Source organism: Lathyrus oleraceus, chromosome 2, assembly GCF_024323335.1.
Source record: "Lathyrus oleraceus cultivar Zhongwan6 chromosome 2, CAAS_Psat_ZW6_1.0, whole genome shotgun sequence".
Taxonomy (NCBI): Eukaryota; Viridiplantae; Streptophyta; class Magnoliopsida; order Fabales; family Fabaceae; genus Lathyrus; species Lathyrus oleraceus.
The window spans coordinates 111,286,564-111,358,652 of NC_066580.1; the positions used below are offsets into that span (position 1 = coordinate 111,286,564).

General features: G+C 38.2%; 1 long non-coding RNA gene across 2 annotated transcripts; it reads right to left on the reverse strand.

Annotated features, from left to right (window-relative positions):
• Positions 1–45,174: 45,174 nt before the first annotated feature.
• On the reverse strand, positions 45,175–46,975 carry LOC127118358 (uncharacterized). Of its 2 annotated transcripts, none has more exons than XR_007802186.1 (3): positions 46,754–46,975; positions 46,058–46,154; positions 45,175–45,577 (listed from the first exon to the last, which is right to left on the reverse strand). It is a non-coding gene; the product is annotated as an uncharacterized LOC127118358 (long non-coding RNA). The 2 variants fall into 2 exon arrangements; XR_007802187.1 differs by having other exon boundaries at positions 46,034–46,154; positions 46,754–46,968.
• Positions 46,976–72,089: the final 25,114 nt, after the last annotated feature.

Here is a 72,089-nt window from a genome sequence, read left to right on the forward strand (position 1 = left end):
CAAAGAGGGGATTACATCTACCGGTTAGTAGGCAGAAAACCACGGAAAAGTAACCAGTCATCGATAGGATGAGCACAAAGGGTTAACTCCACCAAGGGGAGAACGTGGGATTTTACAACTACCAGCTAGTAGGTAGAAAACCACAAAGATAGGACTTACAACTACCGGTTTGTAGGTAGAAGCCACCAAATGATCTGCTGAGAGACAGAGTGAGAAAAAGGATTTACAACTACCGGGTAGTAGGTAGAAGACCGAAAAATCCGCCAATAATCAGAATGAACCACAAAGGTTACCTCTGCTAGGGGATGAAAGTGGGATTTTACAACTACCAGCTTGTAGGTAGAAAACCACAAAGATAGGACTTACAACTACCGGGTTGTAGGTAGAGGCCACAAATTCCGCTGAGGATAAGATGAATGAGTGCCAGTTAGTGAGCGACTATTCATTTATGCCCCAGGGAAGCACAAGAAACAGTCGACGGGGAGCCAGTTTAGGATCGATCCAAAAAGGCAGACTGAAACAAGACTCGTCCTAATGAGGAAAGAACTCAATAGGGAAAACCCATCCCGTGTAGGGAGGGAACGGAAACAACCGTCATCCACGAGGATGTATTCTCAGTGGGGAAATGGCAAGAAAGGATATACACTTTCTGCTTAAGGGGTTAGCTCTACATAGAGAGATCAGACACACCCAACTCTGCTAGGGAGGATCTACTAGAGAGATCTGTATCAACAAATATCAAGAGGCAACAATCAACAGATACATGGCAACAGCTGCAACATGAGTATCCAAATGCTATGATTATGCATGTATGCATTCTACCTAAAATGTATGATGAATGCTGACAAACAGACATGCTCAACACGCAGGCCCAGGAATCAACCGCCCGGTACTACTCTCTTTCCGTAGGGAAGGCCAAAAACACCAGAGAGCACACGCGATCTACTGGAAACCGGGATATCAGGGAACAACACCATCCTGCGGGAAGATGAGAAGACTGCTCTGCTGGAGAGACGGACGCTAACGTCTTCAGTAAACACTCTGCTTGGGGAACTGCCCCACAAAAGTATTTCAACAGCAACCTTGCTGGGAATGCCCCACGGTAGGGCTCAAACAAAGTTACTGGAGATGCCCCACAATAGGGCTAACAGGGACTTGGAGGAAGAATGTTGTACTGCCGGGTAACTTCAACCAACACTGCACTGAGCAACCTTGCTGAGGAGAAACCAAAAGAGGTTCGACAGGAAAAAGATACAGTTATGCTTGAGATACGAACAAATGTCTTACCTGTTGGTAATCATACCACCCTTGGGAGAGCACTGCGGATCTCCTAAGTATCCTTCCATCATTGTGAACGTTCACTTTGTTTAAGAACAATTTTTTTTGAAAAATTTGTTTATTTTGAAAAACAATGATACTTTATCAATTAAAACATGCAAAACATTTGTTGAGTCGAAACAAATAAGAGTGCGAATAATCGGATAAAAAGCTCAAATTGATGTAATGGAATGGTAGTCTGCAAAGGGCGAGACTCCATAGATCTGTACAAGTTTGAAATCGGTGATATATATTGAAGAGGGCTACATTGAACATAATGACCTTTCCTCTACCATTCCGAATTTTCGATGTATTCGGAGCTTCAGTCGATGACGAATCGAGAATTCCTGACGGATGACAGATGTACAGCACAGTCTTGTCAAGATGCAGTTACTTGCCAAATCCCTAATTTTTGCCTAGATTGCCCCAGTGTGAGGTGCTCAATCTAGCGGGATGCGAATTCTCTTTTTTTCAATGTCTCTAACTTTTGCCTGGATCGCCCTTTCGGGTTTTCAATCTACCGAGACGCTCCTTTTTGCCTAAGTCGCCCTTTGGGGTGTTCGACTTAGCGAGCTATTCTGTTTTTTTGTTTTAGGCGAAGTATTTCTTGACTGCATCGGAATTCACAGGACGAGTGAACTTCCATCCATTGTTGTAAGTGTCAAAACATTGCCTGAAGAGGCTCTCTTGACAACACATGGACTTTCATAGCTTGGAGTCCACTTGCCCCTGGAATCGGGCGCGAAAGACAGGACTTTCTTGAGCACAGGGTCACCTTCTCGGAACACACGAGACTTGACCTTCTTGTCGAATGCTTTTTCACTCTCTGCTGATATGACTGACCATGACACATGGCAGTTGATCTCTTCCTTTCGATCAGATTCATTTGGTCGTAGTGACTCTGAATCCACTCAGCATCAGTCAACTTGGGACTTTGAGGGTGCTATTTTTTTTCTTTTGTTTCTTTTTTTATTTTTCTTTCTTTTGATTCGGGTTTCTTTTGATTTTGCACCCTCCTCTTTCTTTTTTCTCTTTTTTTTCCTTCTTTTTTTTTTTTTTTTTTTTTGATGCCCCAGTTGGCTGTTCTGCTGATTCTCGAGATGCAGCTGAGTGATCTTCTTTTTTTGCTCAAGAAGTCGGGAAATACCGTCAGGAATCCCTTCAACATCATCTTCGTCCGCTTCGAATACAGGGAATTCAAAATTGGGAGATGACGTCCGATCATTATGTTCAATGGGTTTGAGAAACAACCTGCATAAAGATTTTGATATGAAAAGCTTTTTGAAAATCAAATAAGACAATCGTTATGCAGATGAAAAGATTGCTTTTATTCTTGTTTTTAGGGTTTTTTGTGATCACCAATTTCATGCAAAAAGCGAAAAGGGAAAACAAATGGAAAAACAAATGTTCAAACATGAGTTTATTTGAATGAAAATATCATTGCACAAAATGTTGCCAACAATGTCATCACTTCTCCTTTTGGCATGGGAGAAGGGTTTTTAAACAAAGTGATTATTGCTCTGACTTATGAACAACTGTAGGAAAGCCCACAGTGACCCAATTGTGATAGATCCCACCGGGGATGACAACTGTCAGTATCTCTTGCATCAGCAGCTTCCGTTTTCTGAACAACCCTTCTGAAGAAAAGTCGGCGCCAGCCCAGGACTTGTTATCTTCAAGCTTGATTAACACGGGGACCTAAATCCTCCAAGATCAGAATACCTGACCTCACAAGGTCTTGAACCTTCATCTTCAGCTGGAAACAACTATCCACATCATGACCAGGAGCACCCGAATGATACACACAATGCTGTTCAGGCCTATACCACCACCGAGGGTTGACGGGTATAGCCGGCGGGTCTCTGGGAGTAATCAAGTTCCGCTCTATCAAAGAGGGATACAGTTCGGCGTAGGACATGGGGATTGGATCAAAAATGATCTTCTTCCTCTCATTACCCGTGCTAACTTGAATATCAACGGGAGGCTGGTAAGCCTGCTGCTGAGGATGACGTTGTTGACGCTGATGCTGCTGAGCTGGTCTTCTCTGTTGCTGTGGAGCTTGAGTTGCTGGAATAGTCACGGCAGCAACTTGCCGATATGATCCTCTGTTCGCACTCCTCCGACGGTGTACAACATTTGTTTCACCCTCTCCCCTTTTGGGTGCCCCAGAGTATAACTTCTTAGAATCGGAAGAATTTGAAGAGCCGGGATGGCGAACCGGAGCGCGGGTTTCTCTGACATTAACAGTCTCTACAGCAAGAGGTTGTTCTCTGATTCTGATCCCCCTCAATTCATCACCCACATCATAGTCACTGGCGGGAGTGGCAGCAACAGCATTATCATGAACGGGTACATCCACTGGTGAAGCACGGTGGACTGGTGGAATCACGGCTTCCAGTCTCTGGGCTAAGGCACGCAGCTCCTCTTGCCCCTGAACAACTCCTTGCATTATTGTCATGAACTGGGCCATGTTTGCCCTCATCTCAGCCAACTCTGTCTGAACCTGATCCATACTTCTCTGATGATTGAATCTGGTTGAGTAGCGGTGCGGACGACGATCAGCAACCTTGTCTCAGTCAGGAACCAAAGTGAGAAGTCTCTCCCAAACATGTCTGCAATGCAAGGATGATATGTGCATGATATGCATGATGCGGATGCTATTTTAATATGAATGATCCTGATAAAGGATATGCGTACGCGAGTTAACTTTTTCTTTTTCATGCATTACTATTTTTTTTGGAAAATAAACATGCTATGATGCAAATGATGGAGCCGAGACTGGCAGGCTGTGCATCTCTGTACACAGGATCAAAGCTTCGGCTTGAACACGGAGTCACAATCATCTGTAACCCAAAGTCAACTGGTCAACTGGCATCTGAACCCATGTTTGGAGAACTGAGTCACCATCTGAGCGAGTACCCTCAAATTCAGCCCAGGGATCCGAAATAAACGGAACCCTCTGATCAATACCAGGGTCGAACCTCCGGCGTCCAGAAATATAACTCGTAGTCACTATCAGTACCAGGAGTCACCAACTGTACCTGTTAAAATGATCAACCCTTCCCCACTCACAGGTGTAGTCTAGGCTAGGGTAAGGTCGAGAGAAACACAGCATAAATAACCTTTCGCAGAATATCATCATATACACACCTGAAGTATGCAACGACAATATCCCACCAGGGTCTGAACTGTTCGTGATATCAATGTTCCGCTGAGTGGCGCAATACCACCCGCTTCCCACGAATCACTCTATTCCTAAGCATCCTAGATTTCACTCATGGTCTGGGTATTGGACCTTTTACCTCAAGTGACTCCCATCCCAACAAAGGAAAACAGACAACCAGCCAGGCAGAATGAATAATGAATGAATGCAAACATAATTACAAACATAAATGCAAACCATAGACAATGAATGCAAACAGTAAATAATGAATGCAATAAATAAACACAGCACAAAGCAACCAAAAACCCTAACCTAGAGAGCGCTAGGAGAGACTCGCTTAGGGAAGATGGACCAGCACAGGTCAACTTCTCTATCTCCCCAGCAGAGTCGCCAGCTGTCGCATTACGCGAAAAACCGGCGGGAAACGAAGAACAACAGAGCCGCCACCGTGCGTTATTTATCCCAAAAGAGGGAAAGGAAACGCTCAGAGTAAACCTGGAAAGAACATGGTCTCGCGACCAAAGAGAATGGGATCGGGAGTCGGTTATGCGAAGGGAAGGTATTAGCACCCCTACGCATCCGTCGTACTCGACGGGATCCACGCACAATAGAAAGGAAAATGGTTGCTAAAACACTGCTCAAAACACACACACACTGGCTGAAAGAGACACAAGAAAACAGACAAGACTGAACTCGGCAGGATATCGTATCCTGGGCCTACTTAGTCTATCAGGCATAGACATCAGAGTCGAAGTAGTTCGGACTGGGGAAACGACACATGCTCACTAGGATGTCGCATCCTATGCATACGTATCTCCTTGGACGAAGAAGAATCAGAGCAATCGTAGCTCGGCTGACACGCACACAAACAAACACAGGCAAAGGCAAACATGGAGCCTGAATGCCAATCACTGGACTTACATCAGCATCCGAACCAAAACACACACAAGGGTGGTTAAGACACAAAGGGTTGAAAAAGAAAAAAAAAGGCGGAAAAGGAAAAAAAGCGCCCGGAGAGATCAGCTCATCTCCTGCCTACGTACCTCATCTGGTATGAGGATCAGGGCGACGTAGTTCCCCTACGCAGGGAAAAAGGACTAGCCTAACCAGATAACAGAGGGAGACACAACACTAGGGAGACTACGACTCGAGCCTAGATGTTGTCATGCAAAGTCGTCCCTAAGTTAAGGTTTCTAGCTAACTTGCACAGGAAGCAAGCCTATCCTAAACATGACTTGCACAGGAAGCAAGCCACACCTAACCTAACTTGCACAGGAAGCAAGGGTCTCGATTGCAACTAGGGCAAGAGAAAGGGGAGGTCTCAATCGCAACGAGGGCGAGAGAAAAGAATTAGTGTTAGTTGTTAGTCAAACTCGACAAGACATCGCATCTCGTGCCTACGTATCTCATCTGGACATGAGAATCAGAGTTGCCGTAGTTCGGCTAAACTATTCCCGTTGGTTTGTGTTTTTTAAGTGGACAACGTCACTGCGCAATCTACCGGATGCTCGACCTTGGGAGACTTACTCACCTGTAGTAGAAGGAGTGGACGTATCCTTAAGAGGGGATAATGTTTGTTTGTGTTTTTAGGAAAGCTCAAGCAAGAAAGGAAGTCCTATACGAAGGAACCGTGCTACCTTAATTGACATGCAAACGAGACTACGCGGAGTCTAGCAAACCTAGGGGATACAATCACACCACACAAGCACATACAGCATGAAATAAACACACCAACAAGGGGCTCAAACATCAAGGCTAGGTTTTAGTCGAGGGGTCATATCAACCTCAACAAACAAACCACTGGAACTGGGTAGTGTTAGCTCTTAACCTTGCCATTGAGGGGCTAAGGTGAAGCAGATGAAAGGTGAGTGAAGATAAGACTTCACAGCTCTTATCCCTGGCCTGGGAGAGCTTAAGACAAGAATGTGTGGGTTCAGAAAGGGGGAACCCTTCTACACATTTGAAACTGACTCAACTGTACAATTGTACAAGATCTTGGGTTTGTATCTGCAATGCATCAACACAGTGGTGTGAGCAAAGCAGATGACACACAGAATAGCAGGGGATAGGTTGCATATCCCTTGGGTTCTGCCAATTGCCTCTTCACTTAGGAGGTCTTTGACTCTATACAAGGACAAATGTAAACAGTCACAAACATTGCCTCTTAAGGAGGACTTCAGACAGTTGCCTGGCCAAGTAACAGGCCAGGTCTTCCAGACTACATGAAGTAAAGAAGTTATACCTCAATGCAAATTGCTATTAAGCAAAGCAAAGCAAAGTTCATAAGGAACTAAAAGCAACTAAAGTACCTGAAATCAGTCAAGCACTGTTAGTATACAAGTCAAAGTTAAATCAGAATGAAACAAAGGTTAACAGTCAACACAAGCAGATAAATGTGCAAAGCACAAGGCACAAGGCATGTGAGCCAAGCAACCTACAAAACAAATGGATTAGTCAAGATAAACAAGCAAACTCAATCAATTTGAATTGGTCTCATTGGGTAACTGTTGCTTAACCTGAAAACATGAACTCAAATGTGAGCAACAGGACCACTAGGACAAGCCTAGGGTCAAAAGAGGATGAGAAAATCAAAACAGCAAGTGGCAAGTGTCCAAAATCATTTTCAAACAATCAAGAAACAAACTCAATTGGGTTCACATTCATATTGAAGGTGAGAAAAACAAGAAAGGGGGGGTTTGAATTGTTTGAAAAATTAAGCTCTTTTGCAAAATGAAAATCACACAAAGATTTTATACTGGTTCGCTTATAACACAAAGCTACTCCAGTCCACCCGGCCAAGGTGATTTCGCCTTCAACAAGGACTTAATCCACTAATCTTGAAAGATTACAAACAACCCCTAAGAGAGAAGAAAATCTCTTAGTCCTCTCAAGTCTACAGACTACAACAAGTCACTTGAGGAAATCAAATAAAAAAAATAGATACAAGATGTGTAATCTAGAATGCTTCTAAGAAAGCAAATATTACAAACTTAAGAACAAATTTTTCACTTGATAAGCAAAAGCTTAGTGAAAATCTTTGAAGAACAAAGATGTTTTTCTTGAGCGTGATATAATTTCAGTATAGTTTTGGCTAGTGATTTCTTCGTATGTACTGAATGAGATTTCTTCTCTATTTATAGGAGTTGAAGTAGAGTTGAAGTAGCGTTGAATCTATTGGATATTGAGATGTAGTTACGCCATTCCATTAATAGCTTCTGCAGTAGACTTTTTTACTTAGAAGTGACTACTTACCACAATTAGTAACTTCTCTCTTGGAAGTGGAGATTAACGTCTCTTTTCTGATTGAGGAAATCCATTTGCAGAACTTTAACTTGGTTTAAACGTTACTTCATCATGATTAACAATTCTGATTAGAGTCTTTGTGTATCTGGAGAAATTTGCTTCTGATGTTATTTCTTGAATGTTCAGATGGCGCTGATAACTTCAGAGTTTGCAGAAGACATTTGTTCAGAGTCAGAGCTTCTAGACTTTACTTCCTGTTCAGATGCTTCTGATACTTGCAGTTTTGTCCAGAGTCAGAGCTTCTTGAAACGAGATTTCACTTTAGATGCTTCTGATACTTGAGATTTTGCATCTGATCTTGTTTTGCATCTGATGACATCATCAGATTTATTTCTTCTTTCTTTAGAACCCTGCACACTTAGAAACTTTTCGTTAGGGTACCACTTTTGGTTTCATCCTTTGTTATCATCAAAATCATGGAATCTATTGTAGAACTATTTTTGTTCTTACAATCTCCCCCTTTTTGATGATGACAAAACAAATAAAAATTATCAGATGAAACATGAAAAATATTAGATCAGATAGACAAAAGCTCCCCCTGAGTTAGCGCTAGGGAGTTCAGAAGTTCTTACCAGAGCTTTTCCAAGTAATTAGGTTTCTGAAAACTTTCTGCAAATGCTTAACTTTAAAGTTAGAGTGATTTAATCAGAGCTATTATTTAATCAGAGCTATTTATATCAGAACTATTTCTACAATTGTTGCAGAATGCTTAAGGTTTTAGACATAGTTTTCATCAGAGCTATTTAATAATTTCTCCCCCTTTTTGGCATAATCAAAAAGGCATAAAACATAAAAAATAGAGAGAAAAACACTTCATTAAACAGCACAAAGGCAAACAGCAGTCAAAATCAACAGATTCAAGAGAATATCAGAGCTAAAAAAGAAAAGACAGAAGCAAAAACACTAGGCAACCAAAAATAAATCCTAAGTGCCTAAGGGTTTGGAGGAGGAGGAAGTCTCTGTAGTAGCATGGCAAACATATTCTGGAGGTTTTCATTCAGAGCGTCTTGTTTGTCCATCCTTGCCCGGAGCTCACTCTGATCTTGCTTGATCTCTTTCTGATCTTGCTTGATTTCCTTCAGAGTGTTAAGAATCAGAGGGATCGCAGAGGAAGACTCCCCCTGAATCAGAGCCTGCTGAGTTTCAGCTTCAGCAGCAGCTTGGGCTTCTGCATCTGCCTTAGCCTTGGCTTCTGCTTCCTGAATTCTCAGAAGTTCTGCTTCCTTTGCCAGGCGTTCTTCTTCCAACCTCTTAGCTTCTTCTGCAGCTTCCTTAGCTAATCTTTCTTCTTCCAATCTCTTAGCCTCAGCTTCTCTAGCCAGTCTCTCTTCCTCTAACCTTCTGGCCTCAGCTTCTCTGGCCAGTCTTTCCTGGAGTCTTTCCTCAGAGTCTCTGATGTAGCCATTTCTGACTTGTTCAGAGATACTCTTCAGCCTATAAGACTCAGAGGTCATCCAACTAATAACTCTGTTTCAGTGTGTCCTAACAGATTTAGGATCATCACTAACTTCAGAATTTTTAGCCAGAGACTTGATCTTCTGGACTGAGGATTCTGCAACCTGCATAATGGCCTCCTCAAGGGTAGGTGTGATAATTTTAGGTTCAGGTTCAGGTTCAGGTGAATGAGGTGGAGAGTTTTGAGGGCTGAGATGTAGAGGTTGAGGTTCAGTTTCTGGTTCTGGCTGGGGTTCAGATTCTGCTTCTGGTTGAAGTTCAGAATCTGGGTCTGGTTGAAGACTGGGGGATGAAGCATAGAGTGGGTTTACATCTAATGGGTCAGAGTCTGGGCTAGGTACAGCGGGAATTAATGGTGGAGTGATATAAGGTTCAGATGGGCAAATTACAGATGGTTGAGTTTCAGAGGGTGTGGTGGTTGTTTGTGGTGGAAGGGAAGTTCGGAGGGGAGAGGTTACTTCAGTTTGTGTTTGAGTTTGTGGAGCGAAATTTTTAGCATAAATTTCAGCTATTGTTGGGGAGTTTGGGTCAGAGTGTTCTTGATCAGAAGACTCATGATCAGAGGACTCTTGGTTAGAAGAAGGGGAAAGGTAAGGTGGTGACTCATACTCAGAGGATGAGGAAGAACTGTGGTGATATAGTTGATTAGGGTCAGAGGTGGTTGTAAAAGTACGGGCAATTTTTAGAACAGGTGGAGGTTGAGAGGTTCTAATGGTAGAAGGTGGTATTTCTGAGGTTGTAAAAATTGGTTGAGAGGAGAGAGGGTTAGAGGAAGCCATTACAGATTCAGAAGAGACAGGAGGAATGGACTTACCAGAGGAAGAAGAGACTTTCAGAGGAGCTTTGGTTCCAGAGGATTCTCCAGTTCTGGGTTTCTTTGCCTTCCTTGCTTCCTCAGCTATCTTCTTCTCAGAAAGGCCTCTTTTGTATCTGACCAGATCTTCTACAGAATCCAGACAGTCTTCAAGGCGGAAATCAGAAACGTCAATGCCTTCATCCAGACGATCCTGAAGGTAGATGGCAATGGCATCTCTGGGTTCATTTTGAAGAACCTTTCAAGGCCATGAGGCATCTTCCTCTGATCCTTCAGAGCTTCCCAGGTCACATTCATAGTGGGCTTGACTCTGATGTCTTTGATGATTCCCATACTCCTCAGATTTCTGGCATTCAGAGGCTTTCCTACGTCAATTGCCAGATCATCCATACATCTGGTCTTCTCCAGAGCATCTACCAGCCCATGCTCAATGAAGATGTCAGAGAGCAATCTTCCCAGAGGGATGTAGGATCTGGGCTTCATATTGTTCCTTGTTTCTCTGACTGAATCCCTCAGATATCTGAAGAGAAGAACAGGGAGGTTGATTGGAATACCCTTCTGAATACAGTAGAGGATGCACTTCTGATCAGCATTTATATAATCTGAAGAGTTGGAGGCTGGACGATGATGGATTGTTCCCAGAATAATCTTCAACCAAACTCGGAGGTTCTGATGAAGCTCCTTGTTCTTAGAGGGGTTTCCTTCAACATTTGCTTTGAAGATTGTAGGGTTAATGACTTCTGTGATGCGCTTGGACCTTGGAGGAATGTTGTAAATCCTTTTACCTCCAGTTCTCTCCATGTTCAGCAAAGAGGCAATAGATGCTTCTGTGATGATGATCTTCACTCCCAGAACAAAAGAAACAATGAACTCATCATCAGCATCTGCACATCTCCAGAACTCTTTCACCAGAAGAGGATAGATTGGACCATACAATCTGTTGAAGTAGTTTTCCCAACCTTGCTTGCGAAGATCTTCAGTTAAATCAACGCCATTTCTTCTCAAATTCTCAAAATCTACCAGCGATTCACATAGAACATCCAAACCTTCAAAGGGAGTTGAAAGGTTTATGTGTTGTTCGCGTTCCAAAATGTGAGGTTCTTTGTAAACTGGGGTTGTGGTAACATCTACAACCATGGGTGTTTGAGTGTTTGAGGTTTGGGGGTTAGAAGCAGCTTCCATTTGTTGGGAGAAGTCAAAAACAGATTGTTCTTGAGGATTCATGATGAAGATTGATGAAGAAGATGAAGAACTGAGAAGGTTGCAGAGAAAACTTCGAGAGAGGGTTTAGGGTTTAAGAGTGAGTGAGAGTGATAAGTGTGTGAAATGTGAGAAAAGTGTTTATATACCTAAGGGTAAAAACACATGCAAAACGACACACATACCAGCGTTAGCACAAAAACCAAAATGGCACGTTTGGGGAAAAATGATTACAGCTCATTAATGAATGTCTAATCCCAACAGTAAGCACACTGCTCGAGGAGATTTCAAGCGTTCTGACCTTTGATTTCTCTTGACAGCTGTCTAGAAGTTCTAGGGTTAGACGCATGTTCCCCACGTGTTGATGTTTCTGATCTTCAGGAATACAAAAGGATTTCTGAAGATTTCTAACTCAGATATCTTCTTAACTTGGTAGAAGTATCAGAGTCAGAGGCAGAAGTATATTTGTTTTTATCAGAGTCTCATTTTACATGTTCAGAGCCAAATTTTACTCAGGACAATTTTTAATGTTCAGATTTTCTAAGATGAAACGAAATCTATCTTCAGCTAGAGGCTTAGTAAAGATATCTGCCCATTGATGTTCTGTATCAATGAACTTCAGCGTTACTATTCCTTTCTGAACATAGTCTCTAATAAAATGATGTTTAATTTCTATGTGTTTGGCTCTGGAATGTAGAATGGGATTCTTACTTAAACAAATAGCAGCAGTATTATCACAAAGGATAGGAATGTTACTCTCAAAGATTTGTAGATCTTCTAGCTGATGTTTCATCCAGAGCATCTGAGTTGTGCATAGTGACGCTGAGATATATTCTGCTTCTGCAGTTGATAGAGCAATTGTTGACTGTCTTTTGCTAGCCCAGGAGATTAAGTTGTTTCCCAGAAGCTGGCAATTTCCAGATGTACTTTTTCGTTCTATTCTATCTCCTGCATAATCTGCATCACAATAACCAGAAAGCCTATACTCTGATGTTTTCTCATACATCAGGCCCAGGTTAGGGGTACCTTTCAGATACTTAAGAATTCTCTTAACAGCTGTTAAATGAGATTCTCTAGGATCTGATTGGAATCTGGCACAAAGACAAACGCTAAAGAGAATATCAGGACGAGTAGCAGTCAGATAGAGAAGAGAGCCTATCATACCTCGATAGAGCTTCTGACAAACCTTGTTGCTTACCTCTTCCTTCTCCAGAATGCAAGTTGGATGCATGGGAGTCTTTGCCGAATTGCATTCAGTCATGTCAAACTTCTTCAGAACGTCTTTAATGTACTTGCTTTGATGAATGTACGTGACTTCTGGAGTTTGATTGATTTGAATTCCCAGGAAGAACTTTAGTTCTTGCATTAGACTCATTTCAAATTCTGCCTGCATTAACTTAGAAAATTCTTGGCAAACAGAGATATTAGCAGAACCAAAAATAATGTCATCAACATAAATTTGGCATATCATGAGATTATTTTCATGATTTTTACAGAAGAGTGTAGAATCAACTTTCCCTCTGATAAAATTTTGTTCCAGAAGAAAATTACTTAAGCGTTCATACCAAGCTCTGGGAGCTTGTTTAAGTCCATATAAAGATTTCTTAAGTTTGAAAACATGTTCTGGAAAATTTGAGTTTTCAAAACCAGGAGGTTGATTTACATACACTTCTTCTGAAATATAACCATTTAGAAATGCACTCTTGACATCCATTTGGTATAATTTTATAGAGTGATTAATAGCAAATGATACAAGAAGACGAATAGACTCTAACCTTGCGACTGGAGCAAAAGTTTCATTATAATCAATACCTTCTTGTTGACTATAACCTTGAGCTACCAGTCGTGCTTTGTTTCTGACAACTTCTCCTTTCTCGTTCAGTTTGTTTCTGAAAACCCATCTGGTTCCAATGACATGAGTGCCTCTGGGTTTAGGAACAAGATCCCAGACATCATTCTTGGAGAATTGATCTAACTCTTCTTGCATAGCTGCCACCCAATCATTATCTTGAAGAGCTTCATCACAGGACGTAGGCTCAATCAGAGACACTAGTCCCAGAGGAATATCTTCAGAAGTTCTGAAGGTAGATCTGGTTCTAACAGGTTCATCTTTGTTTCCCAAAATCAAGTCTTCAGATACGTTGCTACGACTCTTGACTTTCCTTGGAATTTCTGGAGATTTAATTTCTTCAGAGTCTGGAGTGACAGGTGCTTCTGGAGTTTTCTCAGATTCTACCAGAGTGATCTCTAAATCTGCAAACTTTTCAACTAGCTTTGACTTTTCAGGGTCAAGCTTATCATCAAATCTAACATGAATTGATTCCTCCACAATTTTGGTTTCTGTGTTGTATACTCTGTAGCCTTTAGAGCGTTCTGAGTATCCTAACATAATACCTTTATGTGCTTTGGAATCAAACTTGTTCAGATGTTCTTTAGTATTTAATATAAAACAAATGCATCCAAAAGGATGAAAATAAGAAATGTTGGGTTTTCTTCCCTTACACAGTTCATAGGGAGTCTTATCCAGAATAGGTCTAATAGAGATTCTATTCTGAATGTAACACGCTGTATTTACAGCTTCTGCCCAAAAGTGCTTTGCTACATTTGTTTCATTGATCATGGTTCTGGCCATTTCTTGGAGTGTCCTATTCTTCCTCTCTACAACTCCATTTTGTTGTGGAGTTCTAGGGCAGGAGAAATCATGGGATATTCCATTAGAATCAAATAATTCTTCAAAATCTTTATTTTCAAATTCTCCACCATGATCACTTCTGACTCTAATAATTTTAGAGTCAAATTCTTTTTGCACTTTAGAACAGAAACTGGTGAATACAGAGTGAGACTCACTCTTGTGCTTTAGGAATTTTACCCATGTCCAGCGGCTGTAATCATCAACGATTACTAGTCCATACTTCTTTCCATTGACTGATGCTGTTTTCACAGGACCAAATAAGTCAATGTGAAGAAGCTCCAGAGGCTTGGAGGTAGAAACAACATTTTTCCTTTTAAAAGATGTTTTTGAAAACTTTCCTTTCTGACAAGCTTCACACAGAGCATCTGAAGAAAACTTCAGTTTAGGTAAGCCTCTGACTAACTCAAGTTTAGTTAGCTGAGAAAGTTTCCTCATGCTAATGTGGCCTAAGCGTCTATGCCATACCCATTGCTCTTCGTGAACTGACATTAAACATTTAACATTTTGATCTTTTAAATCAGAAAGATTTATTTTATAAATGTTGTTTTTCCTCTTGCCTGTGAAAAGGACAGAGCCATCGTTCTGATTAATGGCTTTACACGTTTTTTGATTAAAGATTACATCATAACCGTTATCACTTAATTGACTTATGGATAACAGGTTATGCATTAAACCTTATACATAAAGAACATCAGATATAGAGGGAAGAGTACCATTACTAATAGTTCCGGAGCCTCTGATCCTTCCTTTCTGATCTCCTCCGAAGCCTACAAAGCCAGCGTCTTTAAGTTCCAGGCTTTGGAACATAGACTTTCTTCCCGTCATATGTCGCGAGCATCCAGAGTCCAGGTACCATGACTGGTGTCTGAACTTTGCTGCATAGGATATCTGCAACATAGATAATCTTATCTTTCGGTACCCAGAATCTCTTGGGTCCTTTCAGATTAGTTTTCCCAGAGTTTCTTACAACTTTGGGTCTTCTAGCATTTTTAAATTTGTGTTCTTGTGTGTGTGTATAGTGGTATGAAAAAGGTGATTTAATTTGGTTACTGGTAGAAGTTTTATCAGAATCAGAATCATACCCAATTCCCCTTTTATTATTCTGACCTACTCCATAAATCATGGATGCCATAATACTCCTATTTATCCCATTCTTCAGAAATTGTTGAAAGGCTTCTTCATACTTATAAATAATTTCATTTGAAGTTTGTGGTGCTTGAGACAACACTTCTTCTAATTTTAAGCTTTTTGTTTTAGCTCCATCTCTTTCTAACGTTAAAGATTTGATTGTATCTTCATGTGCTAGAATTGTTGTCTCAAGTTCACTACATTCTTCAGATTTTGCTTTAAGAAGACCTTTAATGCTTTTAACTTTTTGTTTTAATTTCTGAAGAGAGGTAAGAGTTTCTGATAAACATGATTCTAAGTCAGATCTAGAAAGTTCAGAGAATACCTCTTCAGATTCTTCATCTGAGCTGCTGGATGTGGTAGCCATAAATGCTACGTTGGCTTGTTCATCAGAGTCAGATTCTGATGATCCTGAATCACTATCGTCCCAGGTGGCCATTAATCCTTTCTTTGTTCTGAAGGCATTTTTCTTGAAGCTTTCCTTCTTAGAGTTATCTTTCTTCAGCTTGGGGCATTCATTTCTATAATGACCTGTTTCTTTACATTCAAAACAGGTAATATCTTTATTAGGTTTACCTTTTGAAGTTGACTCTGATCTATCCCCTCTGGGTCTTGATCTTCTGAAGTTGTTGTTGTTCCTTCTTTTCCAGAGTTGCTTAACTCTTCTGGTTAGTAAAGACAGTTCTTCTTCATCATCAGAGTCTTCAGGTTCAGAGTCGTCAGTATCTGCAGTTTCTGCCTGGAGAGCTTTGGTTCTGTCTGACTTCCGTCTTTCAGGTCTGGACTTCAGCGCCACTGACTTGTTCCTTTTCTGAGGCTCATCCTCCTCTAGTTCTATCTCATGGCTTCTGAGAGAACTAACAAGTTCTTCAAGGCTGATACTGTTCAGATCCTTTGATAACTTCAGAGCAGTAACCATAGGTCTCCATTTCTTTGGCAGACTTCTGACAATCTTCTTAACATGATCTGCAGTTGTGTATCCCTTGTCTAGCACTTTAAGACCTGCAATAAGAGTTTGGAATCTGGAAAACATAGCTTCTATAGCTTCGTCATCTTCCATCTTGAAGGCTTCATATTTCTGGATCAACGCCAGAGCCTTCGTCTCCTTGACTTGGGAGTTTCCTTCATGGGTCATCCTTAGAGAGTCAAGTATATCTTTGGCTGTCTCTCTGTTGGTGATCTTCTCATATTCGTTGTATGATATGGCATTCAGAAGTATTGTTCTGGCCTTGTGATGATTTTTGAACTCACGTTTCTGATCTTCTGACATTTTGCTTCTGGGAACTTCAGCTCCATTTAAGGTTGGAGGTTTGTATCCATCTGTGACAATGTCCCAGAGGTCAGCATCATAACCAAGAAAGAAACTTTCGATTCTATCTTTCCAGTAATCAAACTTTTCTCCATCAAAAACAGGAGGCTTGGCATTGTAAGAATCTTTCTCATTTGAGTGGGCCATTTGTTTTTCTCGCACTGGATCTCTCTACACGGTTAAGTGTTTGATTTGAAAATCAATAACAGAGCCGGAGCTCTGATACCAATTGAAGGTGAGAAAAACAAGAAAGGGGGGGTTTGAATTGTTTGAAAAATTAAGCTCTTTTGCAAAATGAAAATCACACAAAGATTTTATACTGGTTCGCTTATAACACAAAGCTACTCCAGTCCACCCGGCCAAGGTGATTTCGCCTTCAACAAGGACTTAATCCACTAATCTTGAAAGATTACAAACAACCCCTAAGAGAGAAGAAAATCTCTTAGTCCTCTCAAGTCTACAGACTACAACAAGTCACTTGAGGAAATCAAATAAAAAAAATAGATACAAGATGTGTAATCTAGAATGCTTCTAAGAAAGCAAATATTACAAACTTAAGAACAAATTTTTCACTTGATAAGCAAAAGCTTAGTGAAAATCTTTGAAGAACAAAGATGTTTTTCTTGAGCGTGATATAATTTCAGTATAGTTTTGGCTAGTGATTTCTTCGTATGTACTGAATGAGATTTCTTCTCTATTTATAGGAGTTGAAGTAGAGTTGAAGTAGCGTTGAATCTATTGGATATTGAGATGTAGTTACGCCATTCCATTAATAGCTTCTGCAGTAGACTTTTTTACTTAGAAGTGACTACTTACCACAATTAGTAACTTCTCTCTTGGAAGTGGAGATTAACGTCTCTTTTCTGATTGAGGAAATCCATTTGCAGAACTTTAACTTGGTTTAAACGTTACTTCATCATGATTAACAATTCTGATTAGAGTCTTTGTGTATCTGGAGAAATTTGCTTCTGATGTTATTTCTTGAATGTTCAGATGGCGCTGATAACTTCAGAGTTTGCAGAAGACATTTGTTCAGAGTCAGAGCTTCTAGACTTTACTTCCTGTTCAGATGCTTCTGATACTTGCAGTTTTGTCCAGAGTCAGAGCTTCTTGAAACGAGATTTCACTTTAGATGCTTCTGATACTTGAGATTTTGCATCTGATCTTGTTTTGCATCTGATGACATCATCAGATTTATTTCTTCTTTCTTTAGAACCCTGCACACTTAGAAACTTTTCGTTAGGGTACCACTTTTGGTTTCATCCTTTGTTATCATCAAAATCATGGAATCTATTGTAGAACTATTTTTGTTCTTACACATATCAATCATTATCATCATTTTATAAGCAAAAGAAGTCAAAGCATGGCATATGGAAGCTCATAGAAGTCAACAGCAAGACTCAATTCAAAACCAATCATAAACAATTCCAAAAATCATCAAATAAATCATGGTAAAACACAACCCATAGCATGGTAAGCATGTCAAATTTCAACTCATTTGGACAAGTGGAAGGCAGTCAATGAAAATCAGAAAGTCAAAGCAATTTTGAACATGCTCAAAGAAGTCAAACAATCATGCATCAACTTGAAAAATTCATAAATCAGAGATGGCATATGATAAATGAATGGGACTAAAACCATGGCAAAGCTTAAGATGTCTAGTTATCTCATGTAAAATTTCATGTCCATCTAATAAAGTATGAGCATTTCACAAAACAAATGGGCACATGCATCACATAAGGTCAACATTTTGGTCAAACAGGGGAGAAAATCTCAAACAAATGGAAAATGGCACAACTAAATTCAAGAAAAATCCCATGTGAACTAGACATACAAGAGTAGGTTCATGCAAAAATTCAGATCAATTGGAGGTCAAGAAGCATGGTATCAAAAATCATCAAGTTACACATCAATGGTGTGACACAAATTGTCACACCCTACTTCAAAAATTCACAACTCACAATCCAGATAAGATAAATTCACAAACTCTACACCAAAATCACCATGGATGAGTCTAGTTTGTGTACAAAAAATTTCAGGGCCATTGGATAAATCATCACTATTTCACAAAGGATTTGGCAATATGTACAAAAATTGGGCACATGAACAAAACCCTAATGCCATTTAAAATCTACTCATCCAAAAAAAACAGCAAAAATCATGATAAAAAACTAGGGATCCATATGAACACAATGCAACAAGTCCCATGAATTTTGGATTTAATATGAATGAGTTATGATTTTTTTTTAAGATTGTGTAACAAAGTGAAATAAAAATTGAAATGAAATGATTTTAATTGAATCAAATAAAGACCGGATGGCATTATGGTAATTGTGGAGGCTTTTAAGTGAAACGGTGCGCAGCATGTGGAGAGGTGGCACGCTGGGACAGGTGCATGGCAATAGCACAGTAACATTTCATGCAAACAAAAGTCCAAACGCAGAAAACACGATTAAATGGAATTTTCTGGGTTTTCTAGGGTTTGCTACAGTGGTGTTCAAACATGATGATGAACAAATCTCCCAGAAAATGGAATTGAGCACACCAATAGAATCAGCAAACCACACACATCAAGAATCCAAGCATCATTTTCATGGAATCAAGTTATCCAGCATGAATCGAGCAGAAATAACAATGAACATCAAATTTCATTTCTAAATATCTCACTCCTTACTCAACTATTTTACGTGATGTAAAGCTCATTAAAATCAGCACATTAAGATCTACAATAAGCATAGCATGGTTTAGCAAATGAGGGTATTCGAAAACTTACCAAAACTGATGCACAATGGTGATTTGGATGTTATTTGGTGGTTCTGGTTCAAAACAGATGAGGTTCCAAGCTCCAAAAGGTGAATGGTTGAGATGCTTTGGCTCAGCAAGGCTTGAAAATGCTTAAATCGAACATTGCCATGGAAGTGTATTGAAGTAGCAGCTGATAAAAATGGCGTTACAGTTGGGATATGAGGCTCAACAGTGCTTCCAAAGTGATGGAATGTGATGATAAAACCAAGCCAAACTCGAGTCCTTTGGAGGTTTGAGCAGAAAATGCAAAAATGAGAAAAATCGTCTTTGAGAGAGAATGAGATATTCTGATTTCAATTGATGGCTGCTGCTTGCTAGGGTTGTGTTCAGAGTAAATGTGAGGTATATATGTGGTGATTAGTGGAACTAAACTTCATTAATCCAAGTGGTAAAACAGAATTTTGTTTATGGAGGTGTTTTGACTAATTATGCAATTCCACTCAAATGGTGCATGTGCATGAGCTGTGCTGCGAATTTGGGCCTAAACAAATCCAAAACATCATTTCAGACCTGTCTCAATTGGCAAAATGGATTGAAAAGGGTTAATTCAAAAGTTCATTTTTTCACCACACTTGAAATCAATTCATGTAGGTTCAAAAGTGCCATTTTGATTAGCAATGTTTTGGTGCATGAAGGTCACATTTTTGGAAAGAGGAGATTAAATATGACTTGTTGGAAAAAAACCTCACCAAATTTGGCCAAATGGTTTGAGAGATATGGCCTTTTGAAGTTCAAGAAAATTTGAAAATGAATTGATCATATCTTGCCAACCATACATGGGAATTGAGAGTTCTTGGACTTTTTGGAAATGGGAGAACAAGATCTTCAACTTTCATGTTGGGCAAAAATTAATTTGAAGCTTGTATCATGATGTAAGTTTAGGATCAAGAAGTTTCCATTTTTGGCAGTTAAAAATTACAGGTCCAGTTTCTATTTTTGGAAATTTCTGATCTGGCTTCAAATTCTTCAATGATGATGTTTGCCATGATATATGAGGCCTATTTGGACATGAATAAGCTCTCTCAAACCAAATCCATCCATCAAAACCATAAAATCAACCACAGTTGACCAAGTTTGACTTTCTAGGGTTTCTGACTGACTGTGCATTGCCTGATAACTTCTGAGCATCCAATCTTTGACTAAAACACTTCAAATGGATCCCCAAGTCATGTGAACATGTTGGACCAACCCTAGGGCCTTGGCTCCTTGAGAAACACACTTGCTTGCTTGGTTGACTGATCTCCTGACCAGTTTGACCTAATTTCTTGATGATCTTGCACTTGAGGTAAATGGGACAATGCAATGTTATGCAGTGGACCATGTTATGCTATGACCTAATATGAGAATGTATGTACAATGATAGGTGCAAATTTGAGGTGCTACAGTAGGATGAACACTGCTGGAGATATATTTCATTGAAACCCGCTCCACTCGGGGAATAGCAACCTTCGGGCCTGGCTGCTGAGGAAACATTGTTTTAAACCTGCCGGGGATAACCATCCTGACTCAGCTGGGGAAACCACAGACCTTAGATCTACTGGGGAGTTTGACCCTCTAATTCTGCTTGGGGACCCCGCTGGGAAAATGAGAAAAGTTGGTACAGAACACCCGTCGACTCGTCGAACCATGGTATCTACCTCCCAATCTCGTATCGGCTTTCCACTTTTGAGAACTCCCAGACTCGTTTGGACCTTTTCTGCTCCATCATCTTGTATTCCCAACCGCTTCGCGCTCGACGGAAAGCGAACTCCTGGGGGCTATACAGAAATTTCAATCTTCCGACTTTGAAGAGTCTTCTTGATTAATTTCAAGGGCCGTCGGACGTCTCGTCGTCTCTCCGTCCTTTCCTCATGCACTCATCCCTGATTGGACCCTGCGGGGAATTACATACTTTCAAGTCTTCCGACTTTGAAGAGTCTTCTTGATTAATTTCAAGGATCGTCGTACGCCTCGACGTCTCTGCGTCGTTCTTCATTCATTCGTCCCTGAGCGAACTCTCTGGGGATCTGTTACAAAGCTTTCACATCACAACCTGCAAGTGAGTGAAGAATATCTAACAGTACCTGCAAAACAGACCGTCAGATAAAACCCTGCCCCAGGCGTGTCAAGATTTCAACACTTGGGTCACCCAACCTTCCGAATAAGATTTCAAGATTTCAATCTTATAAACATGCATTGGAAGGGACCTGTATGTCTTAAAATGCAAAGATTCTTTATCAAAAATAATCGGATGTTTTTGCAATCAAAGCGGTAATGAAAACAAAAACAAAATTATTTGACTGAATATGCATTTTATTGATTGAAAAAAGTGTGGCTCAAATGAGAAATACAAAGGAAGCAATTCCTGAAAAGAGGTAATTGCGCACAAAAGGAAAAATCTATCCTAATGGCAATGTGAAACCCGCAATCTCATCGAGTTCCAACTCGGTTACACCCCATATGTCCTCAGACTCTCCGTGCTTTCGGCCTTCTGAACAAGACGTTTCTGATTGATCCCTACCGGGTATTATCCATGATGCCTTAACCAAAGCGCAAACGATCATGTTGGACGCAGTTGTTCGTTTCAATCCCTCTTTTGCCTGGACCGCCCTTTCGGGTTTTCAGTCCACCGGGATACCCATTTTTGCCCAAGTCGCCTTTTCAGGTTTTCGACTTGCCGGGTGTACATTTTTCATTTTTATCCCTAATTTTTGCCCGAACCTTTCTTTCTGTTTTTGGTTCGCCGGGATGCCCATTTTTGCCTGGACTATTTTATTCTTTTCGTCCAGCGGGTCCTTTTATACGAAGTATTTTTTAACTGCGTCCGCACTCACAGGGGATGGAAAATCCTCTCCCTCCATGGTCGTTAACAACAAGGCTCCGCCAGAGAAAACCTTCTTAACCACGAATGGACCTTCATAATTGGGTGTCCATTTTCCCCTTCGATCGTTTTGAGGAGGAAGGATCCTTTTCAGCACCATATCACCTACGCGATACACCCGAGGTCGCACCTTTTTGTCAAAAGCACGCTTCATCCTTTGTTGGTATAACTGCCCATGACAGATGGCTGCTAGCCTCTTTTCCTCTATCAGGCTTAACTCTTCGTACCGGGTCCTTACCCATTCCGCCTCTTGCAATTTTACGTCCATCAGGACTCTCAAAGAGGGAATCTGGACCTCAACCGGTGGCACAACTTCCATTCCATATACCAATGAGAAGGGCGTTGCCCTAGTAGACGTACGCACCGACGTTTGATACCCAGGATACAAACCTCGTGCTTAATCACACCGTCGGTGCATTCAAACGTTATCCGGGCAACAAAAGCTTATTCACCTTAACCTCCCCATCAGACATCAGAATCCGTTCGGATTCGGGGTCAGGCCCCTCCTCCGGGATCGGTCACTCTCAATCTTTCGATTGGAGCACCTCGAGATGTCCTCATCAGGGAACTCAAACTTCATCGGTTGATAATCCTCAACGGGTTGCGGGGCGATGTAATCAGACAATACACCCCTTGATTGCTTTTCTAAGAGTATCCCAAATCAGTCAACATTCTTTTGCTCTTTCGCAACCCGTCCGGTTAATGCTGGATTCTCAGATATGTACTTGATTAGATCCATCTTGAAATCCACAAAGTGGTATGAACCAGCATATACTGTCTCAGTCGGCGAGCAGCCTATGCCAAAGTACATCAAGTTTTCTCGAACAGTGAATGTATTGTTTCACAGTCGGTAAACTTTTTGCTAAGGTAAATTGCATGCTCTTTTCGACAAGACTAGTCATGCTGCCCCAATACACCTCACAGACCCCTCGAAGGCTGTCAAGTACAGATTAACAGTCTCTTTCCACAAGAGGTATCAGAATCAGAGTTTCCTGCAACTTATTCTTTTATTTTCAATGCCCATTGGCAATCATTATTCCACCTGACCGTTTGATCTTTTTTCTTGAATGGGTTCCCACGTGGCTGTTAGGTGAGATGTGAACCATGACATGTAGTTCCATCTGCCTAAGAAACCACGAACCTCTTTCTGTTCTCGGTTCAGGCATTCCTTTTTTCTGTTTTTCCCCCTTTTTTTTTTTTTTTTTTTAGCAGGATCAACCTCGATTCCTCTCTTATAATGAACCCCAACAGCTTACCGGATCGCACTCTGATAGTGCACTCGCTTGAATTCAACCTCAGTTTGAATTGTCTCAACCGGTCAAACGACTTGCCCCGGTCTGCCAGATGCCCCTCTCCTGCTTGGGACTTTGCTATCATGTCATAGCATAGCATTCAACTTCATGATGAATCATATCATGAAACAAAGTCATCATGACTCTCTGATACAGGCACTGACGTTCTGCTTCTCTAGAGGACAGTCTTCTCTCCATGGTAGCCTGTTCACAACGACATCGGTATCCTACCCTGGCATATCCTGACACGACCAGGTGAAGGTATCCACACGCTCTTTCAACAGGGCTACCATTCTGCTTTCGACTTGCCTCCGAAGCGGCCCCAATTTTCACTTCCTTTCTGACCTCGGCGGTGCTTGGAATAGCAATCTCGCATCGCCCTCGAGCGGCTGAATCACCTTCTCCTCTTGTTTTGACAACCTGGTTAATTCCAGCAGATCACAGTCTTCTTCGCCTTCTTCTTCAGCCTGATAGATCGGTTTGTCGAAGTCATATGAGGTGTAACCAAATTGTTATCAATGAGATCCGGAGAATTATTTTTGAATTCGGAACGAGACAAATCAAAAAGAGAAAAATGAAAATAAACATTGCCATTTTTATTCGTTTTTAAACTGCAAAAATAAATGAAAAACAGGGAACACCGCTTTTTGACTGAAAAACATCCATTTATTAATGATGCAGAAATGTTGCAAATTATGAACATGAGGTGGCCCTTACAATGAACCATTACGTGTCGGGCAACACGTATGGCTTTCATGCAGATAAAAACTGAAAACAGAAATTATTACTCCTCAGGATGAGTGACAGTGATGATCTTTTTAAGCCTTCCAGCTTCCTGGTACGCACGGCTTTATCCAACCATCAAACTTGCAGTCGCTGTCGTTCTCTTCACCCATCACACAGGCGTGATCCGAATCTTCAGCAATTGCACTCACCATCGCCTGACCATGCGCCGGCATGGGATTAGCATTAACATTCGGTGATGGCGCAAAATTAATAGCCTTGGAGTCTACCAGGTCCTGGACAACATTCTTGAATGCTCTACAACCCTCAATGTTATGCCCCGGTGTTCCAGAATGAAATTCACACTGGGCGTTCTCATCATAGTTAGGTGGCCTTTGATCTGATCTCATCGGAACCATCGCCCTCGGCTGAACCAAACTAAGATCCATCAGCTTTTTGAACAGAACAGCGTATGTCACGGGCGGCTTGTCAAAATGGCGATCAACCCCTTTACCTTTCACTTGATATCCGGCTCTCTGTTGAGGTGGCTGACGTTGCTGTCGTACTGACTGATTACCAGCAGGGATGGTTACAGCAGCAGTGTGCTGGTAGTAACGATCCCTACCGTATCCTCCCTGGGCATACACAGCACTCGATTCACCCTCATTCTTGCGCTGACCATTCCCGAATGGCTTCTTCGATGCTGATGACGAAGCATTACCACCCTGGATCTTCCCCATTTTCAGCCAACTTTCAATTCTTTCTCCGGCCACCACAATGTCTGCAAAGTTAGTCACCGGGCATCCAACCATTCTTTCAGCAAAAACCCTCTGCAGGGTACCCATGAAGAGATCAGACATTTCTCTGTCCACCAGTGGAGGTTGCACTCTGGCAGCCAACTCCCTCCACCTTTGAGCATATTCTTTAAACCCTTCACTTGACTTCTGAGACATACCCTGCAGCTGGGTACGACTAGGAGCCATGTCAGCATTGAATTGGTACTGTTTAAAGAACGCATCACCAAGATCCTGCCAGCTCTTAACATCAGAAGACTTCAACTTGGTATACCATTCCAAGGATCCTCCAGACAGACTGTCTTGGAAGAAGTACATCCAAAGCTTTTGATCTGTAGTGTATGCCGAGATCTTGCGGACAAAGGCTTGCAGATGAGTTTCCGGGCAGGAACTCCCATTATATTTGTCAAATGCGGGCGCCTTGAACTTTTGTGGGATCACAATCCCCTCGACCAGCCCCATGTTGGACATGTTGACAAACCCCGGAGTAGCATGGCTTTCCAGAGCCCTTACCTTCTCTGCCAGCAACTGAATTTCTTTGCTCTGTGGCTGGACACCATATTGACCGAATGGCTCATTGTGCATGGAGAATTGATCAGCTTCTCGGTCCTCCTCCCTGTCCTCATCAAACCCGTAGAATGGAGGGAACATATTATCCTTCAGATTATGCCCCAGACCGGGCCCACCACCAGTAGCAGCACCAAGTCCACCAGCATTGTTGTTTACCATACCTACGGTTACTCTTTTTTCACCGTCTCTGGATCCACCGAGCCCCTGGTTGGAGACACCATCCAGGTTAACAACACTGTTAGCAGCTGAAGCTCGCTCGAGCTTCTCAACTTTGTCAGCCAAAGCTTTCTGACCAACTGCAAAACCCTGCATGATGTTGATCAGCTCAGTCATCTTGTCCTTCAGCTCGAGAATATCGGTATTTGGGAGATCCATCAATCTGGGAGTATTGCGTCTGGTGAAGTATCTGTGCGGGCGTGTTGAGTGCAAAGGTACAGTTCTACGAGCACGAGCAATGATTCCTGCAAAACAGCAAACAGGTTAATATGCATGAATGCAACGTCTATCCATATGAGGAAGCTTCTGTCTTTTGATCCTGGTTTCGTCGAGACAGATAATATTTCACCAATAACATTTTGACATCCAGATGTCTCTCAACCAGATTCTTAATCCATCATACTCCCCATATGGCTAGACGTATGTTTGGTGCAGGTGAATGCAAAGTGAGAATGATGCAAATGAATGAATGCAATGGGCCATCCTCCAAGTCATCTGATCATTTGCTGTACAGAAGCCTCTGATCTTTGAACTGATCACAACCATCTGAGGAGTATGTAACCACCAATCCTCCTCACGGGTTCCGAAATAAACGGAAGACAGATACATCATCATCACCGTCTAACAATCTCTGAACAGATACCCACAACCATCTGAATCGGCCCGGGGAATCCTGAAATAAATGGATCCCCACTGATAAAATCGGCCCGGGGAATTCTGAAATAAACGGATCCCCACTGATAAATAACTCGGACAGCACTCCGGCGTCTCGGAAATAAACGGCCATAAATCCGACTTATAAATATGACTCTGATCCACGGAACCAAAAGTCACCATCAAGGTCACCATCTGAACATGCATCTGAAAGAATCACCCTCCCCTCACAGGTAAATTCTAATCAGGTCATCCTAAGGCGGATAATAGTCTCGACCATCGGGCAGAGATACTCAATGGGTTTGCCCTTTCGGGTGTGCCATTGTAGCTCTCCTGAGATCGTCTAAACCAAAGATCCGGGAAATGATCGGTCACTAGAGTCAACAGTTCAGATGAAGTAACTCAACCAAAGTGGAATATCCACAGAGGCAAGCACTATCAAATGAACCTCGCCCGGCTTGTGGTACATCATGCTGCCAGGCACATATTGACCTAACATGAAAGAGGCAACATGAGACCACACTAATCCTAGGTGTATACTCGGGCCTGGGTTTTAGCCCCACTCAGAACACCCACCCCAAAACAGAGGAACCACCTGCACAGAGGACGGCAACACGATAGCATGATGCATGCAAATATTTATGCAAATATATACACTGTCAGAATAATAAATGCAATAAATAAAGCGGCAAAAGCAACCTAAACTAATCCTAGAGCGCTAGGAGAGACTCGCTTAGGGAAGATGGACCAGCACAGGTCAACATCCTAAGATTCCCCAGCAGAGTCGCCAGCTGTCGCATCCGCGAAAAAGCAAACGGCGGGCTGAAACAAAAACACAACACAGAGCCGCCACTGCGCGTTATTTATCCCAAGATAGGGAAAGGAAACGCTCAGAGAAACCTGGAAAGGAAATGGTCTCGCGACCAAAGAGAAAGGGTAAGGGAGTCGGTTACGCAAGGGGAAGGTATTAGCACCCCTCACGTCCGTCGTACTCGATGGGATCCACGTTCTAAGAAAAGAAAAGGTTGCTAAAACACCACACACACACATCGAAGACAACACAGGTGGGGTTAAGGGAAAGGGAGCTCGATAGGACGTCGCATCCTATGCCTACGTATCTCGTCTGGAACGAGAATCAGAGCTGCCGTAGTTCGGCTCACGCACGCCAAACAAGCAAACACACAAAACAGATGGCAAACGTGGGACCCGACAACCACTCAATGGCATTACGTCAGCGCCCGAACCAAACAAACACAAGAAGATAACAAGTGAACACACACAAAAAAGAAAAAAAGTGCCCGGAGAGACCTCGCACGGTCTCCTGCCTACATACCTCGTCTGGAACGAGGATCAGGGCGATGTAGTTCCCCTGAAAGGGAAAGAAAATCTAGCCAGAAACCGAGGGAAGACACACTACCAGGGAGCTGTACTCGAGCCTAGTGTTGTCATGCATCATTGCCCTAAGTTCAGGTTTCTACCTACTTGCACAACAGCAAGCTAATCCTATCCAGGAAAGAAGCAAGCATACAAGCATACAAGCATCAACAGATCAAAACAAGCATTTCAAGCAAGTATTCACATAGCACACACTATAGCCAATCAAGTGGGCTCAAACAATGGGTTTGACTGCCGAAGCAAGTCATCTGTACATGGGTAGTATTCGCTCTTAACCTTGCCATTACGAGGCTAAGGTGAAGCAGATGATAGGTGAGTGAAGATTAGACTTCACAGCTCTTATCCCTGACCAGGGAGAGCTTCAGACAAAGGAGCGTGGGTCCAGAATGGAGGGACCCTTCTACGCTCAAAGAATCTGACTCGATTGTGCAACAGCACATGATCTTGGGTTTGTGTCCCAATGCATCAACACACAGCCGTGTGAGCAGAGGGACGACTCACAGAATAGTGGGGGATAGATTGCATATCCCTTTGATCCACCAATTGCCTCATAGAGGTCTTTACCTGCTTGGCACAAATGTAAACAACCACAAACATCGCCTCTTAAGGAGGACTTCAGACAGTTGCCTGGCCAAGTAACAGGCCAGGTCTTCTAGACTACATGGAGAATAGAAGTCCTACCTCAAGCGGTTTAAAAACCAAGCAGCAGCAAGCAAGTTCTTAAAGAACTGTAAGCGACTAAATGTACCTGAAATCAATCAAGTATCATCAGTACTCAGACAGACAAACAGTAAACAGCAAGTGTTAATCTATACAGACAACACAGGTTAATGCACATAAGTGCAAGCTATAAGCTCAAGCTCAAGCTTCACAACCTACAAAACAAAGTCAAATTAGTTCTCAACATTAAACAATCTCAATTTAATTGACTTGAAGCCATCTCCTTAAGCATTGTGCATTTTATCCTGAAAAGTCAAACCAAATGTGAGAAACTAGACCACTAGGCCAAGCCTAGGGTCCAAAAGGGAGAAAAAATTCTAAACAGCAAGCAATTCTCAACCCAAAATCAACTTAAAACAATTCAAAAGCAAATGCAATTGGTCCCATGCTCATACCATTCACCATTATCATTTCATGCACAATTTAACATCAAACATGCAATTTGCAACTTTAATTGACCAAACAGAACTATTTCAATCAAAAGCATACCAAAACAATTCCAAAAATCCTCAAATAATTCACACCTAAACAGGACACAATCAACAAGTAGCATGTCAATTTTCAGCTCAATTGGACAAAAGGAACTAGGCCAATAAAAATCAAGAAATCCAGACACAATTATTCAAGCCAATTCATAGCACCAACACAAGCATTCACTTCAAAAATTCATAAATCAGTGAAATCAATTAAGAAATGAATGGGACCAAAAGCATGATGTCCTACAATGTGTCTAAAATCAGAACACCAAATTTCACATTTATCCAAAACCATATGAGAATTTCACAAACAATATACAAACATGTGTCACACAATGTTGCAAAATGAGCATACAGTGAAGAAAATTATCAATCAATTATAAAATGACATCAAGAATTCCAGCAAAAATCACATGTTATCTTGACATATCAATGATAATTCATGCAAAAAATTGGAGCAATCAAACATTTCTAGGTCATGCAAATAAATTCATGAATTTGACCTAGCTAGGTGTGACACAAATTGTCACACCTAGATTCAAAAAATCATATCTCAATCATCAAGTATCCAAAAATCACAAACTTTACATGGAAATCACCATCAACATGTCCAGAATGAGCACAAAAAATTTCAATCATTTCTTTACAAGTATGAGCATTTCATGATAGATATGGCAACATGTACAAAAATGTGACACATTCTACAAACCCTAGGCATTTTATTTTTCTACACATGCAAAAAATCCTAAAAAATAAGCATAAAATTCTACACATTCTTATGAGCATGGCACAAAAAATCTCACAAAATTTGGAGGTGTTTTGAGGTCTTTATGATTTTTTAAAGTTTTATTGAATTATTGAATAATTATTGAATGGAATATATGAATTAATTAAATAGTAGTGGCAATCTTGTAAATATCCTAGGTCGGTCCAAATTCATTAATGTGTTGTCACGCCGTTATTGGCTCGTTAGGGTGGGAAACACCTTTTCAAAAATGTTTGGCAATGAAACGGATCAAACAAGAATGTTTTCCAGAATTTTGAACCTCCTCCCTCGCGCGCTTCACATTCATCGTTGTTCTTCGTCTGCAGATTTGATGATGAACTTTTCTCCACGAAAACTCACAAGCCGTACATCATTCTCTCCGTCTCTCAGCGTACATTCAAGATATGCTAATGATTTTCTCTAACACTCACTATATCTCACGGATCGAGCGTTTAAAGGTTGGACATCACAGCTTTGAATCGAGATTTCTCTCACCTCACTCAATCATTTTGAAAACTAAAAGCATCATGATCATCTATGCTAAACGAACTACACTACGCATACCACAATTCAAAGAATCATGAGATTCAAAAATTTACCTCAAGTTGAAGGCAGTGATGAATCTTTGAGTTATTGCACGCAAAAGTCCAAAACAGATGTAGATTGAAGTTCAGCAAGGTAATTGGAGAAGATAGAACAGCTCGAGAATGCTCCAATTATGAGAAATTGAAATTTGCCATTGATGAGCTCCTTTGCAACAGTCACGATCCTGGAAATTTCTTGCTTCAAATCACCAAAACAGTTGTAGCCTATGCTTGTAGAAGATCAACCAAACAAAAATCATGCCAAATGATGAAGATTTGAGGAAGTTTTGTTGAATTTGGTTCTTGAATGTTCTTGATGAATTTGGAGAATTGGAGGGAAAAACAGTTAGAGTTTCTGGAGATTTGTGATTCTGATCCAAAAGTTAGTTATGATTAGGTGTTTATACTTCCATTTAATCACCTCTTAATCATGAATTAACCAAAATGAAATGTGATTAGCAAAATGTGACTTTACTAAGCAAGGGCAAATATGCCTTTTCACACAGGCCCTGTGACAGCTGTATGACAGCTCACACACTCTCCAAATATCAGTTATGATGAGTTGGCATTGGTCTCATGGTCATTGGACTTGTAATTCTCATTTTCACCATGTCATGGCACTTTATGCATTTTCAAGTACAATTCCAAAATGACTTGGTCAAATATTGAACCTTAACATGTTATGACAGTTGAAACAATTTCCAATTTGCATTTTTGAGGTGTTGCAAAAATCCCCATTCCAAAATTCTCATTATTTCTCAACTTGGACCATTTTGCCCTTGGATCTTTAACTGTACACTTGAAAATTGACTTTTTGCATTGACCATTTTTGAGGAATTCCAATTATGCACCATGAAAGTACATGTAAAATGGAGTTTGCACATAAAAAGATCATTCAATTTGGACACTCCATGCGGAAGTTATGTCACTTTGATTATGGGTCATTTTTGAAATTGAATGGACCATAACTTGCCAACCATACATGGGATTTTCAAGTTCTTGGACTTTTTGAAAAGGTGAGACCAAGATCTACAACTTTCATGTTGAATAAATTTTCATTTGAAGCTTCCTTGGACATGTAATTTTGTGGTCAAAAACTTTCCATTTTTGGAAACTTCCATTACAAGTCACTTTCTATTTTTGGCAATTTCTTGTCTGACTTTATTTTCTCCATTCTTGAGCTTTGACATGTCAAATAACACTTGTTCCAACATGAATGAAGTGTATCCAACTCTCTCCCACCTCCAAATCCATCAAATCATGCACAGTTGACCACAGTTGACTTTTTCAACTGATAGATGAATTTGGCAATGCATAGATCAAACTGAGCTCCAATCTTGTGATGAAATGACTCAAGGATGAAACCCTAGCCTCCATATGCACAATATAACCATAACATGATCCTCATATCCATCATAGACCCCCTCTCCTAACCATGCCCTGATTGGCCCAATGCAACTGATTAGGGTTGACCAGTGGTCAAAACCCTAATCTCAAGGTATCTGATCAATCTTCTGAATCCTCTGGATGATATCAAGACCATGATGATGATGATGATGATGTATCCTTTCAAACAAGATGTAGACCAACCCCTTTGAGAAATCAAAAAACCCTAATTTATAGCCCAATCCTCAGATGGCTAATGATCAGTCAATAAAACCCTAGGCTTGCATCTCCACCTCTTATCTGCTGACCAAGACTTAGGAGGATAACTTGCACAATGTAACCACATGATATGCAATATGCAATGCCTAATGACCTAAAAATGATATGCAATATGTTATGCTAGTCCCAAGAGAGGAGGGCAAATTTTGAGGTGTTACACACATGTACTTTGATCATGATTGGCATTACCATGAGGATATCCTCCAATAGGGCTAGTTACTTCAAAACTATCAACCATGATGGAAATAGTATTTTTCTCAAGATCTTTCATGTACCATAGTTAAGTGTTAAGTATAGATCGTGCTCTGATGCCAACTGAAGGTGGTAAAAATAAACAATAGGGAGGGGGATTGAATTGTGTATGCTCAAAAATCAACTTCACTTCTAAACCAGCAAGTTCAGATTATGAACAATGTTTACTCTGATATTGTAACTAATCACAGCAATTGAAATAAAATGTTCAAAAGTAAATGCAAGCAACACACAAAGATTATCCTGGTTCCCCTCCTTAAATGTGAGTAGTCCAATCCCCTTGCCTCAACAAGAGATTTTCACTATAACAACACAAGTTACAAATTTCTCAAGCATACTTGCAAGAGACTTCAATGCTCAATCAACCTAAAAAGAAACTTTTGCTCAAGAGACCTTGCAATATACTTCTACTCAATCAATCTAGAAAGAGACTTCCTTTCTCAAGTCCTCAAACAAGAGACTTCCTTGCTCAAGTACGAAGGAAGTATACTTCCTCTACTTTAAACAAATAATTTAGTATAAAATTGTAACCATTGTACTTAGATACACAATCACAAGTATAACTGTTGTGCAATAATCACAAAGGTTTTACAACCTCTTAAGATTTCTAAGATAACCAAAGATAATAAATTTTAAGATCTTAGGTAATAACAACTACAAGAAATAGTAGCTCAGAGTTATGCACAAGATCTTTCAAATGCGTTGTGATGTTATAACCTTCCTTTGAATCTTCAGCTTCCTTCTATAGAGGTTGAGAAAGATTCGTTGGAGGGTTTGAATATAACAAACAAACTTAGTAAAGAAGCGTGCCAAGAAAGATGTTGGAGAATGCCTCTGGTTTGAAGTTGTATCCACTAAATAATGGCATTGTTTATAGCACCTTTAGAAGTATTATGTGTCTACCAAAAGGTATATCAGACTAAAGATGTCACATCACTATTCCTTGAGCCTTTTAAAATGAAACCCTAGTTGACTTTCTCCAGAGATCTGGGGCTTTGATAAGACAAGTCTGCTTTGGTATAGTGTACAGATTAGAGGCTCTTCAACCTTTCAGAATCTGAGTTGTCATCAGAAGTTGGGTCATGAGACCAGAGTCTAAACCTTCAGAGTCTGATTCCTTCAGATACCAATGAACCAATTCAGATTCTGATCAATTAGAATTAGACTAACATTACTTCTTCACATATGCTAACAATCAGGATTAGTTCTATGCTTGTGATCCTGCACACTTAAACATATGTTAGCATACCCCATTTGTTCTTTAAATACTTTGTTCTCATCAAAACCTAAGAGATATGAACAATATTGTTCCAACATATGTCTACCAAATAACACTTTATGGGCATCAGTGCAAGCCATAACCTAGAAAATATTCTCAATCTCTTGGAGCCATGTCTAAGCACGTTCTGGATCAGATTTTGCCCTTGATGGTAGGCAGATCGTTCCTCTGAAACTTCCCTAACCCACAAAATTTGTCATCACCTCCACTCTGGTTATACTGATTCACATTTAAAGACACATTTTCTTAAGCCATCACCTGAGCCATTGCTTGAAGAGATTCAGCAATTGCTTAATCATTTCTACCTCCAACCATCTCTTTCTAGAGAATCAGCCAAAATAGACTACCTAAACGAAAATAGTAAAGCAAATAACATTAAACAAAATAAGCAGTCGACAGTGTTCACACACAAGTCACGCACCAAGGATGACAACTAGCGCACAACCTAGCCAAATGGATCGACCTACTCTGATACCACTATTGTAACATCCTATTCCCCCGACTCAATATTTAATTAAATAATTCAATATAACTCAACAAACAGAGCGTCACACATGCTTCACCATAGCTTAAAAGAACCACAGGTAAAAATTTCATAAATAAGTAACGGAAAACCAATAAGTTCAATATAAAATTCTCAATAATAATAAATGATAAAGTGGTTCGATAATCCTAAAAAGAAATAAGACATGCAATAAAAGAAAACATAGAACAACATGTTCCCCAATGTTACATATCATAGCGACTTCACTAAGAGCCAAACAATAGATAACTAAAGAGACACATCATCATCCTCCAGCATCATGGATTTACTCTTGTACCCGATCGTATGTACCCTAGAGGAGCACAAATGCAACAACAAAGAGAAAAGGGGGAGAATATGCTCAAGTAGTTTAATGGTGCAAAACATAGCATGTGTAGTATCACATAAATAGAATCAGCAACACATAATCATCACACAACAACACACATATTCATCATTCACCGACATCACCAAACAATCCCATGTTCATTTACAAGGTCGAATAATCATAATGATAACTTGATCAAAAATGCAAGTATATATGTAAATGTATCCTCAACTCGACTCAAAATGAAAATGTGGTACCTACTCTTTTGACATCAAAGGTATCCTACTAATATTCCATAATCGCTCCCAATCTCACCGTAGCAGAGCAGACCAAATCGTTATTGATTCGGCACCATAAAATCAATAATGCTTCACTGATTCCCATTTATGAAATACAACTACTCGCTCCCAATTCTATCATGAACTAGAGCACATCACCGAACCAGAGTTCGTACACAAATGATGCATGACAAATACGCAAAATAAAGCCACTAATGCAACCCGGAATATCCGTGCATACATTATGAATCACCATTGCATAATTTACATAAGAATGACAATAACATACATATTCACATAACATATTAATATTTATGCACAAAAATAATTCACCAATATTAATCATATAATCATCCAATAACTTTCAGAGTATATCGATTGACACACCAACACACAAAATACCACAAAATAATATCCAATAATTATCGGATTCAGAATCAACATGAAAAACTGAATCAGCGACCCAAAAACAGTACAGCCAAACCCTAACGGTCGGCTTCCAAGCCATGACGCTCGTCACTGGGATAACGACCTACATGTCATCCCTTCCCATCTCTTATCACCCATATAGAGACCATGACGGTCTACCCGTTATCCTACTAACAGGTGTCAGCTTCACAAAAGCATGCTTATGGGCTTCCCATCACTCAGATGACAGCTGTCACCTCTGGGCAGAATGCAAAGTGCGCTTTTATGCCATTGGATCACTTATAAACCTCCAAATTTCACTCCTAAAACACCCAAACGCATAGAATCGGTCCAACAATAACTATACCATTTTGAACATGTTAATTTCACGATGAACATCTTAATTCGTCAATTACTCACAGATTCAAAGTTACGTTCATAAAATCAAAACTCATCACTTTCAACAACAACAATAATCATATTCATGGTAAATCATCATGAACAACAATTAACATAATCACAATACATAAAATTCATATTGATATAATAAATCATAACAGATACACCACCAATTCATATCGATAACACTCAATTATCAATAATATAAATAAAGGAAGAAAAACCTAGATGAGGATAAGGATCCCCCGCTACCTTCATGCATTTGACACCCATCATTAGAGTAGTTCTCCCTCTTTTACCTCAGATTTCCAGCAAGCAAGCAACCTTCTAGGCTATGGAATCTCCTTCTCCCTCAAACCCTTGATTGCCTCTTTTCTCCAAAAGCTCTTTCTCTCAAAACCTTCTAAGTTCACGTACTGTAAAAACTCTTAGTCTCGACTAATCTCATAATTTATATTAACCTAATTTAACACTTTTAATTATTCCCCTTAGGCCCAAACTTGCCTTAAATTTAACCATTTTACCCCATCAATTCATTATTCTCAATTTCTACCCAAACTTTTGAAATTCCCTATTTTATCTATTATTTTAATTAATTAAAATTAGCCAATATCTAATTAATTCACGTCACTCCCCATAAACCCCTAAAAAATAATCAAACATACCAACAATTAAATAAAGTCAAATTTAATTTAATTAAAAATATAAATACAAAAAATCAGGGTGTTACACTAAGCCCACCGCCCAAGCTCGCTTAATGTGCCTAATTTTTTCCTATCTAAGTAATGTCAGCTCACGTGTAGCTTGTCTTGCAACCTTAACTCGCTAAGTGCATCGACCAGACTTGCTTATGTTGAAAATGTGACTCCACTCATAATAGGGGCGTGATTTATGGAGTTTTGATAAAATGATAGTTTAAAACAAAATTATTTTCAGAATCAGAGTTTAAAAACATTTTCTAAGAAACTTTTTAATATGCAGTGATAAATAAATGTAAAGAAAATAAGCTAAAAATAAAAATTTAAGGGAAGAGAGATGACATTGAAGATTTATAGAGATTCAGTCTAAAAGAGTGACCTAGTCCTCTCCCCAAGAATTGATCATGAGATTTTCCAAGAATGCTTATGAGCTTTTAGAATGTTAATCTCATGAACCCCTTTATACAAGGAAAAATGAAGTTTCAGATTTACTTCCAACCTAACATAAAATAATGGAATGAAGTGGTTAGTATCCATGTCAAACAATGAACAGAGCTTTGAGCATTTAGTCGCTAATCTAAATCGAGATTTTATACGGACTTATCTCAAACCAATGTGGAACTTTGTACTAGCTATCCTCCAAACCGAACTGACATTTTATACTTAGCTTAGCACAAACCAAACTGAGATTTTATACTAGGTTTATCTCAAACCAACAAATATTTTATATCAGGATGAGCTCAAGAACCAATACGAATATTTTTTACTAGTTATCTTCAAGAGCCCAGAAGGAGATCTTTTTCATAAGTGCTTGAACTCACAAATCAAACGGTGGCTTAACAATAAATCTCCCAAAAGAGCTTTTAATGGGTTTAGCTCCAAGCCAAAATAAAAAATTCCCGATGAAGAAATATTCACTAAAGAGGAAAACAACCTTTTGATGAATTTACAATATTACCCTTTCCAGAACAACTTCCTCACTTGAACACAAGAACCTTTCTCAAAGCACCATAGCTAAACTTATGTGAGAGAAAAAGAAAAAAATTAGAGAGAGAGAGAGAGGAAGATGAGAGATCTCATATTTCTGGATGTGAAAAATATAAGGGAAGACCTTTATTTATAGGCCAAAGGATGTTTCGAAAAAGGAAACAATCCATGGACAATTAATTACCTAATCGATTAGATCTTTATTCTAGTTGATTAGATGACACAAATAATCAATTTTTCGAGCCCATTTTGGAAGGTTTAGATAGAGAGCTATTACCCATCATTAAGAAAATTTCACAATCAATTATAGACTCATTTTTCCTTATCTAATTGATTAGGTATATGGTATAATCGATTAGACAGTTCAAAAAATATGTCATAATCATTCGGATAGTTTCCAATTCATCTGGCCATGCTAAAAAAAGTTTAAGTGGTTTTCCTTGAGAAATAGAAACTTCAAAAAGAGTTTTAGTGGATGTATGATTTAGCCATATTACTTTACGAAAATACACTTATTTTTTTACAAAACATTGATCATTCAGACACGATCAGGAAAGCTTTCACACTTAATCTCTTTCACACTCTGAAGCTTTCAGTATTTTGTTGGATACATCGGTCATATAATAACATCACTTGATTCTTCTAGGATATGAGGCTTGAGATATCTTCAAGTCAGACACCACCAATAGAGGATATCATGGTCATCATTAAACTCCAACTTTTTAGGTTTATTTGGGAGGAAGATCTTGATCAACTATCTTGTGCATCTTTGAATACTTGAACCAGTTTTAGCACTTTATTGTCTTCATGTTTTACTTTCATCAAAGTCGTGTTACATCTTCACGAGTTGTCATTATTAAAACCATGATGTTGATAAGTTTAAGAATGTCTTGCTTAGCTTTGATAACTTCCTAATTAAACATGCAACCACATAGTTCCATAGCTTAGCCACAAAACACTTCCTTCACATTGAAGAAACTTACTCTTGAAGTCATGAGTCGCCTTTGCTTTCTAAGTGCATTTGTGTTCTTGGATTAGTGATATTGTAACCTTTAATCGTTAAACGCACCTATGTTTTTGTCTTTGAGCACCTTGATTTGTTGGGAAATTACTTTGGATTGGTATTTGCATTGCTTTGGTGATTTCATAATCCTTTTTTTTTACCGTTTTTAGTCAATACCCAATTAAAATGTCCAAACAGACATTTTATAACTATTCATTGATGAATCAGAGATTTTTCATTGATTTCTTGCAAAATAAGTTAATAAGTGTCTATGTATTGTGCATTTTTTCATTGATTTTTTGTTTGTCCTCAACCAATATCAATACAAATGGTTCAGAAAATTTCATCATGCATTGTTCATGAAAGGTCTTGAGACTTGATCAAGAAGGTTTTAAAATCACTTTGAGTATGACATGATCTCTCTTCAAGTTCAAGTTAATAATCAACATTATAAGTATCCATAAACTATAGTATGAAGATAAAAAAATTGCTTTACAAATGTAAGATTTAAAACATGTTTAGATCAAAAGTCAATTGTTCATCACAATCATTATCTCAGATGTGTATCACTAAAACGGGTTAGTGTTTCCCTCAATTATCATATCATGAATCAACTATAGGAATAATTTTCACTTCATATAAGAAATATTACATGATACATAATCAGTCATGGACCACTAAAGTCTTAGTTTTTTGGTTGTAATGTGGCTAGGCTACAAGAATCTTGGTTTTTTTGAGATTCAAATGTGCATATCAGATAAGAGAGAAATATTTGATGTTTTTGTATTTGTTTAAAAATATATTTCTTTTTCCACCTTACAACATATTCTTTTGGTGATTTCTTATTTTTGTAAACTTTGACATTTTAACTTTTTCTTTCTTTTACTTTTTTCTTGTCAAAGTTATTCTATTTCTTTTATCAGATCATGATCACCATTTACTATTTCATTTATTTTTATTCAAATATCAGCTTCCTCCCCAACTTTATTATTTTTGTATACCCTTAGAATTCTAATGCTCTTTTATCTTTAAGACAATGTATGAATATTGTTTTTCTTTAAAAATCGGCCCAGGATTTTAATTTTCCAAAAACAAAATTTTCATGTTTAAGGCTCTAAGGGGTTGTCAAAGGATTGCACCCTCACAAGATAGACTTTTTGGTCAAGTATTTTTTCACTCAATAAACAAAAAATGCCTTGATCATATCCATGGATTCATATACATCAAGTAATAATAAGAATGATGCAAAATTATCATAGTTAGAATGCATGTCTACTCTCATTCATTTATGTAAAAATATGAGGTACACAATCATCTTACTTGGTTTAGGCTTAAGATTCTTGACTTACATTGACATATTTTCACTAAATAAGTAGTAAAGTCAGATTTAAATTTAAGCAACTAATTCATGATCATGCTATTAATATAAAGATAATCACAATATTAATCATGACTTAAGCTTTTAAAAGACTAAACCTCTTATCATTCCCTCATTCTTTATTTTGTATGTATCTTAAGTTTTGATTCATCTACATTTGATTTTTTCAATTCATTTGAACTCTCTATGGACAAACAACTTCAAATAAAAAATTCCATTTTTTTTAATAAAAGGTACTCATGTTTTAAAACTTCATCGTGTTCATGTTAAGGAAATAACTAAAAATAAATAGTAAAGTAAATGTCACAGGTTTTGGAGAGATTTAGTCGTAATATCCATTCCCTTCGAAAAACTTTGGCCTAACTATCATCATGTAAAACTAGGGATATGAAATTTTTGCTTAGTGACAATAACATTTTTCTAGGGGGGCTTTGTTAGTGAAATCATTATTTAGTAGGGAAATGTTTTTGCCTAGCAAAATATTTGCAAAATGGCAAAAACTTATTTCTTCGTGTTTAAGTTCAAAAAATAAAATTTGCATAAAATAAATTTAAAGTGGGAAAATTGGGTTGCCTTCTAATAAACATTTGTTTAATATCATTAGCTCCCGAAGTTGCATGTCTCTAATATATTAAGGGGGAGAATCCATTACGGTTTTTTTGCTTGTCTCTTAAGCTTTCATTTCGTTATTATTGTTTATTGAGTCTCGTCTTCAATTGTGAATATTTATATTAAGTTTTGAATCCATTGGTTTTAGCATACATAATTTAAATGTTTGCATTTGAGTATGATTATTATGTTTTAAGTCAACTGGTTGAGTTAATGGAACAAGAACCACATTTGATGTTGGTTCAAGTTACACGGGAAGTGGAATCTCAAATTATTTTGAAAAACTTGAAAAATTAATATTTCACATGCGTTACTCGAATCACTCACAAACCATGACTCAAATCAAATCAAATAAACGAAAACATGAAGGATTTTGTATTTGTGACTTGAATCACAACTTTCACTTGATTTGAATCATGAAACATTGTGACTCGAATCACGAGTTTAACATGATTTGAATCACACAAGCTCCTGTCAACCTCTGCCCAGTTTGATACAAATCACCTTTTGCACATGACTCGAATAAGACAATTTCTCATTTTTTTTCCCGTTAGGCACTGTCCAATTGATTCGAATCACAGTTCATACATGACTCTAATCATGACCCTTCATAACTCGAATCATAGTTATAACTTGACTTGAATCTTAGGAAAATGGGTCACTTATTTTATGTTGATCTAGTTCCACTATACTTGCTCGCTTAACGTAAATCAACAAATGCTCTTAACTTGAATCAAACAACCTTTTTTCATCTATTTTTGGGCTTAATCTGCAACACCTATAAATACTTTGTCACTTCACTTTTTTTAAAAACAACGTACTTAACTATGTGATAATAATGTCCATCTTTGAAAGCTTAAACCACTTGATTACGAAATTATTTCATCTTCAACCTTATGTTTTGTTCATTGATTAATGGATTCAAATCTTGATTGAGAAAATTTGTAATTGTTGAGGAATATTTGTCTTGGAACTAACGTTTCTTTGAAGGGTGTGTAAAGATTTTCAGTAGGCTAGCAAGAATTTGGTAGTTGTGATTGGTGGTGACAAATTCCAGTGAAAAGAAGGAGGTTATTATCTTCAGGTTGTCCTTGGTAGTGTTGTGGGGAAGCCTACAGACAAGGTAGGAGTTCTTCTAAATCTTCAGACAATTCATCGCTTAAGAAATCAGTGGGATTAAGAGGATTGTCACATACGAATACTTGGAGCATATTGGTGAAGCTGGAAGATTCAAGAAGTGATAATCGAGTAAAGATTCCACAAAGAGTTTGACATCAAGGTTGTATACAAGTCAAGTTATAGATAAGAGATTTATTTTCTCGGCATTATTGTGGATTATGTGATTGTATAAACTCGTGTAATATTTTTTAAAACATAATGGAAGAATAACTTTTAATGGGAAACCATTGAAGAGTGGAGTAGGCTTGTAAGGATGATAGATCTGAACCACTACTCTCTCTCTCTCTCTCTCTCTCTCTCTCTCTCTCATATTTTAATTTTCGTAGGTTATTGCATGTTTAGGATTTCTTAGTGTAGTTTATCGTTAATTCTTGTTGGTAGCGATTACTTACATAAGTGTATGTTTTCTTAGAATCAGGACCTATTAGTGTTTTAGTGCTAACTAAATTCTGCAAATTATGGTGTTAGAATCCTATAGCAATTGTATTTCGTAAAGAACATATTTCGTGTCATTTGCGAATTGTCAATTCATTGTAGTTTGTAACTCTTTGAATATAATCTCTAATAACTCTGAAATAGTTGTTAATTGCTAACTGTATCCATGATTAATTTCCAATTAAAGCATAAAGTCTCTAATTTTCTCTACAAGACTTCCACATTAAAAACATTCGATCTTTTATTTTGAAAATCGACCAAATTTTTTAAAAGGGTTTATTCACACCCTCTAGATTATTTCTCTAGTCCATATTCTCATCCAACAACTTGATGCATGTGTTATGGTTCCTTAATATATCTTCTTTTCTCCTTCCTATTCTCTCTCATGAATTCAAGATATGTAAAAAGTTGTTTCAAGGATTTAGAGAATGGTGTGCTCATTTGCACTCTCTTGAGAATGTTTGAAATCCTTGAATACATTTTTTTATTAGTTGGAGTCAGTGTGTTATAATTTTTTTATAGTTTTTCCTCCTTTTTTCCTCGAGCTTTTGTTTGTGCCTCTTCACCTACATATTTCTCCAACCTCTTTTATTCAACTCCTTTATCGTTTTCTTCTTTAACAATAACTTTTTATGTTTCTTATCAATTCCATTTCCACCCACTTTGTAGTGTTAATTTTAGTTAGTTTGAGTGTTATCATTGGTTAGAAGATCAAGTAGATGGTTGACTAAATGACCAATTTGTGCCACGAGGTTTTGATTGAAGCAAATGTGTTTTTCTGACTTTCCATAGTCACTTGCATCAATTGATTCAATATCTCCTCAAATCTTTATGTATTGTCACATTGAGGAGGACTTTGGTGTTTTGTTATAGACATCCACATGTAATGATTTAGTGTATCCTCCAGCCTTGATGTAGCCTGTGTGCAAGTTTTAATTCTCATCTCCATATTGATTATGTTTCGAAGACCGTTGAATAATTTATATTACTTAAAACTTGGTTTATCAGATGGTTAATTGTTTTTTTTTTGTAAGTAGCCTAGTGGCTGGAGTCCACCTTATTAAAGATGAACAAGTGGGATATCACGAGTCCGAACCCACACCCCTGCACTCGATGTCCCTATACAGCTACCAACTGAGCAGTCTTAACAGGATGATGGTTGATTATTTTATAAATACTTGACATGTAAGATAACAGAAAACAAAATTGAACTTTTGGTGTTTAACAATGAGAAAATGGATCGGGGTTATATTTCATTGACATATTATCATGTAGCATCCTTGATCAGTAATATGAAATTCTAATCATTTTTTAATATTATCGCCCAAATCTCTCATCGCAACTCATGACCGAGTCAACAACGTGAGATCCATCATATTACATAATAACAATCTCTCAACCTATTAACCAATATGCCAACATTAAGTTTAAAAGGTTAAAATGAATACTAAACCAAAATCTATGTGTGGACTTTAGCTTCCAATAGATGAAAGACTTGGATCTAGTAATGACAAGTACAGTTTGAATATCAAGTCATACCATGAAAATATATTTTAAGTAGCTAATATAAAACAAACATTAAAAACGAAGAATCCTAGAGAAAGACACTTCTTCTAACTCACCATTTAATGTTATTTTTCTGATGATTAAAATTATGCACCTATAAAAAAAAACATAACTAGGATTGAGCGAGAGAAAAAACAATAAATTTAAAGTTATTGTTTATTTTTTTGAATATTTATATGATAAATAAAAACCATAAAATAAGGGAGAGAAATTCACCTAAAATGCTTCAAAGTATACCTAAAAAAAACATAACTAATAATTAAAAAACAACAATAAAATTAGAAAGAGAGAATAAACACTTGCATATTTGAATAGATAGATATTTCTTCTAAATCACCAATTTCTTCTAACCCGCCGTCTTCTACATTTCAACTTTCAAAAAATATTTTTGTGATGCTTAACTAGACAAAAAATAAATCACTATATTATTATATGTAAAAAAAAGGATACGTAATTTGATAAATTATAGATAATTTTTTTATGAATAATTGTAAGTTAATAGAGTTAGTGAGCTATACAAAGGACGACTAAGTAGTTATAAGAATAAGAAAACTATTTGTTCTATTTTTATCCATTTTTAAAATTAATGATTAATGAGTGAATTAATAGAATTTTTTTTTTGGAGTGAATTAAGAGAATTATTTTTTTAGTGAATTAAAAGATAAAATGTTTTGATACGTGGTTGTCATACTTCAAAATTTGCCCTCCCCTTTTTGTGTTTTTCATCGGACCCATGACTTGAGGTTCATCTATACTCATTCATGCATCATCCATGTGCATTATTCATTCATGATTAACACTTGCTAACAAGCCTCATATATTCAATTCTTATGGTTGATAAAAACAAGGGTTTTGCTTGAAGATTGCGATATGGCCCATCATATGGGGTGAAACCCTAATTACTTAGTTCCTTGGGACCTTGATTCTTTAAGATTATATCATGACATTCATTTGGGCATCCCAACCCTAATTCTTAGCTTTGTTTCTGTGAGATCTTGTGTTTGACCTCATGTATAATGGACTTGACTTCTATAAACTCTAATCGTGGACCCATGGTTGGAGATGTTGCTTGTGGAGCTTTGTGCTTGGTTTGAAACTCTAATTCCCCTATATCTTTTGCATTGTGGATTTTAGCTACCTTGTGTCTAGGGTTTTGGATCCATCAAGATTCTTTGGTCAATTTCATGTCATTAGTTGAGTCATTCACAAGTTGCCTTAGGGCATGGCATGGTCATTAAGACAAGGCGCGTCTTTCAAACAAGTCATTTGATTGCTTAGCTTACAAGTTTTGTTTGTAATGTTGATCCATTCACCCATGGAATTACATTTTAGGATTCATCACAAACATGATACTTTGAAATTGCAATATTTTCACCTAAATTGACTTTTGTTTAACGGTTAACTTTTTGGTCAAAGTCAATAAATCAGATGACACACTTTGTAACCCTAACTTGTGCCTTGTTCATCTCATCTCAATAATGGCATTAACCATAGTTCATTGTAATTGATTTTTTTTTTTTTGTGAATAAGTAATTTAGAACTAGTCCAGTGGCATTAACTAATTTAGTGAACATTAATCCATTGAACATAAGCATGCTAGGCATTCACATATTATTCCATAAAATTATTCCATGCATGTTGTACAAAACAAGTGAATTTCATTGAAATTTGGATCACAATTTTGAAGGTTGAATAACTTGGAATTAAAATCATGAATAGGTTTTTCCATAAAGATTTGTATTACATGAACATTCTGCATTACCATCCATCCAATTCCCAAATTTGTTCAATTCTAAACCATGAAAAGCCAATCAATAGTCATCTTCAATTCCATGTGCATTCAAATTCCAAACCAAACTACAATAGCCATTACATTCACAAATTTTCAACATTTACCATTCCAATTCCAATTCCAATTCCAAAATTTTCATTACAAACTAGCACTCCAAACTACATACACATTTCCAATTTCAATTTACACATTCAATTACATTTCCAATCCATAAACCATTTTCATGTCATTACAAAGATGAACCAATATACATCATGACTATTGCAATACATATATCAATTTTCCAATTCAAACCTTAATCCACAACATACATAAACCAATTTCAATGGATAATTTCTAACAATTCAAATTACAATTCCAAATCAACCTATACATTCAATCACCATCCGCGCTTCAATTACAATTTAACCACATAAAGCCAATTCACATTTCAACTACAAAAGGCCACAAACTCGACCAAGGTACAAAAGCATTAACCATACATCCAAATAGAGGAATTCAACTATATGTCATTCCAAAAACTTGAAACCATAAGCAATCCCATGAGCATTCCATAGCAGCCCTGCACCATAAATAGTTCACTAGTTTTGAATCCAACAAGCATAACTTTAACATTTACCATAGCATAATCCATGTTCAAAAAACATTGCATAATTCTTTCTAACTATCATGGCAGAATTTTTTTTATTACTAACTTCATAATTTACAACAAGTAATTAGCAGAACCATTCACTTAAAAACAATTCAAAACAATTTCACTTACTTCACTCAAGTTTCATAACAGATTTTCAGAGTAATAACTAACTAATAATAGAGTGCATTTCGATATTCATCTAAATTCCAATTGAACAAATCATTAACAATCAAATTAGCATATAACAGAATACTAACAGAATATTGAACCAACTATAACTATTTTCAAGGTAAATCAAACTAACCTAACTGACATCACATTTCAATATAACAGAATAACCAAATTTTAAAACCATTTTTTTCAACTGAAACCAAAAGACCTAACTGCTATAACAGAATGTTCCCTAACCCGCAGAACGCTCTCGAATTTCCAAAGCAGAACACACTGAGGACAAGCTCATTCCCTGTGAAACAAAACCATGCCTTGCCCACAGAACTCACCAAACCTGTATTTTATTAACAGAGCATTAATATGGAATTCCACTGTGAGCTAACAAGAGGCAACACACGGAAGCAAAACTAACGATTAACCAATCCTACAAACCGACTCCAAAAGACTCAACAAAAACCTTCCAAATCCATAACTAATTTCATAAATTGGAATTTCATTTTTAAAATAGAAATTTCATTAACAGTTCATTTCAATCTGAGTTTAGATTGCTATTTCACAAAATTTTGGATATCTAACTAATTCTGCATTTCTAACCAACTACTGCATTTCAATTGAATTTCATGTGAGTTTGAAAAAAGAAAATCACACCCTATATAAGCTCCCTGCAATCTCACGATTGAGGGCGTTGCAAAAGTTTCAGCTCACAATTTTTCACTCTCCAGAAATTCACAAAAGTTCATAGAAACAGTTGCGATTTTCATCATTTTCACGATTCTTCAAGAACAGTTACTCTCAAAAATCAACATTTTACAGAGCTTGCAAGCTCTGATTTGCACGATTCGCTCACCATTCTCTCCCCCGCATTCACACACCAATCGTAACGCAGAAGAATTAAGAAGAAGAAGGAATCGAAATAAAGGAAGAGTCTGATACTTGTTAGCGTCGAACCCCAATTCAGTGAGTTTTCCTTCCCTTCATTCGATTTCATTATTTCCAATTATGTGCACATGAAGAGGAACGATGGATGTTGATACGATTTCTGCATTGATGTTGATTCGAACTTGAGGAAGATGAAGACACGAAGAACGACGAGATACGAAGAGGAACGTGATGCTAAGCCTTCCTGCTTGTGTAGGATGACGCGTTTTTGGAGTCTGCTTGTGAAAGTTTTGGGACCGGTTGGGCCTAAGGCCCAAATGAGACATTTCCATTCATTCTCCCAAACAACCTCTATCCACACCCCCCTGGGAGCCTGCATAGATTCGCCTCAGGGCCCAATCTTCCTTTTTTTGGGCTGTTAGTTTTGTTAGATTTAGTTTTAATCTTGATTAGTTTTAGATTAGCCTAATTAAGAGATATTCGACTTAGAATATTTGTTTTAGGAATTAATTGAAATTTTTTCTTAATTAGATTTATTTTTAGAACTTTGGTTTAATTAGAATTTTAGTTTAATTAGGATTATTAGAGATTAATTAGGTTTTAATTTTGTTTAGTTTAATTAGGATTATTAGACTTTAACATTGATTTTAGGCTATTTTAGAATTTTTTAGATTAAATAGAATTGTTTAGGTTTTATTTGATTTTAATTGTTTTCTATGAATAGAAAAGTTAACTCAATATCATAATTTTGTGAAAATACCATTTTACCCCTTAGAAGTTTGTTTTACCATTTTTTTTATCATATAAATGCATGATTCCCTTTAGTATTAAAAATTTGACTTAGAATTTTAGATGATTTTAATCAAATTTTCTGATTAACAAGTGCATGCTCCCTTAGGAATAGCCTGTGAATTTAATTCTAACCCTTAGATTAGGCTTATATTTTCAAGTCAATTCAAATCCTCCGATTCAAGTTGATCAAAAGCAATTTTGATTAATTAAATCATTTGATCATGTATAACCCCATAGTCCATTCAAGTGATAAAAAGTCACTTGATAACTTGATAGGACTAATTTTAACGTTGTGGATCTCCAAGCTTCAAGTCCAGACTTTCACGCGAGGCATCCCAGTCATATCGAGCAGCGAATTATACAAGATACATCAAAGGTCAACACTTGGTAAATACGATTCAAATCGTATGACACGAGTCTTAAGTAATGAGGAATGATGAGACAAAGTTTCTCCTACCCTTGCCTAAAGTGACTTATCGTACGGGGCGTAGGCCCTAGCTATTCAAAGCATTTGCCATTATTCATATACTTTAATACAATGTGAATCAAGTAAATTACCAAGTCTTCTTCATGCAAAGAAACATCAATTCAAGGAGCAGAAATAAGGATTCTTCTCCAACAACTTGTCAGTTATGGTAAGTATCATGCGCCACGAGTCTTAAGTAATGAGGAATAATGAGATGAAGTTTCTCCTACCCTTGTCTAGAGTGAATTTGCGTACGAGGCGTAGGCCCTATCTATTCAAAGTATTCACCCTTATTCATAGACTTTAGTGTGATTCTTATCAAACAACTGTCAAGTCTCTTCATATCCCATTATCAATCATTCACTTCTTTTGCCTCAATCATCTTGTTGCCAGCCCTAGTAGGCTGAACTATGACAACTCTGACTTTCTCATTGCACAGTGAGAATACGTAGGCAGGAGAATTCATATTCTTCGTGAGCTACCCTATTTATTAATGCTTCATCAATCAATACCATCTTTTTGAGATCATACCACTTCTCCTTGGACTCCATGTACATCCTTTTAGGACGATATAACGACAATCCACCTTGCGAACCAAGAGTTGTTTGGATCATACCCAAACACTTAATTCATTCTTTTTGGCTAAGACGCCTGTTTACTTTTCGGTTCAGAGTCTATTCCTTCATGGATCTAAGATACCATTCTTCTTTGATCTCGAACTGTTTGTTCCCTAGCAAGTGATATACTTTTCCTTGTACCCAACCGTACTTTCTTCGGGCCCTATATATACCCTTTTAGGACGATATAACTCCCGTCTACCTTGTGAACCAAGAGTTGTTTGGATCGTACCCAGACATTTAATTCATTCTTTTTGGCTAAGACACCTATTTACTCTTTGGTTCAAAGTTCACTCTCCTTTGTGGGTTCCTTTGTTACCATTATGTTGGTGCAAGTTATACTTTTCATCACTTTCAATCTCCATTTGTTTTCGTGGTTCCACGAACTACGATTTCTCTGATTTTCTCATTGCACGATGAGAATATGTAGGCACGAGGATGCAAATCCTTGGCGAGCATAATCCTAATTATTTCTCCTTTTGCCTTAGGGCACCAGTCATATCTTTCATGATCCATCATCTGCATTCAACCATTAAACTGTTCACCCTACTGACACATTGTTTCTTTGAAACTGAAATACAGTTTTCTTTGGAATTCCATATATACCCTTTTATGACGATATAACGGCAGTCCGCATTTGTACCTAGAGTTGTTTGGCTCGTACCCAAACATTGTATTCCTTCTTTTTTTGCCAATAAGCTTGTTTACCTCTATGATATAAATCCCATTTTTCCTATGGATTCCAATATACCATGACCTTTGGTTTCAAATTACACCTTTTCAGTCACTGTTACCAAACCTTCACTTTGTGACTTTGGTCAGTCATTCCATTCATCTCCATGATGCATTCATATTATACCTACATTCACTTCATGTGATTTACCCTATCTTTGAGACAAATACACTATCTCTTCGAGCTCCATCTTGTGTCAGCTTGTGAACCAAGAGTTGTTTGGCTCGTACCCAAACACTTAATTCTCTCTGTTTTCGGCTATACGATATAGTGCTAGACGCTTCCGGCTAGTCCACATATTGGTCAATGCCAGTTTTACTCTTGGGTTCATATTTCATCCCTTTTGGAGTTCAAACAATACAGTTCTTTGGTTTAGACCATATTTGTTATCACAATTCTTTTCACCTCCCATCATTAGTTCTATGGGCTACGGAGCTTTGAATTTCTTATTGCACTATAAGGATACGTAGGCATAAGGGTCCCAATTCTCGTTGTGCACTCTATCTATTCTTTTCCTTCATTCTTTCGCGAGTAATATTTAGATATAACACTCATTCGAGAAAGAACAATCAAACGGTTCCCATGGAGTACCATGGATGTTAGGGGTGATAATACCTTCCCCTCGCATAACTGACTTCCTTTCCCAGCATATCTCTTTTCCTCGAGGTCTATCGATGTTTTCCCTTTCCTTCGAGAATAAATAAAGTTGGATGGCGACTCTGTTGTATGTTCGAGCGTGCGATGCGTTCAGGTATATTTCCGCTAGCTTCAGTGGTTAGGGGGGAGTTCTTCTATGTGTTTTTCTATCAATCTCTTAGGTGTGTTAGTGATTATTTTTTTATTATTTAGTGGTTGGTTTTTTAATTGTTGGTTCTGAAATGATTCAAAGTAGAGTTCAACGGAGATAATTCAAAACGAGGCTAATAACCATATTTTGGCCTTATCCGTTCCTTCAAAGGACGTGTGGAGGCCTATGAAACGCAAAACACATGCAAGCAAGAACGTGTCATTTTCTGGAGAAAATACGTTTTGTTACCGTTACTGTCGAAGTAGTATAAATAAGAGTCTTAGCAATAGGATTAGGTGTGTTCAATATTGTACCAAACTCAAAATCACTCAAAGTATCTAGTGTTATTGGGAAAAGAGTTTCTAAGAGTATGTACATATGAAACATCATATTTCCATTCAATGTCAATCTATTTACATTAAAGTCATTTTCACTCCATTTACATTCCTGTCGAAATTATTTTCCTTCTTTATACTTTTCATAAATCTTCTTTGCATTACTTTTAAATTCAACATTATCATCAAAGAACTTCCTAGTAAGAAAAAATTTAAACAAGAACTATACACATATGTCCTAGGATCAATCTAGTCGATCCTGTAAGTAACCAAAGTATCAATTTTGGAAGACTAGCGCTTGTCTACCAAAATCCAAGGTAAACAAATTGGCACACATAGTGGAACCCTTGTGTCTAGTTTTTCTTGTATTTGAAACAAATTCTGCATTAGTTTTTCATACAAATTTTGTTCAAACTTTGTTGCATGAGATTAAGAAGTTGTATACTATCCAAAAATAATGAATCAAGACTAAAAAGGAAGTACGTTAGAGAGATGGTTAATCCACCAAACAACAATGAAGAATAACCTCCTCATTCGACAGCGAGCACGACGAGCAATACCGTCGAGCGTTTAAAATGGACCAGTAATATCATCCCCCGTGTTAATGCAAGGGTACCCATTAACCCTAAAACCAGTAGGGACTAGTAATTTTAGGCCTCATCTCATTGGGTTTACAATACCAATGAATGGTCGCGAGCAACCATATGACATGCCAACTTCTATGATGGAAAATTTGCATAATAGTACGTCAACATTTACTAATCAAAAGGCGACCATAATTTCTCCATTACAAGGGTCGAGACGGCCGTTAACAATTTGTGTCGAAGCACCCGACCCCTAGGGGTGGGACTTTCTGCCCAATTACCCGTTTTCACAATTGATTATGTGGCAGTATTAAGGCAGCAAATGGACAAAAGCAACCATGATATGGTTCATATGCTTGCCCAATATATTGAGACGATATTCAATCCTCTAATCCAAAATACTACCTACACTAATCAACAAAATGCTCATACTAATCAGCAATTGGCAGCGCAAATGACACAAATTACATTTTTGTTTGGCGCGAGTTCAATAACCTCGTCGAGAATGGATGGTAGAGAACCAGGAGTTGATCTTAGAAGAAGACCCAACAATAAATCAGGCCCAATACTTTGTATCCAACGGTGTCGAAGTCGACCAAGGCCAACAAGGCGAACCCCGTAGGGTTGAACAACAAATACCTAGGGAGAGAGAAGTGAAGGAGAAGAGCGATCCAAAATACAACAAAATTATAAAAAAAAATCTCCTTTAGTGATCCTTACGAATGTGTGTGATCAGTGATAGAATTGTTACCTCTTGTGGCGATTGAAACCTTTGATGCAAATCTACGGAGCGATCATGAACGTTGAATGGTGACAATGCCTCTACTCAGTCCACATGAACGGATTCCTTCAATCTCAGTGCTAGCTGCTAGGAATGAAGGCTTTGAGTGAGAGAGAGAAACGAAATTGTAACTGCATAAATCCTTCTGCGTAAGGGTTCTATTTATAGAACCACTTGTGTGGGTTGCAAGCTAAAAACCCCGCTTAAGTGTATGTGGCCCATATCTTATAATATGCCAAAATCACTTAAGCACGTGGTACCTTACCATATTTCGTATTCTACTTAAGTACACCGTACCTTACGATGTTCTACAATTTACTTAAGTGCACCGTACCTTACGGTGTTCCTTAGTTACTCTATCTCTCATCAATCCGTCCTTTTGTGTGTGACCCTGTAGGTTTTCGCGGCATCGGCAATTATATTAAATCACGTATTTAACATAATAAACAGTGAGCGGTATCTAGCAACACATCACTGCTACCCAAGACACGAAAATGTCATGTGATTTGACAAATCCTTTTGTGATAATACTTATGTGTACAATTACCTTTTGCCCTTATGTCTATATTGATCACAAGGCATAGACCGTGTCATCCTTGTCCAGTTCAATATTGGGCCCGTAGACATTTATCCTGTTACGCAGGATGGGCAAATTCCATCTAGGTCACTCATGTCCCTCAGCATGCTTCGTGGAGTACCCATCAACTGTCTTTATGGTCATCCAGTTACTGACAATGTTTGATCAGCAATAAGGCACTCGACTCTACATCTAGGGTACATAGTGGTTTCAGGTCAAAGGGTGGTATACACCTTTATCACCATGAGAATAACTTATGACACTTAGCTTAACATTATATATAGTATTCTCATAGCGGGTCAATCCGGTTATGAATATTACTCTAAATATTCATACTTATGTTTAAGACTTGATAACTCCTTATCCATGATCCATGAGATGTGATCATCAGTCTATATACATAATAGTCTCAATGCTTTAATGTTATCCCACTTCACAACAAAGCTCGAATACGGATACTTTAAGAATATTGTCCTTATGTTTAATTGATCTCATGATTAAGTCACACTTGATACATTAAACGGACTAGCTATTCTAGGGACTTTATTAAACAAACATAATAAAGAAAAAGCCTTTCATTATTAATAAATAATTCGATACAAGTACCAAAATTATTGGCCTCTAGGGCTTACACCAACAAGCTCCCACTAGCACTAGAGCCAATCAGGCATACCCCTAATGCCCATAGATCTAGTATGGACATCATGCTTCTGCTGCGCAAGAGGCTTTGTCAGTGGATAAGCAATATTGTCAAGTGTAGGTACTCTGCATATTTTCACATCTCATCTATCTATTATCTCTCGAATAAGGTGATAACGCCTAAGTATGTATTTGGATCGTTGGTGAGATCTAGGCTCCTTAGCTTGTGCGATAGCACCATTGTTATCACAATAGAGACCAATGGGATCCACAATGCTAGGAACTATGTCAAGTTCACTAATGAACTTTTTGATCCAAACAGCTTCCTTTGTTGCACTTGAGGCAGCAATATACTCGGCCTCAGTTGTAGAATCAACAACTGTATCTTGCTTTGAACATTTCCAGCTCACAGCGCCACCGGTTTAAGCAAAACACATAACCAGATTGCGATCTAAAGTCATCCATATCTGTCTGTAATCTAGCATCGGTATATCCAATTATAACAAGCTCTTCCTGACCTCCATATATCACGAATGAGTCCTTAGTCCTTCTCAAATACTTAAGGATATTCTTGATAGCTACCCAATGAGCATCATTTGGATCAAATTGGTACCTACTCGTTGCACTTAAAGCATACGAGACATTTGGTTGAGTACATAACATGACATACAGGATAGATCCTATTGAAGATGCATATGGAATCTTATTCATGTGATCCTTTTCTTCCTTAGTTGAAGGGGATTGTGTTTTTGATAGACACAAGCCATGTTGCATAGGTATGAATCCTTTTTCGGAATCATGCATATTAAAGCGTCTCAGCACTTTGTCTATGTATGTACTCTGACTTAGGCCTAACAGTTTTTGTGATCTATCTCTATAGATCATGATTCCTAATATATAGGTTATTTCATCTAGGTCCTTCATAGAAAAGCATTTCCCCAACCAAGACTTTACTTGTTGCAGGGTAGAGACATCGTTTCTAATGAGTAATATGTCATCTACATATAATACTAGGAAAACGATCATGCTCCCACTAACCTTCTTGTAGACACAAGGCTCATCTTCGTTCTTGATGAATCCATATTGTTTTACTGTTTCATCAAAACAAAGATTCCAGCTTCTGGAAGCTTGCTTCATTCCTTAAATTGATCTTTGTAAGTTACATATCTTTTGGGCTTCTTCTGATATGTCAAATCCTTCAGGCTGTGTCATGTACACATCCTCAAGAAGATTCCTATTAAGGAAAGTAGTTTTGACATCCATCTGCCATATTTCATAATCATGATATGTAGCGATAGCAAGTAAAATCCGAACATATTTAAGCATTGCAACTGGTGAAAAGGTTTCATCATATTCAACCCCATGAATTTGTTTATATCCTTTTGTAACCAGTCTTGCCTTATAGGTATGTACCTTACCATCCATGTCAGTCTTCTTTTTGAAAACCCACTTGCATCCTATAGGGTTAACTCCTACAGGAGGCTCTACCAAGGTCCAAACTTGGTTTGTGTACATGGAATCCATTTCAGATTTCATGGCTTCTAGCCACTTCTCAGACCCGGGACCAGTTATGGCCTCTTGGTAGGTCACAAACTCATCTTGATCCATGAGTAATACATCACCTTGATCAGTTATGAGATATCCATATCTCTCAGGTAGGTGATGTATCCTGCTTGACCTACGTTGGTCTTGTTCTACTTGAGCAGGTTTCTCTTCCACAACTACTTGTGTTTCCTGCTCTAATTCCTTCATAGGTGTATCAATGCTTTTTTGATTCTTGAATTTCTTTAAGCTCTACTTTTCCCCCACTTATTCCTTTGGAAATAAAATCCTTTTCTAGGAAAACTCCAGTTCGAGCGACAAACACTTTGCCCTCAGAAGGATTGTAGAAGTAATACCTTCTTGTTTCTTTAGGATACCCCACAAATAAGCATTTGTCAGATTTGGGCTCAAGCTTAGTTGAAATTTGTCGTTTCACATAAACTTCGCAACCTCAAATCTTCATGTAAGACATATGTGGTTTCTTACCACTCTATATCTCATATGATGTCTTCTCAACCTTTTTGGATGGAACACGGTTAAGTGTGTAAGCTGCTGTCAATAGTGCATGTCCCCAAAATGAGTTTGGAAGATCGACGTGACTCATCATGGATCGGACCATGTCTAACAAGGTTCAATTTCTTCTCTCAGATACACCGTTCCATTGGGGTGTTCCAGGAGGAGTAAGTTGGGATAGGATCCCACATTCTTTCATATGGTCATCAAACTCTAGGCTTAAATACTCACCACCTCGATCTGACCGAAGAGTTTTAATATTCTTACCTAGTTAGTTTTATACTTCATTCTTGAATTCCTTGAAATTTTCAAAGGACTCCGATTTGTGTTTCATTAAATACACATAACCATATCTACTGAAATCATCAGTAAATATGATGAAGTACTGAAAACCTCCTCTGGATGGTATGTTTAGTGGTCCACATACATCAGTATGTATGAGGGCCAAAAGATCATTAGCTCTTTCACCTTTTCCTGTGAATGGAGACTTTGTCATCTTTCCAATTAAACAAGATCTGCATGTCTCATATGATTCATAATCAAAAGAGTCCAAGAGTCCATCTTTATGGAGTTTGAAAATGTGTTTCTCATTTATGTGGCCTAATCGAAAATGCTAAAGGTAAGTTGGATTTAACTTATTAGGTTTCATCCTTTTAGTATTAATGTTATAAATAGGCATTTCAAGATCAAGGACATATAATCCATTGTTCATATGTGCAATAGCATAGAATATATCATTCAAATAAATGGAGCAACAATTGTTCTTTATTATAAATGAAAAACCAAACTTGTCTAAACAAGAAACGGAAATAATATTCCTGCTAATTGCAGGTACATAATAACAGTTCTCTAACTGAATTATTAAACCACTGGGTAAAGTCAATACATAAGTTCCTACAGCTAAAGCAACAACCTTTGCTCCATTGCCAACTCGTAGGTCAACTTCACCTTTTGCCAAATCTCTACTCCTTTTTAGCCCTTGCACATTGGTACAAATGTGAGAACCACATCCAGTATCTAATACCCATGATGCAAAAGTAGATAAATTAATTTCAATAAAAAAATACCTGAAGTTGAAGTCTCTACTCCATTCTTCTTATCTTTCAGGTACTTTAGGCAATTTCTCTTCCAGTGTCCAGTCTTACCGCAATGGAAGCATGTGCCTTCCTTTGCTATACCTCCACTAGGCTTCAAAGCAGTAGCAGTGGGTTTGGGTTTGGCAACTTCCTTGCCTTTCCCTTTATCACCCTGCTTAGTGGGTCTTTTATTCTGTCTCTTTCCATTTCCGATCATCAGAATGGACTTCCCTTTTGACTTCAGATTCTGCTCAGTAGTTCTTAACATGGCTAGCAGTTCAGGAAGAGATTTGTCCATATCATTCATATTGAAATTAAGGACAAATTGACTGAATCTATCTGGCAACGATTGCAAGACCAAATCAGTTATAAGTTCCTTTCCGAGTGGAAAACCCAACCTCTCAAGGTTCTCCACATACCCAATCATCTTGAGCACATGGGGACCTACAGGGGATCCCTCAGCTAACTTTCCTTGAAAAAGGGCTTTTGAAACTTCAAACCTTTCATGCCTTGCTTGCTCTTGATAGAGCATCTTCAAGTGTTCGATCATATCGAACGCTGCCATGTTCTCATGTTGCTTTTGCAACTCTGAGTTCATAGTAGCTAGCATGAGGCAAGCAGTTTCATTAGAATCATCGACATGCTTCTTATAAGCATTTCTTTCTGCCTTAGGTGCAGAACTAGGAGGTTGCTCTTTAGGAACAGGTTTCTCTAAGACATAAATCTTTCTATCATGTTTGAGGATAATCCTCAGATTTCGGTGCCAATCCAGAAAATTTGTCCCAGACAATTTTTCCTTATCAAGGATTGATCGTAAAATGTTGTTATAGGTGTTTGTTGTCATGGTAATCTACATGAAAATAATGAAAATATAAGTATCAATAACATATTTAATTAGGCCTTTAATTAAATATGCTTCCACTATTTTACTCAAAACAAATGACCCTCACCATTTGATTCAGAAAATCCCGTTGGAAGATTTTCTAGTGGGTCGAGATCCACATTTCACTTTGTTTTAAGTCAGCGTGGGAGAATTACACAAAACTAGGTTATTTAGGTAGGAACTCCTTCCAATTGTATCTAATACAACTCTCGAATATTTTAGTTGGGTGAATAACTCCTTATTCCAATCCATCACATGGATCATTCCAACTCTTACTTCTAAACATGTACAATGTTATTATAATTTGTTTAGTTAAGTTTGACCCATTGTTTTAGCAATTAGATATTACAATTATCCCACTGCACCTTACTAATATAGAATATGTACCTCGCGTAGGCGAAACCTACATTATTCGATACTAGTCTTGATGAGTGCTAAAACTTGAAAAGCATAAACTTAATATTTAATTTAAGAGAGTTTGCAATTATTCTGATCTCACCGGCTTATTTATCATATAAATCGTTTATCACATTCATCAACATGCATAATGAAATAGTTATGGCCCCTAGCGCAATTGTTCTCCCAAGCCAATGAGAGAACCTAAGCTAACCTAATAACGATCTAAGCTTCTCCAAGCAAGATCTTCAAGGTTGTCCTTCTTTGATATTGTATTCTTCTCTTTCTTCATAACATTACATTACATAAAAGAAACTCGTTTTACATACGAGGGAGTGAGATGAGAAAATAAGTTACATTAAGAGATTAAAAGAGAGGCACGACACGCAAGTCGTATTTTAAAATCCCAAAATAAAATAAAGGAAAACTAAGGCCATAACCGATCACCACAAGACAATAATAATAAACACATTATTATTATTATTAATTTAAATTCTGTTAATTAATTAAAACCAAATTAAATTTCGGAGACCGATCACACTACGCAGAGTTAAATTTTGCATCAACACTTGATACTTTAAAGCACAAATCTTGCGCAGTCACAACCCTAATCGCATAACTCTTTGACAACACAGCCCTTGTGTCGTCATGAACCCTAATGCACCAATTTCAGATCGTCAAACATACCTCGATTATTAATTCAATATGATTGATCAACATGTCATTGCTTCACCATACTAATGTTGGATCAAGAAGCAAATGACCATTGATCGCTCAAAGGAAAACAACCATTAAGTGTTTGAATGAACGAAACAAAAATAGCATGTCATATATACCGTATTTTGAATCAGGATTACTTATATCATATATATGACTTGATCGATCTCAATTGCGTAACCTATGGACAATCGATGTATCGCTGCTTCACCATACTAATGTCGAATTCCGAAGCATAGTCAACATCAATCATCCAAATCGTACACACATGATGCCAAATTTAATTACTCGTTTATTCTTTGACTCATTTGTATTTTAATCCTATTAATACAGAAAATATAGAAAATAAACAGCTATCAGATGCATGGTTTCGTAAGTGGCTCTGATACGACTGATGGAGAAGAGCGATCCAAAATGCAACGGAATTTAAAAAAATTTATCCTTTAGTGATCCTTACGAATAAGCATGATCAGTGATAGAATCGTTACCTCTTGTGGCGATTGAAACCTTTGATTCATATCTACGGAGCGATCACGAACGTTGAATGGTGACAACTGCAACACCCATTTTTCTACCCTAGAATACTTAACATATAATCAAAGTAAATAAGCACGCATATAAACAAAAGGGTGTCACATCGACATTTTCGAAAACTAAAAGCTTTCCAAAAACCAAACCTCATTCATCATCAATATACAATACACCTGGTCATTTCAAATAACACATTTCACTTATCATGAATATTCAAACATATGCGTTCGCAGCGGAAAATAATGAATACTCATGCATTTCATAACATGATCCATGTCCCATACCATGATCATCTCTCAATAATCACCTCAAGATAAAATAAATCAAGTAATAACATAATGCATATCCAAATAAGATATGAGTTCAATACTACTAATCTACCCAGTGTTACATGACCAGAGCATTGACTCACTACTTAGTCTTCAAACTAAAATACGGAAACTCTCCAGCTAATCTCGAGCGAGCTACCGTCCACCTACATTCAGCGATACTACTCTTGAGTATCTGCACGATACCCATGTAAAGGTAACATTCAAACAGAAAGGGTGAGAATTCAAATCATTATGAAGAAGTATAATAAGGCACAATGATTAAATCAACAATTAAAGGAATTCATCACACTTCGTATAACCATGTAAATAATATTCGTCAACATTTATTTCTCATGTTTCAAACATCCATCAAAACTCAAGGAGTAAAATATTAAAATCTAATACTATATTCCCAAAAATACACATAACTACAATTATCACATAATCACATATTTTGCCAAGTTATGTACTCAAACATCACCAAATTCAATTACCATATCTCATACACACATCACAATCACAACAATGCATACACTCAATTATCACATAACTCTAATATGACTCAATGCAAGACATGTGACTCTATGCATGCGGTACCTCAATGTGAACCCAACGTTTCACCGCTTTCCGGTTCAATATCTAGAATCCAAGCCACGCTTCCGATCCAGACAAGATCAAAGCCACTACCACGCCTATTTCCAATTAAGGATCAACGTGTGCTACGTCTATTTCCAATGAAGGATCACCGTTTACTACCTCGCCTATTTCCAATTAAGGATCAACGAGTGCTACATCAACCTCGCCTGTTTCCAATTAAGGATCAACCAGTGCTACATCTACCTCGCCTATTTCCAATTAAGGATTAACGAGTGCTATATGTGAACCCACAGTTTCACCACTTCCACAATGAAGTCGACCATGCCATGAATGAATGCACACATACCAACACATATGCAATTAAGATCATCTCTACCATCTTAACATTCCACATATCACCATAATTCAACTCTATGAGTTATCCACCAATGGTACATATACACATTCATAACAATATATCATTCACAATTCACCAATGGTACATATACACATTCATAACAATATATCATTCACATTTCACCAATGGTACATATACAAATTCATAACAATATATCATTCACAAATATAGGCTAATTATCAAATAAGCACACTTAGATTTCATTCCAAACGAATACAACATCTAAATCTCAATTTTTCACTTTTCAAACAGTGTTAACCGGTTAACGTATATGGTTAATCGGTTAACGCAAAACAGAATGCACTTCCTGGCAATTTTCAACAGTGTTAACCGGTTAACGTATATGGTTAATCGGTTAACGCAAAACAGAATGCACTTCCTGGCAATTTTCAACAGTGTTAACTGGTTAACGCATTTGGTTAACCGGTTAACGCAAGACAGAACACAATTCTAACAGGTTTCCAACAGTGTTAACCGGTTAACGCTTTTGGTTAACCGGTTAACGCAAAACAGAATGTTATTCCTGTGTTAACAAAAAAAATAGAATGCAGAATTTCCTGCGTTTTTCATTGTTGGAGGACTTTCGGACCTCCGATTTCGATTCCGTAAAAAACTACATGTTCAGAAAATTATAACTCATCTAATACTCTAATTATATAACATTAATTCACAGTTTTAACACAATCAAATCACCACAATCAAGCATACTCATCAAACTAATCAATTCCAAAACTATTAAAATTAGGGTTTTAACCTAAACATGCTTCTACCCATTGACCCGATCATACTAACCCATAATAACAAGGATTCCCCCCTTATCTCTTCAATTTTCCGGAAACCCTAGCTTCTCTTTACTTTTCCTCTTCTCCTTACTCTTCCTCTTCTCTTTCTCTATTTTTGTTAAATGATCAAATGAGTCCTATTCTCCCTCTCTTCTTACTATTTATATTAGTATTCTATTTGGGCTTAAAGAGTGATATATCTCTAATTCAATGAATAAGGCCCAATAAAACCTAATATTTTAATATCTCTATTTAATTCAAATAAATTAAATCACTCACTATGCACACCAAGTTAATTAATTCAATTATTTAATTATATCTCATATCAACTAAATAATTAATTAACACATCAATTCAATTAATATAATCGATTATCATACTACCTAACAACCAATTAATCGTTTAACACTCCAAATAATTACAATAAAATATAATAATAATATAATAATTAAATACATAAATTGGGTTGTTACAACTCTCCCCCACTTAAAAGATTTTCGGCCTCGAAAATACCTCAAACGAACAACTCCGGATACGATTCCTTCATCTTATCCTCAAGTTCCCAAGTAATATTGCCATTGGCGACTCCTCCCCATATCACTTTCACCAAAGCAATCTCCTTACCACGAAGCTTCTTCACTTCTCGATCTTCGATTCACATAGGTGATGTATCAACCGTCAAATTATCCCTCACTTGAACATCATCTAATGGAACAACATGCGATGGATCCGCAATGTACCTCCTCAATTGAGACACATGGAACACATCATGAAGATTAGAAAGTGATGGTGGTAATGCAATCTGATATGCCACTTCACCTATCCTCTCGGAAATCTGATAAAGACCAATGAAACGCGGCGTCAACTTACGTGACTTCAAAGTTCTACCAACACCCGTTATTGGCGTAACTCGAAGGAACACATGCTCATCTTTCTCAAACTCAAGAGCTTTCCTCCTCTTATCATGATAACTCTTTTGACGACTCTGAGAAGCCTTCATCTTCTCTTGAATCATCTTAATCTTATCTGTAGTCTCTTAAATCAACTCGGGTCCAACCACAGCACTCTCTCCCGATTCGTACCAACACAAAGGAGTTCTACACCTTCTGCCATAAAGAGCCTCAAAAGGTGTCATTCCAATACTCGAATGGAAACTGTTGTTATATGTAAACTCGATCAAAGGCAAGAAACTATCCCAATTTCCTCCTTGTTCCAAAACACAAGATCTCAAAAGATCTTCAAGTGACTGAATAGTCCTCTCCGTTTGACCATCAGTTTGTGGATGATACGCCGAACTCAAACGCAACTTCGTACCCAAAGCACTTTGCAAACCTTCCCAAAATCTCGAAGTGAACCTCGGATCTCTATCCGAAATAATGCTCGACTGAATACCATGCAAACACACAATCCTCTCGATGTACAACTTAGCAAGTCTCTCCCTCGAATAATCCATCCTCATCGGAATAAAATGAGCATATTTCGTCAACCTGTCCACAACGACCCAAATCGCCTCACAATTACTCAATGTTCTCGGCAAACCCGAAACAAAATCCATAGAGATACTATCCCACTTCCACTCGGGAATAGATAACGGTTGCATCAAACCAGACGGCTTTTGATGTTCAATCTTTGACTTTTGATAAGTCAAACATGAATACACAAATTCCGCTACATCCTTCTTCATACCCTGCCACCAAAACATCTTTCTCAAGTCTTGATACATTTTAGTAGCACCAGGATGAATACTCAAACCACTTCTATGCCCTTCCTCAAGAATCCTCTTTCTCAAATCCGCAACATCCGGAACACAAACTCGATCACAACACCTCGTGATACCATTCTCATCAATCCGAAAGTCACCACCTTTGCCTTGATTAATCAATGTCATAACATCGTCTAATTTCAAATCTGACTCCTGACCTTCTCTAATCTCATCAAGAATGCCACACGTAAGCTTCAACATACCAAGCTTAACACACGAAGACGTCGCTTCACAAGCCAAACTCAAATCTCTAAATTGCTCCAACAATTCAAATTCTCGAGTCATCAACATAGACATGTGCAATGACTTCCTACTCAATGCATCGGCTACAACATTCGCCTTTCCAGGATGATAATTCAAACCAAAATCATAATCTTTCAAGAATTCCAACCATCTCCTTTGCCTCATATTCAATTCTTTCTGATCGAACAAATACTTCAAACTCTTGTGATCACTAAACACATCAAATCTCGATCCAAACAAATAATGTCTACAAAGCTTCAACACAAACACTACGGCGGCCAACTCTAAATCATGCGTCGGATAATTCCTCTCATGAACTTTAAGTTTCCTTGAAGCATAAGCTACCACTTGCCCTTTTTGCATCAAAACACCTCCCAAACCCAACAAAGAAGCATCACAATACACAACGAAAGTTTTTAACGGATCCGGTAAAATCAAAATAGGAGCCGTAGTCAATCTTCTCTTAAGCTCTTGAAAATTCGCTTCACACTGCGAAGTCCAAATGAAAGCTTGACCTTTCCTAGTCAACTGCGTCAACGGTAACGACAACTTAGAAAATCCTTCAATGAACTTCCTATAATAACCAGCCAAACCAAGGAAACTTCTAATCTCAGCAACAGACTTAGGAGCTTCCCACTGGGATACAACTTCAATCTTCGTAGGATCCACAGAAATACCACCACTCGAAATCACATGTCCAAGAAAACTTACTTCACTCAACCAAAACTCACATTTAGAGAGTTTAGCAAACAACTTCCTCCCTTTCAACACCGATAACACAACCTTCAAATGCTCGGCATGATCCTCTTTACTCTTGGAATAAATCAATATATCATCGATGAACACCACCACAAACTTATCCAGGTAATCATGAAAAATTCTATTCATATACTCCATAAATACACCAGGTGCATTAGTCACACCAAAAGGCATCACGGAGTACTCGTAGTGACCGTACCTTGTCCGAAAAGCAGTCTTTTGAATATCCTCAGCCTTTACACGAATCTGATGGTACCCAGACCTCAAATCAATCTTGCTAAACACACAAGCTCCAACCAACTGATCCATCAGATCGTCAATCCTCGGAAGTGGATACTTGTTCTTAATCGTCACTTTATTCAGTTGTCTATAATCAACACATAATCTCATAGAACCTTCTTTCTTCTTGACCAACAGAACAGGTGCACCCCACGGCGACACACAAGGATGAATAAACTTCTTCTCAAGCAATTCTTCTAGTTGACTTTTCAACTCTTTCAACTCAGAAACATACATTCTATAGGGAGCCATCGATACAGGACTAGTTCCAGGAACTAAGTCAATCGAAAACTCAACCTCACGTTTCGGCGGTAAATCACTTATATCTTCCGGAAATACCTCCGCAAATTCACAAACTATTGCCAATTCTTCAATCGTCCTCTTCTCACGAATATCCAAAGTTGCCAACAACATAAACAACTCGGCACCATCTCGCACCGATTCATCAACTTGTTTAGCAGACACAAACCAATATTCCTTAGCACCAACCTCGGGAAAAATAACCGTCTTCTCAAAACAGTTGATATACACCCGATTGACTTCTAACCAACACCATCCTCGAATCCGACCTCTCTTCGGGTTCAGGAAAAGCACAACATTCTCAAAACAGGTTAACTAGCCAACAACCTGGCCGGACAGACCGACCTGCTCTGATACCACTAATGGTATCAGATAAACCAGACAAACAGTATTGATCGTGTCAGATACACAAATCAAATACAACGGGATTGAAACCTCTAACGACTATTGACCAACTGGTCGACCATGCTCTGATACCACTAATGCAACACCCCTTTTTCTACCCCAAAATACTTAACATATAATCAGAGTAAATAAGCACGCATATAAACAAAAGGGCGTCACATCGATGTTTTTCGAAAACTAAAAGCTTTCCAAAAACCAAACCTCATTCATCATCAATATACAATACAGCTGGTCATTTCAAATAACACATTTCACTTATTATGAATATTCAAGCATATGCGTTCGCAGCGGAAAATAATGAATACTCATGTATTTCATAACATGATCTATGTCCCATACCATGATCATCTCTCAATAATCACCTCAAGATAAAATAAATCAAGTAATAACATAACGCATATCCAAATAAGATATGAGTTCAATACTACTAATCTACCCAGTGTTACATGACCAGAGCATTGACTCACTACTTAGTCTTCAAACTAAAATACGGAAACTCTCCAGCTAATCTCGAGCGAGCTACCGTCCACCTACTTTCAGCGATACTACTCTTGAGTATCTGCACGATACCCATGTAAAGGTAACATTCAAACAGAAAGGGTGAGAATTCAAATCATTATGAAGAAGTATAATAAGGCACAATGATTAAATCAACAATTAAAGGAATTCATCACACTTCGTATAACCATGTAAATAATATTCGTCAACATTTATTTCTCATGTTTCAAACATCCATCAAAACTCGAGTACAATATTAAAATCCAATACTATATTCCCAAAAATACACATAACTACAATTATCACATAATCACATATTTTGCCAAGTTATGTACTCAAACATCACAAAATTCAATTACCATATCTCATACACACATCACAATCACAACAATGCATACACTCAATTATCACATAACTCTAATGTGACTCAATGCAAGACATGTGACTCTATGCATGCGGTACCTTAATGTGAACCCAACATTTCACCACTTTCCGATTCAATATCTAGAATCCAAGCCACGCATCCGATCCGGACAAGATCAAATCCACTACCACGCCTATTTCCAATTAAGGATCAACGTGTGCTACGTTTATTTCCAATGAAGGATCACCGTTTACTACCTCGCCTATTTCCAATTAAGGATCAACGAGTGCTACATCTACCTCACCTGTTTCCAATTAAGGATCAACCAGTGCTAGATCTACCTCGCCTATTTCCAATTAAGGATCAACGAGTGCTACATGTGAACCCACAGTTTCACCACTTCCACAATGAAGTCGACCATGCCATGAATGAATGCACACATACCAACACATATGTGAAATTCTGGTGTAGTCAGAATTCAGATGTTATACTCCACGTCATGACATCTGATCTAACATTGTACCTAATACAGCAAGATAGTTATTAACCACTGTACTAATATGCACAGGTTCACAGATGTCACGACATCTCATTCTATGTCACCCCAGAATGTATGAACCCCTGGTTCTGTGCATCAGGAAGAAGGACTCAACAGAAATCAAACCTAGCACTCACTTCTGTTGTTTTCTTCCATAGTTATCAGCATGATGTCTTACTGTTGTTTGTGGACATCATCTGTTACATTGTTCCAGTGTGTGTATCTTTTACTTGTATTTCCTGAATTAAAGATTGAACATGTTAATCTAATTTCCACTTATTAGATTGCTAACAATTTGGCTATTTGTTAGGTTCATTAATTGTAGGTTAGTATTTGGTTTCCTGGTTTTTCTCTAAGCTATTGAATCCCTGAGAAAAATACTGAACCAGAAAAACCAATCATCCTACACTTTAGCACCTGCTGTTGGGAATGAATGTCACAACATTCAGTTCGACATCCAGAACATATGCTGAGTCTGATATGTTCCTGGAAACTTGCTGTGCTAAGTTTGCAATACTGGAAAAGACCAACTAGTCTCTACTTCAGTATCATCCTTCAGTATCAACTGTCAAAACATCCAGTTTGACAGTTTCACTATGATCCTTCAGCCATGTCTGTTATCCTTGAGAAGAACAGACTTAAATAGATACTGAACTACAGTTAACCTACTTATCATTCAGTATGTACTGTCCCTGATGAATGTTACAACTTTCTGATTGACATTCAAACTGAAGGCTATATGCCAGGTCAGTTATCATCTTGATAAGCTGACTGGAATACCTGCTGAGTTATGACAGTAATAAACACATGCAGAAGGAAAACAAACACAGGAAATTGTTAACCCAGTTCAGTCCAACATGACCTACATCTGGGGGCTACCAAGCCAGGAAGAAGATCCACTATTAGTAGTATCAATTCAGAGTTAAACTCACCCGTTTACAACTCATCACTTAATCCCTACCCAATGCAATCTATACCTAGGAACTCCTAAATAGAAACCTCCAGTTTCCATTCCTATCACTACAAATACAATGTAATGTTAACACACCTTGAACTTGCTTCACAGCTTCATTCAAGAACAAAATCACTCTTGCCTACAGGCTTTGAGTTACAAAAACTCTCAGGATTTACCACTGAGATACACATGGTAACCTTCCCACAGATTGGGAGGTTTACCTCACACACACCCCTAAATTTTCATTCTAAGAGGCTTACAAAAACTAGGTTACAATCAGCTATTTATAACCTAATCACCCAACTGGATTTGGGCCTTCAGAAATCGCAGCAGACTTGTTCTTTGCTGTTACAACTTCAGCAGAAAAATTCTGCTACAAACAAGGTCTTCAATCCTAGAATCTCTCCATATATATCTCCATATTTTGAGCCTATATATCTTCTGATTGAGTCTTCAAGACCTCCACATGGGAGTTAGGATATTCACCAGATATCCTTGCTGATCCCAGAATATATACTGAATTAATTAATTCAGTTTTCTACACATGTGCGATGTCACAGACCTGATGTCGTGACATCGTACATGACATGTTGGTCCAGATGTTGAATTTCTTCAACCCAACATATTAAAACAACAGAGATGATTACATTATTTGTTTTCTAAAATTAATGCCAATCCTAAGGAATCAACAATCTCCCCCTTTGGCAAATTTTAGCTAAAACAAATAAACATTACACTGGACAAAACATCCCAATTTGGGAATGCTCTTCATCTCCGTCATTGGCTCCACCACCACAAACACCAAAGTTGGTGTACATGGGGAAGAAGAGGGACACGACTCAGTTGTACCAGAACCCTTCCCCTCAACCGGAGAGCTTCCAGAAGAATATGTAATGCTGAGTACATAGGCAATGTAACTCAGATCACAAGGCACAAGTGGTAACCCCAGTTGGTGGATTTTGTTCCTGATGCCAACTTCTGTTTGCTGTTGGCTTGCTTCTGGTACATTCTCAACCCCAGGACTATATTTCTCTCCCCCTTTTTAGCTAAACATTTGCCAAGGTACCCTTCACAAAACCAGATCCAGGCGCAGCTTGCCCAAACCTTAACATACCCCATGATTCTGAGAATGGAGTGTTTTTCTTGTGAGAGGAAGAGGGCTAGTGCATTCTTTAAATAGTCCAGCCCGTGCCTAGGAATTTCCGGTAGAAATAAATGCTTGGTCAAGATGCATTTATTTTTGCTGAGAAACAGTCAGAGAATCACCAACAAAATCTCAGATTATCTTTGAATACCTTTTATAGCTCTTGACTGTTTCTTTTCCAAAACAGTCGTTCCAGTGCATGGAGACTATTCCATATATGCAGTCAGACACGTTGCACGCGATGTCTTAACATTTCACGTGGCTTTTTCCTGCATTCTGCTAGTATTCAACATTTTCCAAGGTTCCTGTCATACCTCCAGTAGAGACTTGACATCTGGCACTTATACAGTCAAATTCCTACACTTCAGCAGATGGTTACTCCCCCTGTACCATACAGCTGTAGCCATCTGGCTTATTCTGATTTACCAGAATTTGACACATCACCTTCATAATTCCTACTGACTTTAAGTTTTAGAAGGAATTAGCAGCATTGTCCAGGGCAATGTCATGACATTCGGTCAGACATTCTTCAGCTCACTCAGCCTTGACACAGCATCCTGATAGCTGACAAGGTGCCATACCTGGTTATCTGAGTACACATAGACCACAAGCTTGATGATTACTTGCAGCTTCAAGGCCAGAACTCCCCCTGTCATGGACACCCCACTCTCCTCTTGAAGATTGGAGATCACCCATGGGCATATCCAACATCCCAAAGTTGGACCTTCACATACTTCCTGATTCATAGAGAATCCAGACCACTTGATGAATGGAAAACACAAGACGCATCTTCATGTCTTCAAGAGCACACCCTCTGTTCAACCCTCTTAGCTGAACACATTCACACTCTGTGTTAATCTCTCTTCTAACCAGAACAGAAGACCACTTCACTGGATGTTCTAACATCAGTTGGGACATTCTTCACACCAGGACAAGGCACACCATCTGATAGTCTTCAGATACCACTGAGTCTTCGGGTTGATCAAGAAGAACCCAGACATTCATTGGGACACATACATTTTCATCCCATTACAAGAGATAATCTTCCATAGATAGCTCAGAACTCCTACCACAAGCTCCAAGGGATGAATAGAAGGCACCTCCTTTAGTCTTCAACTTACTACTTTTCTACTCAAGAGTAATTTGTCTCAGACTTTCCTCAAGAATAATCAGCTGCCATATGTTGATTATCTTGATTCTTCGAACTCACTTCTGAGGTGAACCAATTGCCACTGGTTGATTACCTCCTTCATGAATCCTCATATGAAAAGGTCAAATGCTGCTTTTTGACCTCCCCAAGTTTATCAGACTTCTCCCAAAGATATTCTGACCTTCCAAGTGAGACTTGAACTTCAAGCTTTTTGAAGTATCCAATCTACAATCCTGTAGACCTTTCTATCTCAAGTTGATGTGCCACTTCACCAACTAAGAATCTGATGTTGAACCAAATGTCACACCAGTGTGTTTTGACATCTAGCTGTTGAATTCAGCTCCTTCTTCTGCCACTTGAAAGAACTTCCTCCCTTCACTGAACAAGAGTTCAATGTTCTCATAGACTTGATTGTGGAACCAAGTTTGAGTAAACAACCTCCATCCTGCAGGTTTGCAGTTAAGTCATCCAAGCTCACACCTTGATGAATCCCTGCTTCTTCTCCAAAGACATCAGACACTCTGGTGCATGAGTCTTCATAAGGACCAGTTAGAGACTAACCCTTCAGCTATACCAAGGATTCCACGTCCTAAGGCAAGGCTGTTTCCATGATGTCAAGAATGCTGCCACTTGTTCTTGACTCCACAGTGTGCATAAGCTAATGCACTTCCTTACCTAGATCAGAAATAAACTGATCCAAGTAACCACCATCAAGACTATGATGTCTTCTTCTTCTTGTACATACCAAGGCTGAACATGTTTCTTGCCAGGAAACCTTTTCAGAGATCATATGCTTTTGCTGCCACCAAAGAGATAGATCATAAGCCAATGTACTCTCCTTCCTGTGATTCTGCACAGGGTCTTGAAGAAGTGATGTTCCAACATCTTTAACAACATCAGTTATCTTGAGCTCCAAGGATAATCAATTAAACACTTGTACTAGGCACAAGTAGACATTGATCTTAAATCCTTTCCCAATTATCCTTTCAGATACTTCCACCATAAGACTACTTTGAAAGTACTCTTCTTGTGTCAACATCTTCTGCTTGCAAGCACCTAGACAAATTTGAAAGTCTTCCCAGATTAAATTCACCCTTAGGAATGAGAGAGATGAATTCTTCCTTGCAAATGTGTCACACAACCACCAGAACCCATGTGACACAGGTTAACAGCCAACCAGACCCTAGGCTGACCAGACTTGAGGAGGTTAACCAAGACTCCCCCTCAACTTAACAATCATGGAAACTCCACACCAATAACCATGCATTGTATAAAAATGTCTCTACCTGACATACTTCATCCCTACCAGTGGTAACTACTTCTATGAGTTATACCTACGCAAACTCCTACTACACCAATCAGACTTTAGCTTACCATAAGTACTAGAGGAACACCAGTCAATAGCAGATACGCATTGCCAGAGCATACTTCATCAACCAACCTATGAATCTTCATATTCTCACTCTTTGAAAGAACTGCCACTTCTGATCGTGGTGCTTGAATAGCAAGATTCATGGTCCCAATCCTCTGAAATGAAGTAGCAGTCAGGTTACTCCATTGTTGACTGCTAGCCTCCAGAGGACTTGTCTTACAACACTCCATAGTACTCCAGAGAACAGCCATTCATCCCTGATCAATCTACAGGAGTAGGACAGGCAGCAGGAAATTGCTCAATGTCACATCTCACCCAGCTCCACTTCTAGAGACCAGACCTCTACATGTGACCTTCTTGAGCATACACACAGTTGACCCTACCCTTGTCAACTTAGCACACACAGATGTCTCCTCTTCCAAGTCAGGAGTAGGTTCCAAACAAGTATCCCTTTGTTTGACACCTAAAAACATCTGCTCTTCAACCAGTAGCTGCATACTTGTTGAATAACATGTTCTAACATCGCATAGAACATTAGTTCCACCTCCTTGGAACAAACCTTCCTTGAAGGCCTTCAAGATCTTCATACCCCCTACTCAAGTGAGTAAATGAATCAGTGATTAAGTGATTCTTACTATCCTGAAGTGAGAACTTCATGATGAGTGGACTTGAGGAGACTCAAGTATCTTTGACATCTTCAGTAGATTATGATGAGATCTTGAATACAGCAGCCTTTCATCCACATGAGGGGAAACAACATCAGAGTTTGAGTTTTGCCAGGTATTATGCAGCGGAAATCATAATACAACTCAACCTATGAACACACACTTCACCAGATCAGCCTCCAAGACCATACCAAGTTTGAATGTGATTCAATACTGGCACAGCTGTCCCACATACAGGCCAATTGCCACCCTCCAGAGACAGGTACACACCATTCCTGTCATGAACAGTCCATCCACCTACTTCAAGGGACCATTCAGGGAAATTACAGAACCTTTTACAGGTTCCAGCATCAGTACTAACATAACTCCTTGCAAGATACCAGAAAGTATGACCCATGGATCTCATCCAGAAGCAGAACAGGATGCCTGCTCTGATACCAATTGAAATTCTGGTGTAGTCAGAATTCAGATGTTATACTCCACGTCATGACATCTGATCTAACATTGTACCTAATACAGCAAGATAGTTATTAACCACTGTACTAATATGCACAGGTTCACAGATGTCACGACATCTCATTCTATGTCACCCCAGAATGTATGAACCCCTGGTTCTATGCATCAGGAAGAAGGACTCAATAGAAATCAAACCTAGCACTCACTTCTGTTGTTTTCTTCCATAGTTATCAGCATGATGTCTTACTGTTGTTTGTGGACATCATCTGTTACATTGTTCCAGTGTGTGTATCTTTTACTTGTATTTCCTGAATTAAAGATTGAACATGTTAATCTAATTTCCACTTATTAGATTGCTAACAATTTGGCTATTTGTTAGGTTCATTAATTGTAGGTTAGTATTTGGTTTCCTGGTTTTTCTCTAAGCTATTGAATCCCTGAGAA